The 72,089-nt window shown below is 43.2% G+C and overlaps 1 protein-coding gene across 1 annotated transcript; it reads right to left on the bottom strand.

Moving 5' to 3' along the window:
• Positions 1-24,873: 24,873 nt before the first annotated feature.
• Positions 24,874-66,326, bottom strand: LOC145390424 (androgen-induced gene 1 protein-like). The gene is made up of 5 exons (XM_080265353.1): positions 66,198-66,326; positions 48,778-48,912; positions 42,481-42,698; positions 31,812-31,963; positions 24,874-25,308 (listed from the first exon to the last, which is right to left on the bottom strand). Exons 1-5 carry the CDS (start codon positions 66,324-66,326, stop codon positions 25,265-25,267), a joined length of 678 nt encoding a protein of 225 aa, XP_080121479.1. The 3' UTR covers positions 24,874-25,264.
• Positions 66,327-72,089: the final 5,763 nt, after the last annotated feature.

Raw genomic sequence — 72,089 nt, 5'->3', positions numbered from 1 at the left:
CTTAAAATCAAACACAGTAATCCCCAAGAAAATCAAGTTAAACTGAAATTGCTTGAAATAGTTGCTCCTCACAACATAAAAATAACAGGACTCCATGATTCAAGAGAATTCATCATCGCAACTACAGCCACAGAAGATGACACTAATAAGCTCCTGTCTCATCCTCTGAAAACATCTTTACAGGACAATGGCTTCACCCCAATCCTCCCTCCCGACCTAAAAGCTAAAAGGAGCATTATATGCACCAAAGTAGATGACATCATCTACTGCCACAGTGAAGAGGAGATTGAACATGAAATCATTAAAGAAAACTCTTGGGCCAAAATCACCAAAATAACCAAATTTGGCAACAGAAACACTATGAAAATAGAATTTGACGATATCAAGATGGCAGAAAAAGCAATAGAAGGGCTGAAATTGTTCCATCTGTACATCAGCAAAAATCAGATCCAGGCTGAGAAATATATACATATCATAATGTGTATGAAGTGCTATGAAATGGACACACATAACATCAACGAATGTCCTAAACCCAAAGATTTTAAAATCTGTTCTGAATGCTCCAGTCTTGATCACACTTGAAAAAAATGCAACTCCAACTTCAACTGCGAAGGAGACCACCGCAGTATGGCTATGAAATGCCCTAAAAGAAAAGAAATATTAAAGAAAGCAATAACATACTGAATCCAGATTTATGACTCAACCAACTAAGAATCACCTGTGAAAAACTAGAAACCTTCCAACATCTTATTCGGCCAGCTAACACCGAAGAAGAAAGACTTCTCCTTCGCCTAGGGGATCAGCACACAAAGGCTTCCCAACCCTCTCAGTCCAGACCCCAAAGACATAGACAATGAAAATCATTCAACATAACGTCCTTAATTGGCATGGTCGAAGTCTAGGTCTTAGCAATACCTACCGTAATTTAGATCCAGATATCATTCTTATAAATAGCCACGGCACTACCTCACCAAATTCACTCCGTATCCCTGGGTATAAAACACATAGCAAAAACTTTCTCAATCGCCCTATGGACGGCACAGCCATTGCACTGAAAAACAATTTACAATACAAAATCATAGACAATTTTATCTCAGATCTGATTGCAGTAGAGTTACAAACACACACTGGAAAAATCATTATTGCTACAGTATACCTCCCCCCTAGCCGCCCTTACCTCCCAACCCCCGATTTTATTAACTTATTCAGAAGAACCATCCCTGTATACCTCATTGGTGATCTTAACGCTAAACACCGCCTCCTGGGCAACAGAAACTCAAACGTCGTAGGAAGACAACTTCCAAGACTCATCCAAGACACCACAGTAAGACACATTGGTCCCAACTTTCCTACATTCCTCTCACACAACTCTACCTCCACCCCAGACATAGCTCTTTGCAACCTAACAGCTTATCACAACACCCATTTCTCTCCCGGCCCTCTCACCACTAGTGATCACATCCCCATAATCGCCACTATCTCCACTGCCCCAATAACCGTCCCATTCCACCTCGACCTAACGGCCAACTGGAATGACTTTAAACAAGATATAACCACAACATTTACTAACTTTCATATCCCCGGTGATGGAACACTAGAGGAAATCGATCAATCTCTTGAAAGATGGTACTCCAACATAAATATTGCAATCAACAACAACATCCCTACAACAACACATAGAACAATCACTACTCCTAAACACAACAGAGACACACAGATCCTCATCAATCAATACAATGCATTAAGAACTCACTCCCAAACACATGGTTGGACACGAGATCCATTTAGACTATACAAACTACTTCAAACTCAACTACACACATCCCTTCTAACAGAACACAACACACATTGGGCAAACACTATTGCAAACACCGCCAATCGAAGTGGAGGAGCCTCTTCCACCTTCACCACCGCCTGCCGCCATCGCTCTCTCTTCTCCCCCTCCACCTAAGGAGAAGAGGAAGAAACAAAAGAAGAATGGGGGAAAGACCAAGAGCGACCCCTCCTCCGTTGCTCGCCGAATCGAGGCCCTCCTTCCACCACTCTCAGGGACTCGTGATCTCGATGCCCGCACGGATGCGGACCTAGAAGAGCTACTCTTCTGCCTCACGGATCCGATCAACGACGACGATACACTGCCTCTCGTCTACCAGACTCTGTATTGGCCTGGCCAGTCGTCACTATGCCCGAGATCTCCAGCGACTCTGCTCGTGCCTGCGACCCGTTGAGGGGGGCACCAAACAGCAGATCTGTGCCGTCAGGAGCCACCACCATCCAGGGAACCGTGAATTGGTTCAACGTGAGATCGTGCTACGGTTTCATCAAACGCCGGGACACTGGCGCTGATGTTTTCGTGCACGCATCTGGGATCGTTGCACCAAATCCACGGCATTTCCAGCGCTCACTTGCCGAGGGAGAGACGGTGGAGTTTTGTGTTGTCCAGGCTTCCAAGGGTCCCGAGGCTAAGGACGTCACTGGGCCGGGTGGTGTTGCTGTGCAGGGCTCTGCCCATGCACGGCGGCGTCACCCTGCCCAGAGACGCCGGCCAAAGGGTCATGGAAGTGCAAGCAACACAAACACACTCGTTGCGATGTGTATCGCGACGGCTGAGGCTTTTAGTGGGGGTAGCAAGGCGGTTCTGGCTGTTCTCCTTCCTCAGATCTTTGAGGAGAACGGCCTTCCACGCCTTGCTATTCCCCGAAGCTTCACCCGCGATCCTCGTCTCCCCCCTCGTCAGGAGCGTCAGGCCCGACGACAGCAGCCACCACCACCTGGCACGACACCGCGAAAACGGCTGTGTTTGGCTGCCCCTCTCAGCCGGACGACTGGCGCCACCACCTTGGAACCTTCGATCGCCGACCCGGAACCGTTACAGGCCATGGATTGTGAGCATGGGGAGACTGTTGTGGAGGTCCACCTCCCTTCGTCAGGAGCTGAGGAGGAGCGTGTCTCGTCCCCCGTCCCTTTAGAACACCTGGATGTCGTGGAACCCTCCTCCTTGCCCTCTCCATCTGCTCCTGACGAAGTGGAGGAGCCTCTTCCACCTTCACCACCGCCTGCCGCCATCGCTCTCTCTTCTTCTCCCCCTCCACCTAAGGAGAAGAGGAAAAAGCAAAAGAAGAAAGGGGGAAAGATCAAGAGCGACCCCTCCTCCGTTGCTCGCCGGATCGAGGCCCTCCTTCCATCACTATCAGGGGGACGTTGAGGGCCCTCCTTCCTCGGTGCCTCCATCTGCTGCTGGGAGTTTGGTGGATCTTCCTGTGCGTGCTGCATCTGCATCTCCTGTTGCCTTACGTTCTTCTTCCCCATCTCTTCCACCTAGCAAGAAGAAACGGAAGGGCAAGGGCAAGCGTAGGAGCAAGGGCGACCTTCCATCTGTTGCCCAGCGTATTGCTGACGCCCTTCCGCCCATCGATGCCTCGACGGCCGCCCACCTGGCCTCCGCTACCGACTCTGATCTTCAGGAGATGCTCCTTGATCTCTTCACCCCTGCTGATCCTGATGATCCTTCAGCTCCGATATTCCGCCAGCTGTATGTCGACCTTAGGGAGGCATACCTTGATCAATCCATCTCTGCTGACCTGGAATCTCGTTTGTTTGCTTCCCTGGCTCACGATCCGCCTCGTTCTGCTGTACTGGAGTATATTGTCACTCGTTTGCTCTCTTAAGAGCCGCCTGTTTATTTACTTTATTTCTTTTTTTCTTTTTTCTTTTTCACGCTCTTTCCGTGACGGGCTCTAGTTTGCCCGTGTCCTCACCTAGTGGGGCGAATATTCCAAAAAAAAAAAAAAAAAACTATCAGGGACTCGTGATCTCGATGCTCGCACGGATGCGGACCTAGAAGAGCTACTCGATTGCCTCATGGATCCGATCAACGACTCTGATACACTGCCTCTCGTATATCAGAAGCTGTATCAGATGATCCGTGAGGCATACATTTCCAACTCCCTCTCTCCATCTGAGGAAGCCGTCATCCGTGAGGGCATCGAGATAGATCCACCAAGTGCTGCTCTCATCAACTACATCGCCACCAGACTGCTGTCCTAACTGCTCAGCCACGCCTGATCCTGTCCTGCCTTGCTGCTTCGACATGTTGCTGTCACCGCTATGCTCTCTTTGGAGAGCTTTTTTTCGCTTTTCTGCGACGGGCTCTTTGTTTGCCCGTGTCCTCACTACGTGAGGCGAATATTTCAACAACAACAACAACAACGACTCTGTATCAGAAGATCCGTGAGGCAAACATCTCCAACTCCTTCTCTCCATCTGAGGAAGCCGCCATCCGTGAGGGCATCGGGTTTGATCCACCACGTGCTGCCCTGGTCAACTATATAGCCACCAGACTGCTCTCTTAACTGCTGAGCCACGCCTGATCCTGTCCTGCCTTGCTGCTTCGGCTTGCAGTTATTGTCACCGCTATGCTCTCTTTTGAGAGCTTTGTTTTTGCCATTCCTCTGATGGGCTCTCTGTTTGCCCGTGTCCTCACCTTATTGTGAGGCAAATATCACAACAACAACAAAAAAGCTGCCCTCGTCAACTATATCGCCACCAGACTGCTCTCGTAACTGCTGAGCCACGCCTGATCTTGTCCTGCCTTGCTGCTTCGTCTTGCAGTTTTTGTCACCACTATGCTCTCGTTTGAGAGCTACTTTATGCCACTTCTCTGACGGGCTCTATGTTTGCCCGTGTCCTCACCATGTTGTGAGGTAAATATCACAACAACAACCGCCAATCTTTATAATGATCCCTCCACATTTTGGCGTCAAATAAAAATCCTCTCAGGAACTTCAACCCCCGACCCTCATTACGTATTAGATCATCTGGGAAACAGACAACACTCAACCTTTGAAAAAGAAAGAACACATAGGCGACACTGGGAGTCCATCTTTCAAGAGATCGAAGAAGAACAAAACAACAACAGACACGACAATACGGTAAAAGAATTCCTTACCAACAACGTAGATAGATTAACACCGTACCACTCAGCTCACCCCGATAGATTAGACTCAGACACAATATTTACCACTCCTATGACGGCAGACGAAATTACCTCTATTATTAAGAACTTAAAAAAGACTTGCCCGGGAGAAAGTGGATATAATAAAACTATACTATCCAATCTCCCCAACATAGCCATTGAAAATTTAAAAAACATATTTCATGCAACCATCTCTGCAGGATATTTCCCCGACAAATTTAAAGAAGCCATTATAAAACTAATCCCAAAAAAGAACAAGAACCCACATCTCGTAGAGAATTACAGACCCATCTCTCTTTTAGAAGTCCCTGGAAAGGTACTAGAGAGAATAATTAATAAAAGGCTCAGATTACACCTTGAATCTGAGAATCTATATAATAAGAATCAATACGGTTTTCGACTACTAAGGGACACCACTCAGGCAATTGCAATAGCATCAGAACATATAGCAATAAGTAAATCTAACAAAGGACAATGCCACATCATCCTTAGAGATGTAACAAAAGCCTTTGACAAGGTGTGGCATTTAGGACTTAAATATAAATTACTTAATCTAAACCTCCCAACTATAACTGAAAAAATTCTCTGTGATTTTCTTGATGAATATGAATCTAAATGGAGAATACAAACTAACATAAATAAATTTTCCATCATTCAACTTGCCAACACCAAAAAAGAACCTTTAATAATTAATGAAGAAATAACAGACTTCAAAGAAGAGGGTAAAATACTTGGTTTTAAACTTAACTCAAGAGGCTATCATCCTAGTGTACAGGATAGAAAACAAAAAGCTACTGGAGCATTATCCCGCTTACTCAGATTCAAGAACATGCCTATAAAAGTCAAATCCCACCTTGTCAAAGCACTGATCCTCCCCATACTAGAATATCCCCCCATTCCCACACACACCTTCAGCTATACCCAACTTAAAAAACTACTAATCTTACAAAACAAAGCCCTCAGATTTGCAACTAATCAGCAGTACCCTTACACACTTAACACGGAACAAATACACGCCATAACCAAAACCAAACCATTAAACATACGATTACATAACCAAGCCAAAAAAAAGTTTGGAGTAAAATCGAGGAAATTAACCCCGAAACATACAACGCACTAACTTACAACATCAATGAGGAGAATCTCTCTTTTCATAAATGGTTCCCTAGTAGTTTAAAAACCATAATAAACAACCATGACCCTATACCAATTTACTAAACTCAACCAAAACCGATAAGTGACGCACTGATTTGTATCCAAACTACTCAATCTCACAATACAAAAAACCCCACCTAATTACGACATAAACCCAAACAACCCAACCAAACCTTCAAAAAGCTAGCTAGCTCAATTCAAACATACACAACATATGAACGCACACGCACGCACACCCATGCACACGCACACATCCACACGCACATACGCTCACACACGCACACACACAAACATACACAGTCAAAACCACTATATGTACTTACCAAACTAACACAATATACAAAACAAAGCACTTACCTAACTAACTCAATAAACAAAATAAAAACAGTTACCTAACTAATACTATAAACAAAACAAAAACACGGTGGCCAGCCCACCAACTGTCTACTCCCTCTTCCTTCCTCTTTCTTACTATCCCTTCCCCTGTTCTCTCTTCTTTCCTCCACCTTCCTAAAAAAAAAAAAAAAAAAAAAAAATGCGGCGGTGCCCCTCAGTATCGCTCTTGCAAGAGAGGGGTGTACATGTAAGTCGGTTAGATCCGTGGCGCCCAACTGTCTACCTGGACGCATCATTGTCCCATACCAGGGATGTTCTAAGTACGATAATTATCGTATTTGTACTATAATTTGGGATGCCTGTACGATGTACGATATTACATTAAAAAAATACGATAATTTTTTGTCTATTTCAGCTTCCCTAGATTTTTTTTTTATATATACTGCAGGTTAACAACACTCACTATTCCCGCCACACGGTTCATTGTGCCCACACCCCAGTAACCCACGCTTCTCATGAGTCACTCACGAAATTCCTTTCCCCTCCCAGTCCCATGGGAGGTCAGGGCCAAGCCCGGCCGACCCCATAAATGTCAAGGACTTAGAAGTTCAAACTTTACTTGGTGCTTGGTAGTGGTCTGGTTCAATGCCCTGGCCAAGCTGTAGTGCTGCTGTACCCACTACCCACTCTGCAACTTTGTATAGGACTTCAGTAAAGTCGTAAGTACAGTTGATATGCTGGTATACATAAAGCTTTGCAGGATATTCTTAATTTCTTACCGGGAAACGTGAGTGTAAGGAAGGCAAAAGTAATGTACCGTCTTAATTACTAGTTTGTATTCACCTAATTGTGATTCTCCTGGATTGACTCAGTCAAGCTCATGATGCCCCGTCTACATTTACCATTTCATCATACTTTTTTTACACACCATCTCGTCTGGTAACTTGTTTTAATTGAAAATTTACCTGTACGATAATTTTAGGGTAATATACGATAATTTTCATGCTACGGTACGATATATTGGGTCTCTGGGCAGAACATCCCTGTCCCATACACAAGGACCAGGTTCAGTTTCAGTTACCGCATGTCAGAGGGGGAAGGCAGACGTGTGATACCCAACTCCGCGGTGCCTGGCTGCATGGCCACAACATACCAGTGCCACATCAGCCTTGTTATGACAAGTGAGGAATTTACAGTGTGATCTCGCATCTAAGGAGTTCACATCTAACGACACCATTGGACCTCTACCCATATTCGTATCTAACGTGGAAGTTTCCGTCTAACGAAAAAAAATCCCGGGCGAGCGGTTCAAATCTGTCGCCACCTTGGTCTAGTGCGTGGACGGGAAAGATGTTAGCTTTGCTACAGAAACTAAACCAGGAGCTCAGTGAAACCTATGCAAAGAAAGTGAATGAGAGAAGATAAACAGTTACCGGTATCACCGAATATTTAAACAAACGCCATGAGCTTGGGGAAGTTGTGGCAAATCTCGATCGAAATGATGGATAAGAGTGTGAGTGATGATGGAAATGAAGGATAAGACTGTATGGAAATGAAGGATAAGACTGTGAGTGATGTCGATGAAAACATAGGGAATCTTCATGGTGACATTCATGATGACTTTTCTGGATTTGTTGGGAAGGAAAAGAATGCAGACAAAAAGATAACAAAACTCGGGGAGGCATCGCGAGAGGCAATGGAGAGCGAGAGGTGGGAGGAGGGTGGTTGTGCTGGTGGCGTAGGTGAGAAGGAGCGGCCCAGTAGCCTTCCTTCCCGCCTCGGATACCACCTTAAGCACCTCATTTATCACTCACAGGTGAGTTATCGATATTATTTCTTCTTTATTTTATATTTTATGTCACTATGTATGATTATATGACAAATTAACGACAATAACTTACATGAGTGAAAATAGGGTCAAAATAGGGGTTAGATCCAGTTTTTACCTATTATAATTTTCCCCATATGTTTATGTATCGGCATCTAATGAAGTCGCATGTAACGAGTGGTTTTTGGTACCTATTACACGTTAGATGCGAGATCTTATTATTCAGGGAGTTTCCAAACGCTGCTCTCTCTCATTAGGGCTGCTCCAACATCCACTGCCCTACCTTGTATCTCTTCTATAACCCCATCCATATATAGACTGAACAACCATGAGGACATGACACATCCCTATTTCAGTCCAACATTCAAATAGAAAAATTCACTCGGTTCACTATCCACACGCACCGCATCCTTAGCACCCTCATAAATACCCTTCACGGCCTTCAGCAACTTCCCATTTTCTCCATATATTCTTAATACTTTCCACAATCCTTGTCAGTCCAGTTGTTGTTGTTGTTGTTGTGATATTTGCCTCACAACGTGGTGAGGACACGGGCAAACATAGAGCCCGTCAGGGATGTAGCAAAAAGTTGCTCTCAAAACGAGAGCATAGCGGTGACAAGACTGCAAGACGAGGCAGCAAAGGCAGGACAAGATCAAGCGTGGATCGGCAGTTACGAGAGCAGTCTGGTGGCTATATAGTTGACCAGGGCAGCACGTGGTGGGTCGAACCCGATGCCCTCACGGATGGTGGCTTCCTCAGATGGAGAGAAGGAGTTGGAGATGTATGCCTCACGGATCTTCTGATACAGAGTCTGGTAGACGAGAGGCAGTGTATCGTCGTCGTTGATCGGATCCGTGAGGCAGAAGAGTAGCTCTTCTAGGTCCGCATCCGTGCGGGCATCGAGATCACAAGTGCCTGAGAGTGGTGGAAGGAGGGCCTCGATCCGGCGAGCAACGGTGGAAGGGTCGCTCTTGGTTTTTCCCCCTTTCTTCTTTGGTTCCTTCTTCTTCTCCTTAGGTGGAGAAGGAGAAGAAGAGCGAGCGATGGCGGCAGACGGTGGTGAAGGTGGAAGAGGCTCCTCCACTTCGTCAGGAGCAGATGGAGAAGGCAAGGAGGAGGGCTCTACTACGTCCAGATGTACTGAAGGGACGGGAGACGAGACACGCTCCCTCTCAGCTCCTGACGAAGGGAGGTGAACCTCCACAACAGTCTCCCCATGCTCGATGTCCATGGCCTGTGACGGTTCCGGGTCGATGATCGTAGTTTCGATGGTGGTGGCGCCAGTCGTCCGGTTGAGAGGGGCATCCAAACAGCCGTTTTCACGGTGTCGTGCGAGATGGTGGTGGCTGCTGTCGCCGGGCCTGACGCTCCTGACGAGGGGGGAGACGAGGATCGCGGGTGAAGCTTCGGGGAATGGCAAGGCGTGGAAGGCCGTTCTCCTCAAAGATTTGAGGAAGGAGAACAGCCAGATCCGTCTTGCTACCCCCACTGAAAGCTTCAGCCGTCGCGATACACATCGCAACGAGTGTGTTTGTGTTGCCAGAACTTCCAAGATCCCTTGGCTGGCGTCTCTGGGCAGGGGGACGCCGCCGTGCACGGGCAGAGCCCTGCACAGCAACACCACCCGGCCCAGTGACGTCCTTAGCCTCGGGACCCATGGAAGCCTGTACAACACGAAACTCCACCGTCTCTCCCTCGCCAAGTGAGCGCTGGAAATGCCGTGGATTTGGTGCAACGATCTCAGAAACGTGTACGAAAACATCAGCGCCAGTGTCGCGGCGCTTGATGAAACCGTAACACGATCTCACGTTGAACCAATTCACGGTTCCCTGGATGGTAGTGGCTCCTGGCGGCACGGATCTGCTGTTGGATGTCCCTCAACGGGTCGCAGGCACGAGCAGAGTCGCTGGAAGTCTCACGGAGCTCGGGCATAGTGACGACTGGCCAGGCCAAGCTATGCGAGAGGAGTCGTTGTCTGTCCACCCTGTCATATGCTTTCTTCAAATCCACGAAGGCCGTATACAATTTCTTTCCCTTCTCTAGAAATTTTTCCACTAAAGACCTAAGAATATCTGATCTACACAACCTCTTTCCTTCCTAAAACCTCCCTGTTCTTATATCCCTAACTCTGTCAATATCTTACCACATACTTTTCTTGTTACGCTAAGACAAATGCCCTGTGATTACCACACACTTCTTTTTCCCCTTTTCCCTGATCACAGAAGAATGTAGTAACGGAGCAGAATCAGAAATAAACCGGTAAGAAAGAGGTGTTGGTAAGCTTCATGACCGTACCAGAATACCGCCCCCAGACTGCCTGCCAGCCTGCTCACGCTAAAGGTTTGGGAGGAAGGATGGGACTGGAGTGTATTGGTGCTGTGATGAAGAGAGGTAGATTGAGATGGTTTGAGAGGAAGGATGGGGCTGGAGTGTATTGGTGTTGTGATGAGGAGTAGACTGAGATGGTTTGGGAGGAAGGATGGGGGCTGGAGTATATTAGTGCTGTGATGAAGAGAGGTAGATTGAGATGGTTTGGGAGGAAGGATGGGGCTGGAGTGTACTGGTGTTGTGATGAGGAGCGGTAGTTTGAGATGGTTTGGGAGGAAGGATGGGGGCTGGAGTGTACTGGTGCTGTGATGAAGAGAGGTAGATTGAGATGGTTTGAGAGGAAGGATGGGGCTGGAGTGTACTGGTGTTGTGATGAGGAGCGGTAGATTGAGATGGTTTGGGCATGTGGAGAGGCTGGAGGATGACAGCTGGGTGCGGAAAGTGAAAAGTGTAAAGGACGGGGTCAGGCAGACCGAAAAAGACCTGGGACGAGGTCATAGAGGCTGCCAGAGATCGAGCAACGTGAAGAGCGTGGGTGACCAAGGCCGACACATGCAAGCATACTGGAGCCTTTATAAACGATACGGTATGAACGATACAATAAGTAATATCTCATGGAATTGATGGATTTAACCTAATTATACGTATAACTTGTGTGTTTTCATCTGACGGGACTGGGTAAACCACCACACCTTTAATACTAAGTGGTGGTTGCAGGATATACGATGAGTAGTGGTTATGAGGGACGGGTGACTGTCCTTGATTACTATAGTCTATTTGATTGACATGTGCACTTGAGATGTATGGGGCAAGTAGTGTGTTTTTGTTTCGCGCCTGCAGATTGGCCGCAGATGATGTCACCGAAGTAAATGCATTCATGTATTGTAGTGCAACATGCGGACGTAGGTGTACACCTTGGGGGGGGTGGATATTATAGTGCAACATGCGGACGTGGATGTACACCTTGGGTAGATAGTATAGTGAAACATGCGGACGTAGGTGTACCCCTTGTGGATATTATAGTGCAACATGCGGACGTAGATGTACACCGTGGTTGGATGCAGTGCAACTTCGGACGTGGGTGTAGGCCGTGGGTAGATATTTTGATTCAAACATCACTCATCGTTTTATAAAACTTTATAATCAAATTTAATTTTCTTTGACAACAGCAAATACGAATGTATGTGAGCGAGGTGGACGGGGAGACCAAGAATGAGATGGAGGGATTGAGTAGCGAGAATGGAGAGTGAGAGACTAACTAGGAGTGTATGTGAATGTGGTGGAGGGGGAGACCAGGGATGAGATTGTAAATATTTGCCCCACAACAGAGGTGGGGACACGGGCAAACATGAGAGCCCGTCAGAGAAATAGGCAGGAAAACTAAGCTCCCGAATGAGAGCAGAACACGGGCGACAGTGGCGGACGAGGAAGAGCGGTGATGGCAGGAGAAAGATCGTAAGGCAGCTGCTGAATAAAGGGTGTAAGGGGCAACTAGCGCGAGGACATTGATTCATCATCGACAGTCTTCTCCCAGCACTTGTAGCAGTAACATCTCTTCCCCAGTCCCCTGGTAGTCAAACTTGGAATCACATCTTCCAAGACTTTCGCGCTGCTATCTAGGCGAACTTGCAGTTAACTTCAGTCATATGCCTAACCCTATCAATGAGTATTCTACCATATATTTTACCAGTCACACTAAGAAGGCAAATACCCCTATGGTTACCACATACTTCTCTCTCCCCTTTTCCTTTGTATAAAGGAACAATTATACCTGATTTCCAGTCCTCTGGAACCCTTCCCTCTTCCCAAGCCAATCTACACAACTTGCATATCCATTCCACAACAATCTCACCCCCATACCTCAGCATTTCACCACACACTTCATCAATCCCTGGGGCCTTTCCCATCTTGATCTTCTTCATTGCTTCCACTACTTCCGCCCTACTGATCTCTTCCTCCCTCCTCTCCTCTCTCCTCCCAGCCATTCCCCAACCACTTATACTCGCACTGTTGTCACCCTCTACATTCAACAAATCCTCAAAGTGCTCCTTTCATCTCCTCACTGTAGTGGAAGGGTTAATGTAATGTGTGTGTGTGGGGGGGGGGAGAGAGAGAAAGAGAGAGGTGGGGGAGTTGATAAAATGATGTGGAAAAATACTACGTGTCTTGTAATCACTCACCTGCATTGCCAAAATTCTGGTGTGCATCTCCCCCTGCCTTCGACCTTCATTTTTCTAACGCTGTGTGTCCAGGTACAGCATGGTCTTGACGTTGGCTTGCTTGTTTGACTATCTTGCGTTTGTGTTCAGCCTTTGGTTCCTTCTCTCTGAAAAATGAAATAGTGTTAGTATACTGTATTGCTAGCACTTACTGTTAGGAATTTGGCGGAGAGGAACAGGCAGAGAACATCAGGAAAATGGTAATGAAAATAAAAAAGATAAGAAAACTGTATAAATAAATGAGGGAAACCTGTCATAGAGGTATCCAGGAAAAATGGCCTTGGGTTCATTCTTCCTTGCATAAAAAAAAATACACAGAAATAATACAGACTCCTTCAACACTTCGTCTTAATTTAGTCCTTAATCTTAAAACTATGAGACCAAAGGAGAATTAAAGACCTCAGTTTTTCACGGTCACTAATGTAAGACTAGCAGGGATCAGATTTATTAGCCTGCATGCCACATTTTGAGTTCCTAATTAAGATATCATACAGGTAAAATCAACACATCGGTCTATCTATCTATCTATATACCTAGGCTGCTTCCCCCAAGGAAAGGGAGGTAGCCGAGACAGGACGACACACTCCCCATTTACTCATCCATCAGTACAGGTGCATAATATCAGTGATGGTTTTATGTGAAAATTCTTTACTTATTCAACATCATGACACATTCTTATTATCATTATTATTATTATTATTATTATTTAACTGGTACAACCTGATGATTATAATTGGCTCAGGTGTGGGTTGTCAACAGTCTCCTCTACTCGTGCCAGCGTCTAGAGATTTCTCCTAAGATGGGTGAAGCTCTACTGAAGGGAAGAGGCTGTGTGTGTGTGTGTGTGTGTGTGTGTGTGTGTGTGTGTGTGTGTGTGTGTGTGTGTGTGTGTGTGTGTGTGTGTGTGTGTGTGTGTGTGTGTGTGTGTGGAGGTGTGGCTGTGTATGGAGGTGTGGCTGCGTGTCTCTGTAGGATATTACACAAACCATCTCCATAACGTGATGTCTAAATATGTATATCAACATTTCGTAAAGCCTCTTATTTCCTAAGTACAAAATCACCCACTGTCTATCAATAAAGATAATATATACTTACATATATTCACACCATATTACTTCTACCAATGACATACACACACTCTGACACATAAACATAACCAATACTTTACAATATTTCCACTTTCACAAACATCACACTCCCTACACACCCATCCCATTCCCAGATGTACTTTGCCAGCATGTGGTAGTTAATTCTGCCTTTCACTCTCCCTCATATTTCTCCGCTTTCATATGCATCATCCCTCCTACTGACACCCATCTCCCACTGGCACCTCGTCAGCATGGTAGTTAATTCTGGCTATCACTCTCCCTCCGACTGTAAGGTCCGACCTTACACTGAACGTAGCATAGATTAATAAAGATATATATTCAAACAAAAACTCCAGGATTATGTTAAGCTGAGAGAAGACCTTACGGAGCAACAGAAAAAAAAATCAATTGACTCGCTACTATGGATGTATTTATATCTTGGTGCTCTTTCTTATATCTAAAACTAATCTCTGGAGGGGTGACCACAAACAAACTGCCTCCATGTTACCCTATCATGCATCATCAGGCTGCCTCTCTTTCAACTCACACCAGCATCGTTCATATACCTCTCCACCGCATCCCTCCATCTCATTATTCTCGGTCTCCCACTGCTCGTCTCTCCACCTCACTCACATACACTCTCTTATACTCCTTTCACTCTAACTTGTCCTAATATTACTGTCTCTGTCTTCAGTTCTGAGCTGTAGCAATACGAATACCAGAATATGACGCATAAAATAAATAAATAAATAACAAGCATCATGGTAAGAACGTACGTAGAACCGTAGTACTGTATTATATTTTCCTGCCACTGAGCTACATGAAATAAGCTACAAAGGGACGAAAACCTGGGCCAAGTTAAGGTGGAAGAACTATAGGTAATCTCTCAGTCTTCATTCCACATGGCCAAACCATCTCAAGGTTCCTCTTCCAACACCCTCCAGCGCATCCACATCAACACCACAGCGCATCTTTACTTTTTCAGATTAATACAGACGATTTGGCGCAGCAGAGAGAACTCGTAGCTATCAAAGAACGAATGAACAGTATCCTCGCTTACCCTTCTGTACCTCAAGAAGACGGGGAAGCTGTTTACACACTATAATTCTATCACTGAGTTAATATACACACAGCACCTGCGTCCTCCCCCTTTCTCGGTTAGAGGGTGACTGATGGGATTCGGAGCTTCAAGGGTTCACAGAGTTCCAGTTCGAGACAGAAGACTCATTTCAATCATGCTCGGTAACATTTGCTTTACTGTATATTTCATTTTAACTATACTCTTTTCACTTATGTGTTATATACTTAAACATTATCATTATCTTTACATTAACCACTTCACTCTGAGAACGTCTCTTTGCCTCTGTTCATATTACTGTCAGACGATTTTAATTATCTAGAGTAAAACCTGTCGAAAATGATCGCTTATAGCATCATCATCCATTAACCTCTACGTAAGATGCGCCTTTTTAATTATATCTGCCACCGAGTCTCAAGATATTAATATATATAAAATGCCCGCCGGCGGACCATCCACCCCGCCACCCCCCACCGCACCACCGGGCCACCACCACCCCACAACCCCAGGAAGGGACAACGGGGGAGCTAATGACCCAGGGCAAGAGGGTCACCCAACCACCACTGACCTGTGCCCCTCTCCCCGCAACTGCCCCGACACCAGGTGAGCCTGGATCGGAGACAACCTCACCGGCGGGCTAACCATCGACAGCGGATGTTACATGGCTCCCAGCACCAAGGCCAAGGCGCCGGAGGCGGAGGTCCACCACTTGTTTCGTAACATCGTTGTTCGTCACTTGGGGTCCCATCAATTGTACACCGACGGCTCCAAGTCGAGTGAATGTGTGGGTGCAAGTGTGTGGTCGACTGAATGTGCCCTCAGGTATCGGTTGCCGACTCATACATCTGTGTTTACCTCAGAACTTTTTGCTATTGACAAAGCCATAGACTATGCTCTCAATTCTAGGCAGGACTCATTTGTCATATTTTCAGATTCAAAATCAGCCCTTCAGGTAATTGCATCTTGTACTACGGACTCTCACGAGATCCAGGGCCGCATCGTTAATAAGTTGCATTCATGCAACAAGTCATTCACGCTGATCTGGGTGCCTGGTCATTGTCGTATCTACGGTAATGAGCAGGCTGATTTACTTGCAAAGTCGGCTGTAGAGCTCGAGGAGACCTGGGACGTTCCTCGTGATCTACGGTCGAGTCTCTCTCTCGGAAAGAAATCAATAAATCTTCTGTGGCAAGGACAGTGGACCAGACTAAATATTCCAACCTGTAAGCCATACCTGGGCGACTGGGACACCGCCAACCGTCCCAGTCGCCTGCAAGAAAAAGTGCTGGCACGGTTACGGCTTAATGCCACCGTTTTAACACATATGAAACCTTATATGGAAAGACGCTTCCCACCGCACTGTGACATCTGTGATGCGGTGTTATCTATCAGTCATATCATCCTGCGCTGTCGGCGATTTATTCGTGAACGTGCTTCACTTATAAATTACTGCGGCGCAGCAGACGTCCCCTTCACCCTTTCCACCACCCTGGGTGATGGGGACATTGTTATGACTGATAAATTGATGGCTTTCCTGAGAGAGACCGGACTGATCAGAGTGATGTGACTTTTTTACTGTGTGGTTATGGTTTTTATCAACGGTAAATATGTATATATTGTAATATTAATTAGGATTGACAGTTGACATATTTTAAATGGTTCCTCCTCCCACTGATCTATTTCTAATATAGATGTCCCCTACATTAAGCCAAGTTCCTCGCCTGACAGTCACCAGCTGATGAGTGCAAGTGTGCAATATAGGAAGGTATTGGGCACTTCCAGTCGATGGTGGTCTGCTGGGCGAGGTTCTTCATTTTTTGTACAAATTATGTAAATACATTATTCTATCTTGCTTAAGTTATTCTAATTAGGGCCGACAGCTGACGTATATGGAAATGTTCCTGACTCGTCTGGTTCCCTTTCATATATTGATGTCCCCTATATTAGGCTGTGCCTCGACTGACAGTCACCAGGTGATGAGTGCAGGTATGTAATGTAGAAAGGCATTACATATCTGTAGTCGATGGTGTTCTGTTAGTCGAGGTATTTTTACCATTAGTGTAAGTCTAGCTATTTGTCTCTGTAGGATTTAGTATAGGTTAGCGATTTGTCTGTTAGGTGATTAGTTTTAGGGTCCTTAGATTAGTTTGTCTTTATAATAAGGTATAAAAAATATAAAACCAAGAAAAAAGTTAAAAAAATAAAAAAACAAAAAAATAAATATATTTATAATTATTATATATATATATATGTACGTTTGCATGAAAGTGTCTGTATGTATGCATGGAAGTGTGTGTGTGTGTGTGTGTGTGTATATATATATATATATATATATATATATACATACATATATATATATATATATATATGTATGTATATATATATATATATATATATATATATATATATATAGATATATATATATATATATATATATATATATATATATATATATATCCGGCCTTAATAACCAGGGGCTTCGGCCCCAATGGTTGATAGGCCAGAAAAAAAAAAATTGTCCAAAAATATATCGCTAAGGAAGTAATTGGTTGACTGGCGGGAGGTGCCTGTGTGTTACCATGGCAACCTCTCACACCACCAGTTACATACACACATTTTCCCACCAGCAAGTTCCATTAGAGAGTATTGTGTGTGTGTGTGTGTGTGTGTGTGTGTGTGTGTGTGTGTGTACAGTCATGCGTGTGCCTGCACATCTCACCGCAATGCTCCGCCAACACCCACAACACTTTTCTCCTTAATTTCTTACAACAGAGAACTCTTACATTCCTGGATCTTTTCAAAAACTTGGTTCGACGTCGTTCTTACATATTATGAAGGAAAAAAAGGTAACTGTTGATATAAATGTTCGTACAAAAACATTATATATAAACTGCGGGAGATATATTCTTTTCACTTTCACTTGGCCCAGATTTTCGTTCTTTTGCAGCTGATTTCACGTAGTTCAGTGGCAGAAAGTACAATGCTATGGCTCTACAACCTTGCCTCAGCACATCTTCGTGACCAGCATCTTCTTCCAGTGTTCATCTATTGCTACAACTCAGCATTCAGGACGGAAATAGGGGAGTTTTAGGCCAAGTTAGAGTAAAAAGAGTATAGTGGACAATATTCATAGTCTTGCCTTGGTTAGAGTGTGGCTTGGTTAGAGTGTGTTACACACACACACACACACACACACACTCCTTTCCCCACCATCAAGTCCTACCTTAGAATACTTGTGTGTGTGTGTGTGTGTGTGTGTGTGTGTGTGTGTGTGTGTGTGTGTGTGTAATTATATCAGTGTGACGTGTGCGTGTGTGTAGTCATGTGAGTATATTTCACTTACATGTGTAGGTGTGTTAGTATAAACAGTATTATCAGTATGACGTGTGTGCCTGTGTGTATGTGACGTATATGTGTAGGTGTGTATGTGCGTGTGTTTGACGTATAGACCTATGTGTTGGTGTCTATGCGTGTGTATGTACTGTACGTGTATGCTTCGTGATATGTGTGCGTGTATGTATGCATATATGTATGTAGTGTGTGCACATTTGTGATATATGTATGTAGATGTGTGTGTGTGTGTGTGTGTGTGTGTGTGTGTGTGTGTGTGTGTATGTACAAAGTGTTTGCGTGTGTGTATGTAGTGTGTGAAGCCTATGTGTATGAAGTGTGTGCGTGTGTATGAAGTGTGTGCGTGTGTGTATGTAGAGTGTGCGTGTGTATGTACTGTACGTGTATGCTTCGTGATGTGTGAACATAAGAACATAAGAAGAGAGGATAACTGCAGTAGGCCGGTTGGCCCATGCTAGGCAGCTCCTAGAAGAGTAACTGAACTACTAGAATGAGATAAGGATAGCAAAGAAGAAGGCTCTCCCCCGCCCTCCAAACCCTCCAGCCGAAGCCGGCAGGAAAAAGTCAGAAAGAACACCACGCCGTATAGAAAAACTGGCGTGGACATTTTACAGGAAAGTGTGAAAGGAGAATAGAGACTATCATAGTGTAACCTGAAAAGGAAAAATTATGAATTAGTATTGGTTATAAGATTTTTTTTTTTCTATATCCACCCCTTATTTGTCATATGCTTGTCTAGCCTATGCTTGAAACTCTCAATGGAAGAGGCAGCAACTACTTTACTAGGTAACTTATTCCATTCGTCTACTACTCTATTACCAAACCAATTTCTACCTATTTCCTTACTGAAACGTCCACTTAAACACCTCAATTAAGTCTCCCCTTACTCTACGCCTGTCTAGCGAATGCAGACTTAGTCTTTTCAGTCTGTCTTCATATGACAGGTTCCGGACGTCATGTTTCGTTTTTGTCATTCTTCTCTGTACATCTTCTAACGAATTAATATCCATTCTATAGTAAGGACACCAAAATTGTACTGCGTAGTCTAAATGTGGCCTTACTAATGCTAGATAAAGTTTCAGTATTACTTTAGATGATCTATTGCTCACGCTTCTCGAAATAAATCCTAGGACGCTATTGTTGTCGGGTCACAGGTCAAAGCACAACTGAGGGAGAGAGAGAGAGAGAGAGTGAGAGAGACTGACAGAGAGAGAGACACGTTTCAGTTGCATCACTACTCCCCTTCATGTTTTGCAGCTTACTATAAAGTTTAGTGTCAAGTGCAATTTTCATGTGCTTCATAAATGGGTTCTTTAAAGGAAAACAGAGTTTGCATCAAATTTAGTTTCAAGCTCGGCAAAACAGCCTCTGAAACACAAAGATGCTTATCCTTTTGGTGACGAAGCCATAGGAAGGACACACTGCTTCGAGTGATTAACTCATTTCAAGGCCAGCACAATATGTGTCGAAGACAATCCACGTTTAGGACGTCCAACAATGTTAGTAACAGACAAAACTGTGGTGTAAGCGAGTGAACTCATTCGTGCCAATCACTGTCAAAACGTTCCTGACATCGCAACGGGTGAACTCATTCGTGACAATCAAGGCCAAAACATTCACAACATTGCGAGTGAAAATGCACAGAGTGGCTGCAAAAATCTGTGCCACTGGTTGCTGCATCATGACAATACACCTACACACACAACCGTATGCATTCAGCAGTTTCTTCCCACCAATATGGCAGAGCTTCCCCATCCCTTGTACTCCTCAGATCTGCCCCCCTACCCCCCTGTGATTCCCCCTTTACCCTCCCCCCAAAAAAAAAAAAAAAAAAAAAATTGTCATAAACGGCCAGCATTTTGTGAAAGTGGAAGACATTCAAGTTGAATTGCAGAGGGTACTGAACACCATCATGAAAGAAGAATTCAAGAAGTGCTTCCAGAAGTTGCAGTAGCACTGGAAACGGTACACAGCCACAGAAGGGGCGTACAGTAAACTCTCTCATACCTGGCGTAAAGCTACCAAGGGGGTGCAGATAGCCAACGTACTGATGGATAGTAATATAATACTCTCCCCAACTCTCCCAAGGGAGTTTAATCCCTATAAAACCCTGTAGCTGTGGTGAATAACTATTCAAATATAGAAAAACACCCATGAATCTGTACAAAGTATGATAAAATGTCATTGAACTGGTGAAAAAGCTGATGCCAGTCAAAGGGACAGGAACCAGCCAGTAAGCATTACAGTGCCACCAAACATCTTGTACATAAAACACACATACACACCCTTATCTTAACATAAAAGAATTTGTGACCATCTTTAGCTTGTATTGACATAAGAGATAATGTAACACAGAAATGTGTTTAGTAGTCAATTGAGCTGTATTTTGGATGGCTGTATAAATGTGAAGGTGTGATAAGCACCAGCCACCCAGCGCCTGTTTACAGCCACGAGTAAAAGTTAACCAATAATTTTCTTCCAGCACTGAGCAGTCTTTCATATTTCTTATTCCTCTCCATGCAACAAAATATTCTGTATTCTTAAATAATCTTAGGTAATTCATATTGCTATGACAAAAACAGTTTATGTAACCCCCAGCCATAAACCCGGCTGAATGTGACATCGAAACTTTGCTCATAGCTGCACATAAGCACCTGGTCTGGTGGCCCTCAGCAAAATATATGTTGCCATATGCTCATGTTCTTCCCAGTAACAAAGCCTGTTTGACTGACTTTTCAAACTGAAGAGTTAAATATATCCTTCTTTTTCCCTTGTACAAACTTAGGTCCTTTCATACATGAAGAGTATTGAATGTCTTTCATTCAATCAATCAATCAATCTATATAGACAGACAGATAGATAGATAGATAGAGAGAGAGAGAAAGGGCAAGAAAGAGAGAGATAGGTGTATACAGTATATATATATATACTGTATACACCAGGAAACAATTTACAATGCTGGGTGGTATCCATATAACCAAAATATGGCACGTGGTGGTTTACTGGGTAATTGAGATACTCCAATAGGATTGAGCCTGTGTAGGCTTATATCCAAGGGATGGTTGAGGTTTATTTCTCACGGAATGTCACTCAGGCTTAAGGAATGAGTGAGACTGATCACTCTCATCTTAAATGATAGGACCAACTTGCCTAGCCCTGGGCTCCTACGGACCTCAAGGGGCGGCAAAGTATTGGATGATGGATGGAGATATATATATATATATATATATATATATATATATATGTATATACACATACAGTAACCTCTCAAATAATGCGAGGGTTAGGTTCCTGGAGAGGTCGTGCTAGTTAAAAACATGCTATTTAAACATAATTTTCCCATAAGAAACAGTGGTAATATTGGGGGTTACGTTCCTGGACTATGGGAAAGTCTACCCATTTGGGGAGTTATGCTACTCTAAACTTAAAAGCAACAATATTAATTTGAAAGAAAATCCATGTAAAAAACAAAAACAGTATACTTGGGGAGAAATAAACAACATTTGAGCCCTAGTTGGGCCAAAGCGTTGTTTACATCTCCCCAAATACATATACTGTTTTCGTTTTTACGTGGATTTTATTTCAATTCTGCTTCATTCACGGCATTGTGAAACTTCCTCAACATTATTAATGCATTAGTAGGTCATAAAAACACTACAATAAAAGCAACATTTTCATTACAGTAAGTAGGTCACAAACAATAACAACACAGCCTCACTTCATCTATGCATCACTCGTCGTCTGCTGCTGCCCCTCCTCACCCCGCTCCCCCACCTACCGCCGCTCCCCACCCTAAATTTGTTGTCCCTCCCCGATCTTCTGTCCCTCCTCGCTCTGCTGTCCTTCCTTTTCCTCTGACTCCCGTGCTACTGGTGATGAAGATAACTCCCTTAAGTTTTCCGTCTTCTTCATAAAGAACTGCTCTATCTTGGTCTGAGTGGTTTTCTTCTTTCTGTTCTGCAGCATCAAGTTGTAACAATTTAGATGTGCCATCACGTTCCTGGCCAAATTTTGTCTGAAAATTAGCCATATTGCTCAGAATGGGGCCAAACATCGTTTTCGAATATTATAGTTCGAATAAAACCAGTTTAAGCAGCAGGCAAATAAAAAATTGTATTTATGCATAAACTGCCACACACGGTCTATCAGCTTGGGACTGTCCAAGGCACGCCCGGCTAATTTGAAACCATCATGTACGTGTAAAGTCGCGTTAAATTGAGAAACCCTTGTTAGTTAAACATACCTCCTTAAATATTTCCTCGTGTTAAAACAAAAACGCTTTTTTTAAACTCGCGTTAGTTGAGAGGTTATTGTACATATATATATATATATATATATATATATAAAATGTATCTATCTATCTATTGCCAGATGCCATAACAACGTATGGGGTGGCCATTTAATCTTTGAGTGATTGGTTTTATAGGGAAGGGCACTAACCCTCCACCAACCCACTTGTTGACATGTAGGGAGCACATATGGGTTGGTTATATGGTTACCACCCAGCACTGTAAATGGTTTCTTGGCTTACAGGAAAAAATTTGGCTTGTCACTCAATGTAAAGCCAACTGTAAAGGAAAGAAGAGCAATAAGAAGTGACAGGAAAGATGGGAGATATAGGAAGAGAGGAGGGCAGGCTCAGAAAAAGAATGATAAAGGCTAAGGAAGAAGTAGGCAGCACTACATCAAGTGAGTGGATGATGGTCACCACCACCTACCACCAATAATTTACTTAGTAAAGCCATGATCTTGTAGGTTTACTTTATCTTAGGTAATATGTCTTAGATAGTTTCCCTGTATAGTACAATACTTAGGTCTGAATGGCATCTCAAGGGTTGCCCATGAAGGGGAGTGCCGCCCATATGTAATTTTTCCCCATTAGTTTAGGTATTCATAGTACGTGAATTCCTAGTATGTGATGTCCTCTGCCGCCCATATAGGCGCATACTAGGGGGATGTCTATCACTCCGCATCTTTCACAAATCTTCACTCTCTGTACTCAATGTACATTCCTCAGAAGTCCCATCTCCACTGCTCTCACTCTTGACTTTTCATTTTCATGCCACACCAGTCTCACACCCATATGTTAAAGCTGGCACTAACACTACTTCACCTAAGCCTCGCACAGCTGCAACACTCAAGCCTCTGTTTCTTCTCAAGGCCTTCATAGCACCAGCTACTTTCCTTCCTTGTGTCATGTTCAAGAAAAAAGCATGTCAAAACTACAAAAATTAAGACAAGGATAGCCAAATAAATGCTTTATCTGAAGCTCAAAGTTTTCAAAAGTTCAAAGTCTGTGAACACAAGCACTTTGAGTTTTAAAGGCTGCACTGTAACTGCGACTGAGTCACCCAGCATTCGGGAAGCGACCTGGTAGGCCTGTGTCATACACTCCCTGGAACAGATAATAACTACACATTAAATGCAAAAATGTGTCTTGTGGGTCAAGAGTTGTCCAGTAGGTCCACATGGTTTTTCCTATTTACCATATGATATATCCGATACATCCGGAATCCTCAAAGTGTTCATTAAATCCAGTATCCAGTCCAGTGGGGTTTACTATACTTAACACTGTACACGCATTGTTCAAATGACACCTAGATGCAGAGTTAGGCAGAGCAAGGCAGGTTAGCAAAGCATACAGAAAGAGGATATTCAGACCTACCCAAGCATGAGGAGAGAGACGTGTAAGGTATGATGACACATACAGTAAAAAAAAAAATAATTAAAAAAAAAGGGGGGAAGGGAATAAAGTAACCAGTGAGTAGCAAGAGAATAAATCCCATGTGGTTTGTGGCATAAAGCTCATGTGGTGTAGTGGCATAAGACGTGATATTGCACTAATTTACAACACCCCCTCTGCCCGATTCATTCTCCATCTTTCTTTGAGATTTCCTGTAATGTCCAACTTCCTTTCAAGAAACAGGACATTCCTGGTGCACTTGGCTGGTGGAGGTGTCACTGAGACACGTCAACAGAAGGCAGGAGACCAGCACAAGATGAAGGACAGAGATGATAAAACACACAACAAATTCCATCTACACAGCTCTCACGTGGCTTTACAGTGGTGGAAGGACAGAGTGGAGTGGCAGCATGGAAAGGGGGGGGGGGGGGTGACAGACACACTGTCATCCATTCAGGGACAAGAGACATAAGGAAATGGGTAAGAAATGCATTGGAGAGGAGGGATATACATAATACTGAACATGAGAAGAAAAAGAAGAAAACTAAATATAGGGACATATGCACAGGAAATCATAAAGATAATTTCCAAATCTGGCAACATCAAAAGCAGTGTTTTGGTGATGACGCTTTTACAGCAGTGTTTGGGCGATGGGATTCCCACCAAATGGCTCAGATTTTGAATTTTGAGCTACGTGCGGATTTAAAAAAAAAAAGGCCCTCATTTGCTCTGAAAGATAATCATGCATGCTGGGTTTTGCAGTGACGGATTTGAGAGTTTACGGTACTTCAAAGGTGACAATATGGACCAGGACGTATGGTAAGCCCTTTATTTTTTCCATTCCAATTCTTGAAACTTTTTTATGGCACCTCTTATCTTTAGAAGGTTGTATTTAATGCAACCAATAAAACTGACTCCTAGCTACATTACGTGCAATACAAGCAATTAATTAGCCAAAACAAAGAGGCAAATAACCTGCAACTTGGTTACGGTCGTATCTTTGGAAAATTAAACTGATTCGCTGCAGTAACTAAATATTCATCTAGCCAATATAATTCAGACATTATTATTATTATTTTTTTTCACCTCAACACACTATACAGACAATATTGTTCATTAGCTAACTTTTATGGCTTTCTCAGCAAGGCTGCATTTATACTAGGTAGCTGCATCAGCAATGAGACCAGTTGTGAATGTGGCCCAGTTGACAGCATCCACACCTACTCTCTTTTTCCCTTCCTCTTTCTGGAAGCTTCGGGAGATCCTGAAATACAAATGGAGAGCACTGTAAAATTATTTACCACTGAATTACCAATAATACTTCTTTCTTGTTCTAGTAAGCTTTTTCTAAGTACCCTAACAAACCTGCTCACAAAATCTAAACATTACAGTAGTGATATCTCATGAATCTGCTCACAGCAGCAAGATACTGTATATAACAGTATGCATTACCCTCCAGATGCTATAACAAAGATGGTTTCTTTCCAAATTCTACTAAACAGCAGTATGAATCACTGAATCAGTGAGTAAGCAATGCTGAAAAACAGAATAATAATTAATATATGGGAGAGTAGTGAGGCAGATACAGGTACTCCCAAGTCAGATTACAGTCAAACCAAGGCAGACAAAGACAAAGAGATAGCCATTAATTCAGCTTCATAAAGAAACTTCTTTTCAAAGTGAATGGACAGATGATCATACCAAGGACTGCTGGCTATCTTACATTACCAACCAGCAGGCTATCACAAATGTTGTCATGTGGTCAAGGTGTTTGAGGTAAATGTGTCTGATCTGGCCTGGTCCTGCTGCTTTGAGTTTTTTAGTATTTATTATAACTTTCTTTACTTGTTGCACAGTAAATGAGGTGTGTGCATGTTTCCTTCCCCCCCCCCCCTGCTGTACTGAGATGTGGTATTTTTGTGGCTTACGCACAACAGTTTATTAGGCTGTCTGCTTGTTTGTTCATGCCAAGAATAGTATGGTTCTACAATTGTTCAGTTCAGCCTCAGGAGTTGGGAGAGGTGAGTTTTTTCATTTGCGGATGTTTGTTATTGTCTTCCAAAATTTGCTGCTGTTCAATCTGTGATCTTGAGTATCTAAAAAAAAAATTCCAGTTGCTCGGTTTACAAGTTCTGGTCAGTGAATTAACAATGTTGTTTAAAATGTATAATGTTCACTTTCTGTGTGTGTGTGTGTGTGTGTGTGTTGCTTTTTTCCCTGATGAATTGTATGATTTGGCCTCCTTTGATTGTACAAGTTATGATAATAGATTGGTGGCTGGATATGTGGTTGTGAACTGTTCTCCAGGTTGCTTAAATGGTTAATGGAGAGATGCACAATATGAGAGGAGAAAGCTTCATTTTGTTACTGTGGGGAACATGCAGGTATGTGGTGGTTGATTACGTTGTTGAAAGGGTCTAACTGACTTAAACAGCAATGCCTGCCTTCCCCCCTCCCTCTCTTTTTTATCTTTTTATGCATTAGTTATTGTATTGGTCACACATATTTTTGAAACCTTTGGCAAACCAGTACCATTGCCTTAAAAAGATAGAACTAAATAATACAGAAATGGCAAACTGAGTGGTGCCAAGATGTTACCAAAGGCTACTTGTTCTACTTGTTCTAGATGCAAAAATGTACAGATTGAACAACCACGGAGACATGACACATCCCTGTTTCAACCCAACTTTCAAAGAGAAAAATTCACTTAGTTCACCATCCACACGCACTGCAGCCTTCGCACCCTCATACATACTCTTCACAGCATTCAACAACTTCCCATCTACTCCATATATTCTTTACACTATCCACAATCCTTGTCTATCCACCCTGTCATATGCTTTCTCCAAATCCATGAAAGCCGCATACAACTTCTTTCCCTTCTCTAGAAACTTTTCCGCTAAAGATCTAAGAATGAATATCTGATCTACACAACCTCTTCCTTTCCCAAAGCCTCCCTGTTCTTCTCCAACTAATTTCTCTGTTCTTTCTCTAACTCTGTCAATAAGTATCCTACCATACACTTTTCCTATTATACTAAGAAGACAAATGCCCCTATGATTACCACGCACTTCTTTTTCCTCTTTTCCTTTGTACAAGGGAATAATTATACCTGACTTCCAATCCTCCGGGACTCTACCTTCCCCCCAGGCCAATCTGCACATCTTCCACATCCATTCTACTACTATCTCTCCCCCATGCTTCAGCATTTCACCACACACTCCATCAATTCCTGGGGCTTTCCCCAATTTAACTTTCTTCATTGCTTCCACAACTTCTATCCTATTAATTTCTTCCTGTCTTCTCACCTCCCTCCTTCTCCCAGCCATTCCCCAGCCACTTATACTCGCATTACTTCCAACCTCTATGTTCAACAATTCCTTAAAGTGTTCTCTCCATCTGCTCACTTTTTCTCCCTTCTCCACTAGTAATCTACCATTTTTATCTTTCACTCCCCTGCTAACTTCACTTCCACCCTGTCTTACTCTTTTCACCTCTTTCCAGAACATTTTCTTACAGTCCCTCCACTTTACACTCAAATTCCTTCCAAATTCCTCATCCACTCTCTTCTTACTCTCTCTTACTAATCTTTTCACCTCTCTCTTTCTTTCTACATATAACTCTCTCTTCCGCCTCTCAACTTCTTCCACGCCCCTATTTCTCATCCATTCATTGTATGCTTTCTTCTTTTGTGCCACAGCCTGTCTCACCTCTTCAGTCCACCACGCTGTTCCTTGCACCACCCTCCGTCTTCTCTTCCTTCCACACACCACATCACATGCTGCACATACTTCTTCTGTAAATATGCTACACACACCTTCCACGTCTCCCATCTGCTCCAATTCATATTTGCCCAATCGTTCCTCCACTTCTCTCTTATACTCTGCCTTTTTCTCATCCTCTTGTAACTTTCCACACTCCTTGCAACTACTCCTTCCTCTCGTCTTTCCCTTCTTCTATTCCTCCATCTTACTTGAATTCTAATTCTGGCCACCACCAAGCAGTGGTCAGAAAGTCCACTCTCCCAACCTTTATGTGCTCTTGCACCCATTACACATCTTCGCATCCTTTCATCCACACACACATAATCAATCAATGCCTTCCTTTCATTCAGTTCACCACCCACCCTTCTCATCACTCGCCATGTATACCTGTGGATCATTTTATGCCTGAAGAGGGTATTGGCTATCACCAACCCCCTCCCAGCACAAATGTCCACTAACCCACTCCCATTCTCATCTATCTCAGCAGGCACACCCCACTCATCAACTATTCCATCCACCTTCACCATTCATATCACCAATCAAAAACACTCTCTCATTCCTTCCAAACTTTTCCATGCACACTTCTACATTTGTCCAGAACTCTTCTCTCACTCTTCTAGCACGATCTTGCATTGGCGCATACACACACGCAATCGCCCACATTTGTATTCCAACTTTCAACTTTACCCACACAATCCTTGACCCAACTGATCCATACTGTCTTATGTTCTTCTTCAATCTTTTACTTACAACTATACATACTCCTTCCTTTGCCCTCTCATTCTCACCTACTCCTGCACATATACCCCATCCATACTCCCATTCTCTCACACTTTCTCTTCCCCATTTTGTTTCAGTTATACCACATACATCCACTTTCGCACCCTCAAGCACCTGAACAATCTCTCTCTCTTTCAACTCATCATTCGCTCCCCTTACATTCCACGTTCTGATAACCAAGTCCTTTGTCCGGTCCTTGGTCGTCATCGTTTGGTCAGTCCTTGTCCGAGGCTTATTGTTTGTTTTTTTAGTTAGCTGTTTTCCGGGGAGGGGCACTAACCCTCCGCCAACCCTTTTAGTCGCCTTTTACGACAAGCAGGGATACTGGGGGAGTATTCTTGAAAAAAACCCTACCCCCAGGGGTATTGCGTAGTGGGGTATCGTATAGCGGGGTATCCCTGTATTTAGGTTACCTAGTAAATGTCTCTGAGATTCAGCCTTTGCCCTGTAAACCTCTCTTCTAGCCCTATGTTTGGCAGCCAAGTACTGTATTCCTCTCTGCTACCATCCTTTCTCCACTCCCGGAAAAGCCTTCTTTTCTCCTTAACTGCAGCTTCTACACTCTCATCCCACCACCATGTTACTTTATATCCTGCAGGGCCCCTTGTCCATCAACACACTGAATCATTAATTCTCAAGAGGTGCTTCTTGAGGACTCTGTACTGTTCTTTTAACACCTCTGTCAGCATCTCCCTGTTCAGCCACCAATCAACTCATTTCGCTATACAAGACATCCCTTACTACTTGGTTTTTCAACTTCCATATTTTCCTCCTAGATGCATAGGTCCTCTTTTTCACCAACCACTCCTTAAGCACCATGTCACGTATCAAAAACTTGTGTTGCAGCACACACTCCTCGCTCCCTATAACTTTAACATCCCTCTCACTAACCTCCTATCAGCCCTCCTGACCACGAAATAGATTATCTGGCTGCTATTTCTTCTAGACTCATAATTATGTGTGAAAATTTTTTACATACAAGAGCCCCTCCACCTGGAAGATTCCCCATGGAAGTTGTTACCAACACTACAGTAGAGCAGTTTAAAAGAAACCTCCACAGGATTTTACTCACACTAGAATGAAAGAAAATTGGATGTACATACACAAGTAAATACAAAGATACACAGTATTTCTAAGGAATGGACTGCAAGGTCTTGTATAAAGATGATAACCTCTCTGTCTCTCTGTCTGTCTCTCTCTCTAAATGCAAGCATATTTAGCCATACTGAAATACAGGTGGAAAAAAGTGAAACTGCAATGGATGAAAATGGAAGAGCACAAGAACTGGAAGTGATATAAAGAGTCAATGAAAAGAATAATCTGAAAATCTGATGAATGGGAATGACTACATCAGAGCAGTACTAAACATGACTAGTTTTGGTGATGCAGACAGAAAGTATGTGTTGCCTAAAATAACACACTGTAAGAAGTGAAGATGGGTGTGAAATGGTAGAAAAAATTGAATGCCACCAGGTGTTGAAGTGTATATAGAGATAATTTAACTGTAATGGAAAACTGAAATAATGCATATGTTGAAAATATGCCAGACAGCTTGAATGAGAGGAACTGTACAAGTGGAAGATTTTTTTTTTTTTTCTAAATGCAAGCAAGAAGAAACCAAAGGCCAGAAGCCTGCAAACTGTTCCCTCCAAGAAATAACAAAACCAAAACAACAGAAAGCCAAATTCAAGATCCGTTTATTTTGAGATACCTGGACACACTGCATTTGAAGGACTGGCGATCACAGGCAGTAGGAAATACAGACAGAGGGAGACAGTTCAAGAGATGACCTGTTCAATACATGAAGAACTGGGAGTAACAGTTAACTCTTGCATTAAAGAGTTAGGCAGAAAAGGGATGACAGTTTCTTGCTAAGTGGGTGCTATGCACCTGCCATAGTGGTGAGGGAGGCAAGCAACTGTTTAGAGGAGCGGTGACACTTGAAGTAGTGGCAGAAAAGAGATGAAGATGCAACAGTGCAGAGAAGGGACACAGGTTGAAGGGAGCCAGTAAAAAGGGGAGAGTTAATGAGATGAAAAGCCTTAGACTCCACCTTGCTGAGAAGAGCTGTATGTGGGGAGCCTTTCTAAAAGTGAGAGTTGTATTATACACAGGGGTGAATAAAACACGTGTATATAGTCAACGCCTGTGCAGGGGTAATAAAGAAGACATGGAATTGGCTCAGCACACCTAATCTCTTGGAAGCAATTTTTACAAGAGAGGTAATATGATCTCTCCACAATAAATCCCAAGAAAACTAAACCCCAAGTATGTTTAAAGACGATGTAGGATTGAATTGGGTATTGTAAAAAATTAAAGGATACTCCTGTGGAAGATTTTGTCTGGTTTATAGGTGTAAGAACTGAGTTTTTGATGCATTAAAACAAGGTTACTTTTACCCCAATGAGAGATATGAGCCAAGTCAGACATTAAGTGCCATAGCCTCATCCCTTGTTTGCTGAAGGAAGTGCTGAGATGGATGCTGCGGGAAGTGAATGGAGAGGTGAAGGGTGGAGTCATCAATGTATGAGTGGACTGGGTCAGGTGTACAGCTTAGAAGGTCACTGATGAATAAAAGGAAGAGAGTTCGTGATAGGACAAAGCCCTGAGGAACACTACTACTACAGCTGCTACAGAACGACCAGAAAGGAAGCAAGAGAAAAAGGCACAGATAGATGGAAACCGTAAGAGGGCAGTTTGGAAGTTAAAGATTTATGCCTGACTCAATCAAAAGCCTTTGAGCTGTCAAGTGCAATGGTAAAGCTTTCATCAAAGTCCTGAAAGGAGGATGGCCAGGAGTCTGAAAGGTAGGTAAGATCGCCAATGGAGTGTTCCTGGTGGAACCCATACTGACTATTAGAAAGATTGTTGTGATAGGAAAAATGCGTTAAAATTTTTTTTGTTAAGAACAGACTCGAAAACTTTTGAAACACATGATGTTGAAGCTATTGGGTAATAGTTATATAGATGGGAAGGGGAACCCTTCTTTGGGACAGGCTGAATGAGAGCAAACCTCCAGCGCGAAGGAAAGGTACAAGTTGTGTATGGGGCAGATGAGGGCATCTATCATTCACTCATCCAATAGTGGTAACCTGGTGACTAATCCTAAAAGTACACGATAATATATGCTACTATCTTTACTCCATCTATGCAGGGGAGGAGGAGGAGGAACTGAGTAAGATGTAGAAGGGATGAAAATAAACTGTATGACACCAAAACTTACCCCAAACAAGCTGGTGGATTTTTGGACACAAATACACAAGGAAGAGGCTTGGCAGCAATAAAAACGACATCAAAGCTGATCTTAGTTTGAAGTCCAGTACTTCAAACACAGGATATACCCACATTCCCGCAGTGTATGCAATGTAGCACATCCTGAAATGGAATATAACATAGTGAAAATATTACAACTCTGAAACATCAGATCAATCACTCCTTTCTCACAATGCACATGGCTCAAGTATTAATCCTATAACTTAATTGACTCTGAATAATTCTGCACACAGCCTGTATGATCTTTTCAGTTTTCTGATTTATGAGCTTATACAGTACATTCATGCTCAACTTGCCAACTAATACCAGACTGGAAGATGCACGATACTGAGAAAAATATTAATTTATACTGTTGTGGGCTTTTCATGTTAATAAAATCCTAAAAATCTTACTTAATAAACTCTGAATAAACCATAATAGGGTGTAACTACCACATCTCATAATAACCCTTGTTGGCTAATTACAACAGTCAAAATATTTAGGGGTATACAACAGTCAAAACATTTATGAGTATGAGACCAACTAATGCTTCTGACTGTCTTATATGATTAAAAACCTCCAGTCACCTAAGTGAGATATGTGGGAATATTCATAGTATACAGAGAGAGGCAGGGTGCCCAAGAAAGTCAATGGATATGAAACTGGGAATATGTGTACTGTATATTGGAACTGGACTGGGTTATTAAACCAACCTAGGCATTTTTTGATCAGTCTGGCCCATATTCTAAAGCAGTACAAGACAGTGAGGAGTGAGAGTGAAAGAGTTAGCAGGAAGTAAGCAACTGAAAATGTGTATGGATAGTGAGTGAGTAATAGAGTGAGTGGGAAGTGAGTGAATGCAGGAATACTCCAATATCTGGCACCCCAATAACTGAACATTCACTACATCAAACAAAAGAAATTGGGGAGCATTCCCACAATCCTAACGGCCGTCAATTCACTAGTCTGAACACTCTGCCACTTCCTAGGTTTGAAACGCACATGTCTGAGCACGCAGCTCCCCCTGTCCTTTCTCCATCCCCTCACTTCTCCCCATCTCCAACTCCCCCAACCAGCTGGGCAGAAATGGTCGTCCGCCTCGTCACCAAACGGTCAAAATTGCCTGGCTAGCCTCTCAAGCTGCACGCTGCTAAAAGACCCTAACCCACCACCTGAGCAAAAATGGCTGTCCGCATCCCTATCGAAAGGTCAAAGTTGCCTGGCCGACTCTCAGCGCTGCCAGGCACGTCTCCCTCCCTGTCCTTTCGCCATCCCTCACCCACACTAGCGCACTGCCTGCCTGGCAGGCTGGCCTGCGCTCATCCACACTCGCTGTGTCTGTTGTCCAGAATGCATCTCAGCACCGCATCTCCCACCACCTTACCTGCCTGCATTACTTTCCTGCATATGTGATGTTGATGTCTCATTTTTTGGCAATAGTATTGTTTATGAAGATAATACCATTACCTACAGTGATCTAGCCAATCAGAGCAAAGACAACATTTGCACGAGAGGTCGCATGGAATTCAGTGCTGGTGAGGCACATCCTACCACCTTCCTACCACACTACACTATGGAAAAGACCAGCTTCTCATGAAAAACACCTGGAAAAGCAAAACATAGAACACTAGACCAATTCTTTTGACTGCAAAAGGATGCCGTAAGTGACAGTGAAACAGACCTTGCATAGCGTATGTAACTGAGAATGTTGGCAAATTTGCCTCTGACAACAAGAACTCAGAGAAAATGGCGAATTGTTGATTTTGTCACCGATTCTCGAATCATATCTGATGAAATAACTGAGGATGCTTATGGTGTAGAAAACAGCCTTGCCAGTTCTACTGAAACTTCAGACCCTACACCTGCTCAACAGACATCTGGGAAGCAAAAAGACCAGAAACACTGGCACAAATTCCTGACCATTTGGTGCTACAATCATCCTTAGCTCCTGTGCAATGCAAAAGATGTGCAATATCTTATCGAGTGTGTCAGGAACATGTTTAATATCTTTACTGGCAATGGCTGTAAAATGCAGAAGACAAAGAGAACCACCCTTCATGAGAAACGATCAGGAAGGTTTCGCTTTGTTATTTTTGTAGTCTTCTTTCTTAAGCTTATGTTTTCAGAGGAAAACTCTAGTTGACAATATTGACTGTAATGTAGGCTGCAGATGACTGTCAATTAATTAGGCTTAAATGAAGGAAAAAGAGTGGTTCTCTTCTCTGTTCCTGATCCATGACGCATGTAATGGTTGTTTGTTGCTTGCTATAGAACTTCAATAAATCACAATGAGTGAAAGTTCACCCTTTTTAATTCATTAATTTGTTTTTCTTCTCTTGTCCAGGGCCCAACTGCCATCTTCATGCAGAATGTAAAATAAATGAATGGAAACAATATACCCAAGCCTGTGAGAAGTCAATCAGGAAATCGGAAAAATCTGCTACTGCTGCCCTTCGAAATGTTTACATGATGGCTTTGAACAACCTGAGCAATTCGACAATGTCTGCATGAAATGAATTTTGTATTTGCAGGCAGGTTTTATTTTTTTTTATTCCCTTATGTAATGACAAGTCCATATCAGATTTTAAGTTTCTCTATGTAACGTGTGCCCTAGCAGATATTCTAAAACACATGTTCATTCAATGTAAATCTTTTCAGTCATCAAGATTAGTATATTCCAATGTAATGCCATTGCTGCAAGTATCCATAGATTCTATACAGCAGTTACAGTCTTTACCAGGGCCTAATGTGTCAGAATTCCAAGAAATGGTGCCTCCTGAACCTGTCAACTTGGATCTTGATTCATCCTTTGATTACTGTGGACATTTGGTCGAAGATGTTTAGTAAACTTAGAACTGAAGCATCTCTGGCTTGTTCCAAATTCTGTAATGCTCTGCTGGACAACCTTAAGTCAAGGTTTTCTGATCATGCTGATGCAGAAGTTAAGAATGCTCTTAGAAATTTGTTTGATCATTAAAAGTACTATAGTGAAGCAAAAGATTTGTGAAGCTTGTTCATTCAAACCTGGAGACTGTCATGAAGGAATATGATGAAACTAGCTTTTTAGGTGATGATAGACAGGCTGACTATGTATTAGAATTCCAAAGCTTAGGAAATCTGCTCAAGAAACAATCTGCAGAGATTAAAAAGTCATCAGAGTCCATCAGTAATTTTGCTGTTAAGACTGAGACTTACCATTGGTCACCAAGCTTGCTTACTTATTACTGACCCTCCCAGTGAGTTCTGTAAACTGTGAGCAAACATTCAGTCGGCAGAACCTGATAAAAACTCACCTTAGGAATAGGCTGAACACCGAAACACTGGAAAGTCTTATGATGATTTCTATGGACGTCCTCTCAATCTCAGAATTTAACTTTGGGCATGCTTTTAAAGCACGGGCACAACCCAAAGACTGCAGGTTGATAAAAATCTAAGTTTTCTAGAATTTTCAAATAAGACAGCCTAATCAATGCCAATCGGTGAAGATAAACTGTATTAATCATTATTTACTTGCATATTTCTTAAAAATCTCATACAGTAAAACCTCAATATAATGGACTTCAACAGACCGGAATTTGCTTTTATCGGACTCGAGGAGCTACCTGACTAAATTCCTGTATATCAGAAAAAGTCCGATAAAGCCAGAAGCAGTCCAGACTGCCTGACCACTTCAGCTATGTTCACCACAATAAGATAAATAAAAGACATGTTTATCAGTGTACAGTACACTATCATTATATATATTATACCATTTGATTAATGTAGTGAAATTATAACACAGTACAGTACCACAATGGTAGTCAAAACAGTTTAAAAACTGTTCATGTGATCCGGACTAATGTCTGACACACCGGAAAAAGTCCGGCTTAGCAGGGGGAAGTCCAGATGTCACTTTTATCGGAATTTTGCATTTTTCAGAATGGTTTGGGCCCCAATTAGTCCGTTATAGTGAGATCTTACTGTATTTTGTTATTCTGGAAGGTAATTTTAAAAATTTTATACAGTATACACTCGATTTAACGAAAACCAATGTAGAGGAAAAAAAATTTCCATAGTTTTCCCTCCCCCATCTAAAGGAAAATTTCTGTAAAACTGAGTATAATTCCTTAAAGAAAATTTTGTCCCGAAAACCATCAATTTAACGGAAAAATTTCTGTAAACTGAGTGTGTCCCCAGGTCGGTGGTGTGCAGTGCTGTCACACATCCCCGCCAACCTGCCTGGGTAGTGGTAATGGCGGGGACTCAGTGACATCACGCGGCCCATACAGCGTTCACGTGATCACCCAATTGTTAGCAATAACTCCACGAGTGTGCGGCTTTGCCTTGGTATTGCGGCCTTATTTATTTATTTATTTTATTTTTTCAGTGAACTAACGCTTTTATGAACCATGCCTAAGATTCAGGAAAAGGAGAGGGTGAGGCATTCTCTTCCCCGGAAACTGGAAATAATGGAGATGATGAAGAGCGGAGTTAGCCCAGGGGCGGTAATGAAAGAGTATGGGGTAAAGAAAACCCAAGTGTTTGACCTACGCAAACACAGGACGAAATAAAAAAACTGAAATTGCAACCAGAGGTGGGTGCTAGTGGTAGTGAAAAATAAAAAATGTTGTAAGGGCACTCTCTGGGGGGGGGGGGGGGAAACGAAGTTTGAAAAATTTGATGCGATGTGCAGCTGGAACAAGCAGGAAAGAGCCCAGGGCTTGCCTGTACATGGGCCTGAGATAAGGAATGCTGCACTGAGGTTTGAAGAGATACTCAGAATTGAGGACTTTGTGGCTAATGATGAGTAGATAAGTAGATTCTCTAGGCGACATGACATTCTATCTATCTATCTATCTATAGCCCAATGCCCTAATCCCGCAAAGGGTGGCTGCAGACAAAACACCTTCAAGTCGCTATATCACCCACCATTTGACCACCCTCCCCCCATGACATTACACACAGAAAAACTGTGGGTGAGAGGTGCAGTGCTGACTTGAAAGTGCTCAGCCTTTCATTGAAGACCTAAAGAAGATAAGAGAGACAGGCCTTCAGGACTGGCATATTTATAATGCAGACAAAACAGAGCTTTTTTGGAAAGCCCTGCCTAACACCACACATGCCGAGAAAAACCAGTTCAGCGTGCCAGGCCATAAGCAGAGCAAATCACGAGTGTCTGTGCTGTTGTACGCAAATGCCAATGCTTTGCACCGACTGAGGCCAATGGTGGTGGGCAATGTGAAGCAACCACATGTAATAAGGCCCATCATGAATAGTTTGCATGTGGACTATGATGACTATGCCAAGGCTTCATTCACAAGCAGGATAAACAAGTACTGGTTTTTCTAATACTTTCTGCCCACAGTCAAGGGGTACCAGACAAGGGAGCACAGTATGTGGCTAGGTAGGGTTGGAGCTCTGTTGCTGCTGGACCAGGCCCCACCCCATCCCTCAGAGAAGTGCTGACCACCCAAGATTGGAAAATCAAGACCATGTTCCTTCCTGCTAACACAACTTCCATCCTGTAGCCCATGGACCAGGGGATCATTAACACCTTCAAGCAACATTACAGGAGACTGATGCTGGACAACATTCTGGTGGTAGAAATGGAGCCAGGGGAAGGAAACGAAACCAAAAAGCAGCACAGTGTTGAGGCATGGAAGAAATATAGCACATAACATGCATGACACTGTGCTGAAATTCAGGAAGGCATGGGACCTTGTGGCCACCAGGACACTAATTCATGTGTGGCATGCGATACTCAGCCAGAGGGAGCACAAACAGCAGCAACAGGACAAGACAGCAGATTTTGAGGGCTTCATTGCAGAGAAGTGCAGGGAGGCCTTTCACCAAACAGGTGAGGCCAAAATGGGCATGGAGGACATCCATGAATGGATGGATATGGATGCTAGTGACCCTGGCTACCAAATCCTGTCCAAAGAGGAAATTGTGGCAGAAGTGACTGTAGATGAGGCAACAGTTGAAGAGGAAGTCCAGGAGTCTACCAGCAAGGTCAGACTACCTCATGCCAGTGATAGTGTTGACACACATCTGGATTTCCTCATCAATGGGAGGGGGTTGGTGATAGCCAATACCCTCTTCAGGCACAAAATGATTCACAGGTATACATGGCGAGTGATGAGAAGGGTGGGTGGTGAACTGAATGAAAGGAAGGCAATGATTGATTATGTGTGTGTGGATAAAAGGATGCGATGATGTGTAATGGATGCAAGAGCATATAAAGGTTGGGGGAGTGGACTTTCTGACCACCACTTGGTGGTGATCAGAATCAAGGTCCAAGCAAAATGGAGAAATAGAAGAAGGGAAGGACGGGAGGAAGGAGTAGATGTAAGGAGAATGGAAAGGTTACAAGAGGATGAGAAAAAGGCAGAATAGAAGAGAGAAGTGGAGGAACGATTAGGTAAATATGAATTAGAGCAGATGGGGGATGTGTAAGGTGTGTGCAAGATATTCACAGAGGAAATATGTGCAGCATGTGAGGTGGTGTGTGGGGTGAAGAGAAGACGAAAGGGGTACAAGGAACAGAATGTTTTTTTTTTTTTTTTTTTTTTTTTTTTTTTTTTTTTAAATAAATAACAGAACGGAGGAAGGAAAAACAGATGAATAAAAAAAATAATCCATACACCAGATTACTGGTGTCCTCTGTTCATAAAATATCTGTAACAGTTAGACTTGAACAGCTGTGGGTAGAAATTTGGAGGGAAACAACTCTGGGGAAGCGAGTTCCAGAGAGATGCAGTTCGGGGAATGAAAGAATTCTGATAGGCAGAAGTTCTATAATATGGCTGAGTGACATTCCAGTCATGAGCGCTACCAGATGCCCGTGTAGCATGAGGGAAGGCATGGAGAGGTGGCATCATGGACGCAACTTCGTCTGAGCATTTGCCAAAAAAATATCTGTAAAATAATGCAAGGGAGGCAACATTCCTTCTTACTTGTAGGGGAGGTAGTTTATTTGTAATGACAGGGTTGTTAATGATTCTAACAGTTTTGTTCTGAATATTGTCTAGTTGTTTTAATGCAACCTCTCCACATCCATTCCACAAGGGTGACCAATATTCAAGTTGAAAGCGCACATGACTCTTATAAATTATAGCTAACTGCTCATCAGTGAAAAAGTTACGGACTCTGTACAATAATCCAAGTTTCTTTGAGGCGGTTTTAGCAAGTGATCTGACATGAGAGGTCCAGCTGAGGGCACTGTTAAGTGAGACACCATGAATTTCAATACTTTTGGAGATGGGAATATTAGTAGCACTGAAGGTAATGTACGAATCTGGCAATATCTGTCTATTAGTAAACTGTATATATTTAGTTTTACTTGCATTAAAAGAGACAAGGTTGTTCTGTCCCCATTCACTGATCGTAGACAGATCTCGATTTATGGAGATGGCTGTACTGAGTTGAGAGGCAGAGATATTACACTTAGTAAGTGGGTGTCTTAGTGTGAATGAACTATGTAGTGTTGAGTCATCTGCATATGAGTGAATGGGACTGTGGGTGACAGATAAGAGATCATTAATATGAACCAGAAATAGGGTTGGCGCCAGAACTGATCCCTGCGCCACACCAGCATTAACTGAGTGGAAATTGGAAGTGGTGAGACAGGCTGTGGCACAATAGAAGAAAGCATATAATGAATGGATGAGAAATAGGGGCATGGAAGAAGTTGAGAGACAGAAGAAAGAGTTATATGTAGAGAGGAAGTGAGAGGTGAAAAGATTAGTAAGAGAGAGTAAGAAGAGAGTGGAACAGGAATTTGGAAGTAATTTGATTATCAAGTGAAGGGAATGTAAGAAAATGTTCTGGAAAGTGGTGAAGAGAGTCAGATAGGGTGGCAACGAACTTAGTGGATGAGTGAAAGAAAAAAATGGTAGATTACTAGTTGAGATGGAGAAAAAGTGAGCAGATGGAGAGAACACTTTAATGAATTGTTGAACATAGAGAATAAAAGTAATGTGGGTATAAGTGGTGGGGAATGGCTGGGAGAAGGAGGGAGGTGAGAAGACAGGAAGAAATCAGTAGGATGGAAGTTGTGGAAACAATGAAGAAAGCCAAAATGGGGAAAGCCCCAGGAATTCATGGTGTGTGGTGAAATGCTGAAGCATGGGGGAGAGATAGTAGTAGAACGGATGTTGAAGATGTGCAGATTGGCCTGGGAGGAAGGTAAAGTCCCGGAGGATTGGAAGTCAGATATAATTATTCCCTTGTACAAAGGAAAAAGGGAAAAAGAAGTGTGTGGTAATCATAGGGGCATTTGTCTTTTCAGTGTAATAGGCAAAGTATACGGTAGGATACTTATTGACAGAGTTAGGGAAATGACAGAGGAGAAGAACAGGGAGGCTTTGGGAAGGGAAGAGGTTGTGTTGATCAGATATTCATTCTTAGATCTTTAGTGGAAAACTGTCTAGAGAAGGGAAAGAAGTTGTATGCGACCTTCATGGATTTGGAGAAAGCATATGACAGAGTGGATAGACAAGGATTGTGGAAAGTATTAAGAATATATGGAGTAGATGGGAAGTTGTTGAATGCTGTGAAGAGTACGTATGAGGGTGCCATGTTGCAGTGTGTGTGGATAGTGAACTGAGTGAGTTTTTCTGTTTGAAGGTTGGGTTGAAACAGGGATGTGTCATGTCTCCATGGTTGTTCAATCTGTATGTGGATGGGGTTATAAAAGAGATACTGTACAAGGTAGGTCAGTGGATGTTGGAGTGGTCCTAATGAGTGAGGGCAGTGTTTGGAAACTCTCTGTACTGTTGTTTGCTGATGATACTGCGTTGTTAAGTGAAGACGAAGGGGAGCTGCAAGGCTTGGTGGATGAGTTTGGGAGAGTGTGTGAAACTCGGAATTTAAAGGTGAATGCAGAAAAGAGTAAAGTTATGGTCTTTGAGAGAAGTGAAGTCAGTGTATGTACAGTGGGGTTCGATGAGGAGGAAATGGAAAATGTGAGTACGTTTAAGTACTTGGGTAATGTGATGAGTAAGATGGAATTTTGGAGGGTGAAGTGCTTGAATGGGTACAACAAGGAAGAAACATTGCTGGTTCCTTGAAAGCAGTAATAAGAAACAGGAAAGCGAGCATGGACGTGAAAAAGTTACTGCATGACAGTACTGTGTTGTGATACCAACTCTAATGTATGGAAGTGAAGCTTGGACCTTGTTGGAGGGACACAAGTCAAGAGTGAGAGCAGTAGAAATGAGTTATTTGAGAGGAGCATGTGGAGTCATATGGAGAGACAGACTGACAAATGAGGATGTGAAGGAGTGTTGTGGTGTGGATGTGGATGTGATAGCAAGTTTTAGGAGAAACACTGAGGTGGTTTGGCCATGTTGAGAGGATGGAGAGCAAGAGACTGATGAGAAGAGTGTACGTGAGTGAGGTGGAGGGGGGGAGAGGGAGGAGGAGGCTAAGGATGAGATGACGGGATGGAGTGGGGGGTGTGAGCTGGGAGCAGGGCAGTGAAATGGCAGGGGACAGGGCAACATGGAGGTGATTTGTTTGTGGCCACCCCTTACGGGATTAAGGCGTCTGCCAATAGATAGATAGACTGATCATCATCATCATCATAATGAGTGTGCAGAGGAGTTTTGTTATTTGAGGAATATGTTATGTGCTGGAGATGGGGCTGAAGTAAAGAATGGTTGAAGGAAATTCAGGGAACTGTTGCCTCTTCTAACAATGAAAGGACTATTCCTCCATCCTAATGGATCTCTGTATGCAGAATGTGCCTCGAGTGTAATGTTGTATGATAGTGACATCTGGACAGTAAAGAATGAAGATACTCACAGGCTCAAACGAACAGAAATGACAATGATCAGATGGCTGTGTAGTGCATCCTTTAATGCGAGGCCTGGAGGGCTATAATTACGATTCAGGAGTTTAAAGGAAGGACGAGATCTGAATGTACTGGTGTTGTGATGATGAAGGGCAGATCGGAAGGTGACAAGTGTGAACGTCGGGGGAAAGGTTGCAACAGGCAGACTAAAAAAGGCCTGGGACAAGGCCATAGAGTGTGGCCTCACCGATAAGATGTGGAACAGGGAGGGTGCCAGAGACCGAGCAGTGTGGACAGTCACTATTTATGTGTTGGGACCATTATAAACGATACTGTACGATATAAATAATAATAATCATCATCATCATCATCATGACGACAACAACAACAAAGACAGCTCTGACAATGGCGACAAAGACAACAATGATGACAACAGCAACTATGATAATGATGATGACTTAAAGCAGCATGCAGAGCCTCTGTTTAGTGATTGAAGAGTTGAGGGGAAGGAAGGGACCTGAATGTATTTGTGTTGTGACAAGGAGGGGTAGACTGAGATGGTTTGGACACGTTAAGAGGATGGTGGATGACAACTGGGTGCGGAAGAGGAGAAGTGTGAACATCAGAGGTAGGGTTGCAAAAGGCAGACCAAACGACCTACGATGTGGTCATAAAGTGTGACCTCAGGGATAAGACACAAAACATGATGAGACTTACATCTCAAACAAGATCTGTTTCCTGCTGTGTTGTTCATTACTAAGTTGTCAGGGATCAGACTAACATAGTACCGGTACTATAATGTAAATCTCAACAGAGATATACTAATAGTTTACCAAAGCACAAAACTACACAAAAATTACCATACCATGATAAGTAGCAGGTGTAGGCCACTAAGATGGGCACATAAGACTTGATGCCAGTGGTAATATGGTGTTGGATTAGGATAAGCTCAGCCAGACTTCCTACAGCAGGTAGCGTATGCATGATGTGGTTCAACCAGCCGGGGAACCAGACATCCATGGAGGATGGAAAGATAAGCTCTCGATCCACCAAATAAAGACTCCAGAATATGAGTGGTACAAACTGCAAGAAAAAGACAAAATTATTTCGTAATTCTGTGAACAAGTAGTGTTTCCTGATAAAAACAGAGTATATCAAAACTATATATTAAACTTCAAATCATCATCATCATCATCACCATTATCATCATTTTCATCATGATAACCTTATTTCCCATTAAAAAAAAAAAAAAAAAAAAAAAAAAAAGAGAGAGAGAGAGAGAGAGAGAGAGAGAGGAGTAGGATCCTGGCACCAGAAAGGGAAAGACATAAAAATAGGAGAGCTATTCAGAAGTTCTGTAAGTTACTGACTGAAACAAGTTAATAACAGTCTTTGCATGTGTTTTCAAAGACAGTCAAGCTGTTGGAAACTCAACAGTGTATGACTGAAGTTCTATGGCAAGTGAAAATACAGTAAATATTCCTTAACCTTACAACAGCACTAGTCAGACATCATTGGCTGATGGTTTTTACTCACATTTAACAAAAACAGAGTTGTTGGTAGGCTCCAGGTTCCTAAAATACTGTACTGTACTTCTTTTTAAAAATTTGTCACCGTCAAAGCGCTGTGCAACTGACATTCGAGTAAATTACCATGTAACCACTATCAATATTAACCTGACACCTTTTTCCACTTGTTTCACATACACACACATACTGCATCACTATTTATGATTTCGATATTCCTACAAGATTGCAACAGTGCAGACTTAGATAAGTGTGCACTATCATAGGCATATAATAAATAAACAGTAAATTAGCCATTCTGTGGGTCAGGTATGTACACACACAAGAAATATGGAGTTACTGCACCATACCAAATGCAATGGAAGTCTTTAAATGGCAATCAGCTTATCTCCTGCTAGTGAAAGTCAGGCAGCGGTAAATGCTAATAGTAATCCCTGTAAGACCTGGATGCCCAAGTCACGGACACCCTAAGTCCCGGACATTTTGGGGGGGGGACGTTTTCAACCCTACTTTGAATTTGCTGCACAGTGATGAACAGCTGTGTTCTGGGGCATACTTCCTCCGACGTCCACTAGAGCGCCCCTGCATCGTCCCCATTCCCCGCCTATCTACCGTCGTGACTGCACGCTCGTTGTTATGGCTGCCCATGTGCTCACTTTTGTGGTGGTGCCCTACCTGCTGCAGGCCTGTTGTTCCACTGCTGCCTCTTACTCGTGTGTGTGACGATGGCCTCACCACCCAACAAGAGGAAACGAGTAGTTCCGACTCTGGAGAAGAGGGAGATATTGGACAAGGTGGGTGTGGGACGGTTGACTTCCCGCATCCTCCGAGAATTCAACCTGGCCCACTCTACCTTGTTCGATATCAAGAAATCCCAGGACAAACTCAACCAGTACACAGCAGACTTCGCACTGAAGACCAAACGCAATGTGCAAAGGAAGATTATGTACCTTCTCAGGTTTGCAGAAGTCGACTGTTCCACGCTGATTTGGCATCGTCAACAACGTGCTGCTGGTGTGCTGGTGCATGGTACGGAGCTGAAGGCTGCTGCTGAGAAGTTTGCAAGGTTACATGACACCTCAGACTTCAAGGCATCCAAAATATGGCTCTTCGCTTTCAAGTTACGACATGCACTTACCAACCATAAGGCCCATGGCGAAGCTTTCGATGCCAACAAGGAGGGAGTAGAAGAGTTTCAGCAGATGGTGAAGGGCATGATCGGCAGGGAGGGCCTCACTCTCGGTCACGTCTACAACGCTGACAAAACTGGACTATTCTATCGCTCACTGCCCACGAACACCCTAGCAGAGGAGATGGAGAGGCGTGTACCTGAACGCAAGCTCTCCAAGCAGCGGATATCTGCTTTGTGTTGTGCCAATGCTAATGGCATGCACTGGCTGAAGCCTGTTATTGTTGGCCATGCAAAGTAGCCTCGGTGCCTTCGTGGGTTGAAGGATGTCCTGTCTGTTGTTTGGTACCATTCTCTGAAGGCTCGGTTCACAGCCAAGAAATTCAAAGACTAGTTTCACCAGCACTTCATCAAGGAGGTCATCCATTATCAGACGAACACACTGGGAATCCCATGCAACCAGGTAAAGGCTCTCCTTCTGGACGATGCACCTGCACATCCATCCGACAAGGAGTTGGTGGCTGAGAATAGCTGCATTAGGTGCTTGTTTTTGCCACCTAATACTACTGCTCTCATCCAACCAACGGACCATGGAGTGATGGTGGCTACCAGGAGGCTGTACCGTCGGAAGTTCCTAGACAAGGTGATGGTTGTTCTCGAGGTCAAGGACGAGTGCAGGGAGGGAAGGGACATGTGAGGCCAGCGGACTGTGGAAAACATTTGCCGTTACAACCTCAAGTCAATCATCTACAACTGGGCCAATGCATGGAGGGAAGGCCCTGTCAAGACTCTGGAAAGTGGTTGGTCAAGTCTGCTTCTCGGAGCCGATGTGGTGCACAACTTTCTAGGTTTTGACGTGGATGACTTCCATGTGCATCTTTGTGCGGCTCATGATGAGGTCGATGTGGACGAAGTGCATGAGTAGTTGCATAACGACGAGAGCGATACTGGTTATCAGATCATTTCTGATATCGAGATCGTTTCTTCAGCTGCAGGTACTAGTACCCAGCTGGAACATTCTGACGAGGACAGCAAGGATGATAGGGACTCTTCTCAGCGTGCCACTACTCCAGCCATCCCCAAGCTGAACATACTCCATGAGCACGTAGAGTTCATTCTGGACTACCCTAAACACCCGGACTGCGACCGGGAGGTGAGGCCCCTGGGACTTGTGGAGGAAGTGCGTGCTTTTTGGCAGCACATCGTCAATCACCAGAATCGCCATTCCTTACGTCAATCAACCATTGACACCTTCTTCAGGCCCATGACCCCCTCCGTGCCCAGCTCTGGCTCCACACCACTGCCTCACCAAGACATGCCTTCCACCTCCGAGCCGCAGCCCAGCACATCGGCCAGGTGGAGTCTCCACTGGACGTGAGTTTGCGGCTATCTTTAGAGTCATCTGCAGTGGGTAGCCCATCACCACATCCCAGCAACGTGCCCCTCGGCCACCTGCAACACCTACTCTCTGACTCTGACAGTGAATAAACAGCAAAAACTCGCCACCAGAGTAATTTACAGTGTTATGCAGTGTTAAGAACAGAATGTGCAGTGTTAAGAAACTAGAATTTAGAGTGCAAACGATTAAGTGCAGAGTGCAACACTGGCGTATTTCCAGTGCAGCGCAAGTAAGAAAAGAATGTGCAGTGTTAAGAAATTAGAATTCAGAGTGCAAAGGATTAAATGCAGAGTGCAACACTGGTGAGTTTCAAGTGCAGTGCAAGTAAGAACAGATTGTGAAGTGTTAAGAAATTAGAATTCTGAATGCAAAGGACTAAGTGCAGCGTAACAATGGATTACTGTTTGTGTTTCAAGTGCACCTTCACCACTGTCAGAGCCTGAAAGGAGGCGGGTTAATCTTCGCGATGGCCACGGATGTGTCGTAAGTACTTGTACACTGTACACTGCTAAATATTTTCCTTCCTCACTTCTAATTTCTCATTCTCTGATTCCTTTTCATTTATTTCATGGTTTCTGTCCCTTATTTCTGTGCATAAGGTCTTCAATAGGTGCTATGCATGTCCGGTAGGGAGTTATTCAGGTGGCTTTCAAAGTTAGGCTGGGTTGGGGTCCATAAGTACCTGTCCAGAGGCATTTTTCCCATGTCCCGGACAAGACCAAACCCCGGACATGCCTTTGGCTCTATTATGTTGGATCTTGGAGGGATTACTGTATAATTATTCCCCTGTACAAAAGGAAAAGGGGAAAAAGAAGTATGTAGTAATCATAGGGGCATTTGTCTTCTTAGTGTAATAGGAAAAGTTTATGGTATGATACTTATTGACAGAGTTAGGTAAATAACAGAGGAATTAGTTGGAGAAGAACAAGGAGGTTTTGGGAAGGGAAGCGGTTGTGCAGATCTGATATTCATTCTTAGATCTTTAGTGGAAAAGGTTCTAGAGAAGGGAAAGCAGTATGCAGCCTTCATGGATTTGGAGAAAGCATATGACAGGGTGTATAGACAAGGACTGTGGAAAGTACCAAGAATATATGGAGTTGCTGAAGGCCGTGAAGAGTATGTATGAGGGTGCTAAGGCTGCAGTGCGTGTGGATGGTGAACTGAGTGAATATTTCTCTTTGAAAGTTGGGTTGAAACAGGGATGTGTCATGTCTCCATGGTTGTTCAATCAGCATAAGGATGGGGTTATATAACAGATACAAGGTAGGACAGTGGATGTTGGGGCTACCCTAGTGAGAGAGGGCAGTGTTTGGAAACTCCCTGTACTGTTGTTTGCAGATGATACTGTGTTCTTAAGTGAAGACGAAGGAGAGCTGAAAGGCTTGGTGGATGAGTTTGGGAGAGTGTGTAAGAAGCAGAATCTAAAGGTGAATGTAGGGAAGAGGAAAGTTATGGTCTTTGACAAAAGTGAAGTCAGTGAATGTACAGTGGGGTTGGATGACGAGGAAATGGAAAAAGTGCCTGGGTAGTGTAATGAGTAAGGATGGAAGTTTAGAGGATGAAGTGCTTGAAAGGGTACAACAAGGAAGAAAGGGTGCTGGTTCCTTGACAGCAGTGATAAGAAACAAGGAAGTGAACGTGATGTGAAAAAGTTACTCCTGTACATGGCAGTATTGTGATACCAACTCTAAAGTATGGAAGTGAAGCTTGGACCTTGTTGGAGGGACAGAAGTCAAGAATGTGTGCAGTGGAAATGAGTTATCTGACAGGAGCATGTGGTGTCACATGGAGAGACAGAGTGACAAATGAGGAAGTGAAGGAGCGTTGTTGTGTGAATGTGGATGTGATAGGAAGCGTTAGGAGAAACACACCGAGGTAGTTTGGCCGTGTGGAGAGGATGGAGAGCGAGAGACTGACAAGCAGAATGTCTGTGATGAGGTGGAGGGGAAGGAGAGGGAGGAGGAGGCCGAGGATGAGACGGAGGAATGGAGTGGAGAGGTATATGAGAGAGGGAGGTGTGAGCTGGGAGAAGGGAAGTGAAATGGCGAGGGACAGGGCGATATGGAGGCGATTTGTTTGTGGCCACCCCATACGGGATTAAGGCGTCCAGCAATAGGTGGAACAGATAGACAGAGTAACAGTACAAGCAACTTCTGTATCTTTCATGATAACAAAACATCATGGCACCAACTGAAATCAGTGCCCCCTCCCCAGCCCCCCCCACCTTTTTTTTCCTATCTATCTATCTATATACTTAGGCTGCTTCCCCCAAGGAAAGGGAGGTAACCAAGACAGGACGACACACTCCCCATTTACTCATCCATTCAAACACATTCATTCGCATCTTAGCCCCAAAGGGGAGAATGGACAGATCCTCACCACACCACACTGCACAAGGGTCAACTGCGCAATGCAATCAGTGATTTACAATTGTTCCGTCCATCATCCATAAACAGGGGATAGGATAGGGGCTGAGGGGCATTTGTATAACTGGGCTGCAAAGCTGCCTAGTTATGTTGGGTAGGAGAGAGACAGAGCTTAAAGGCATCCCTCTCCAGCAAAACGAAAGACGTGAAGAAAGGAAGTTTATATTACTGTTCACAGTGTAAAAGAGTCTGCTTAAAGAGAGAGAGAGAGACAGAGAGAGAGAATCAGTGGTGATGAGAAGAAAATATGAATAAACTTGAGGGTGGAAAGAGATACAGAAAGCCTCAATGGTGATGGATGGACACAGCTAGTGAATCTGTACACACTGAGGTCATGAGGTTGACGGGGAAAAGAGAGGAGGGGAGGCGGGAATGGATACAAATGGCTGAAGAAGTGTGTTAGGAGATACACATGACAAAGGTTGCACATATTCTTTAACTTGGCAACCAAAAGAAAGGTATCTATCTAACAGACATTATGAAAAATATTTCTGTATGGTCTGTCTGTCCTGTGAAGTGTACTAATATTCTGTAGGCTTGAATGAAAAGTGGATGGATATAAAGCCAATTTCACTTGGTACGCTGCTGACAGTATTAGTGAGCAAGAGTGTTTGAAGATATTGAACTACTATGACAATACTGTACAGCATATGGACTTCTTGGCACTCTTAGCCAAACTTACCCATCCAAGGGGGAAAACCAACGTTGTGAAGATGGTATCAAGTAGCTTCTGGTGAGAACGCCTGTGGCTAGAGGCAGCATTCCAGTTAACCAAATCCACCAATGTACACAGTCCAAAGAACATACAGTGAAGAACCTGCAAAATATATTATTATATACAGTATGATGAGGGAACTGAAGTAAATATTTTTTTAAGTGGAAAGTGGAAAGGCAGTATTGTGAAGACATCAATGTGACTTTGAAGTGGAAAGTGGACTGATATACTTTTAGACACCAGTATGTCACATGTAAACACAGAGATGAAGATGAAAACTGACAAAATGTCTGCTTAAAAAAAATTCGCTTTTGCAGGATACAGTATGTCAAAATCATGTACTGTAATGACTGCAAACTACACTGCGAAACACAAGCTACACTTTCAAGAATACCTCTAGCACTATATAACTCTTAACTTTTAAAGTGAATGACAATGTTCCCCCCCCCCAAAAACATGTTAGCTACCACCACTTTCACTAGTGGCACTGACAAGGAACTTATATGTGGCAGCACTGTGCACCCTGGGAGAAGCAGCTGCAATGTCCACCTGTGGGTCAACCTGCTCATACTTTCCTACACCTTGCCATGGTAAGGACCCTGGTCCGACCGAAATGAGGCACTGTCTGTCACATGGGGGTGCTGGATCCCTGTACGGTTTATGTACAGCACTGTACTGTACTGGACAGCCCTACAGATGCAGTTGCTTACTTGTAGTTGACAAGTTGTTCAGCCAGATAGATCAAGGTTAAAGCAGCAGTAAGTGCTTTGCTGCATAGTGATGAATCTAGCCCAATGGCATGAGTTGACAGTGCAGTGCTGTATATGTCAACCATAAAAAACAAGAAAATTGTTCTTCAGAGGGATCTGAGAATATGCCACATAAGAAGAAATAGAATTAGTGGTGCATGTTTCAGAAAAATGGAAGACATTAAGCTGCCATGATTGGTGATGACGCTGATGTACAGTACGTAATGATACATTGATACAGTAGAAGTCAGATTTTTCGGCATCTATGGGACCAGGCTAGTGCCGAAAAATCAAAATTGCCGAATTATCGAAAACCCTACCCACTCAGTACCTTATATGTTTCGGTGAACACTATCATCACTACTCATATCATTACAAATGTGTTTGGAGAGAGTACTGTATACTGTTTGATACTGTACAATACTGTAATGAATACAGTACTATACATGAATATGAAAAATAAAGAAATTAGTGAACATACTGTATATAAATGTAATGGTACAGTAGGCCTACAAGTTCACATGCACTTACCTAAACTTATAGTAGGTTCCTTAATTACATATGTACAATAGAAGGGGTTCATTGGAGTCTGCTACTGCTGGAAGAAGTCCCCAGCAGTAGAAGGTCCTGCAACAGGCTCTAAGGACTCATGGAGAATTTCAAGACTGACAAAAAAAATCGGAAAATCTGCTGAATGATCAGAGATTTTCGTAAATGGGACTATTTCTCAAAACTGCCGAAATATCAGATTTGCCGGGGAATTGGATGCCGAAGAATTGGACTTTTACTGTACTGCCTTCACACACAGCACAAGAAAATAGTATGGTACAGTAAACTGTAAGTACTGTCATTGTAACAAGCTTAGCTACTTGCAAATAAATCATCATATTATTCTTTTAAATAACAATGGAACTACTGATACATAAATGGAGGGTGAAGTAAGTAAGTTGATAATTTTGGCGTACTCTGCATATTTGGTTTACAGATTTACGGGATGGTGATTCCACTTATCAGATTACTTGGCAAACCTGTTACGTTTGCAAAAGCCAGAGCACCAGTCATGATGAATAAATGAAGTTCCATCGTACATCTGTTTAGTGACAATACTGTTAAGTACCATACATCAGGGTAATATAGGTGGGAGGGGAGCAGGTTTTTCTTAATTTACTGGTTGCTGTCACTAGAAATTACACATCTCTGTGGTAAGAAAGACATACAGTAAAACCTCGATATCATGGACTTCAACATACCGGAATTCACTTTTATCAGAATTGAGGAGCTACTGGACTAAATTCCTATACTATCAGAAAAAGTCTGATAAAGCCAGAAGCAGTCTGGACTGTCTAACCACTTCTGCTATGTTCATCAAAATAAGGTACAGTAATACCTTCATATATGATACCCCTAGATGTGATACCCCGGCTTAACGATGGGGGTAGAAATACTATCATACCCCGCCTAACGATGGACAAACCCTGGTTTAATGATTTTGATGGTATCTTATACTAAAACTGTGTGTTTCTTAGGTTAGATGTGGATGTGGTGGAGAAGATTAGGAGAAATACACTGAGGTGGTTTGGACGTGTGGAGAGAATGGAGAATGAAAGACTGACTAAGAGGGTGTATGTAGGTGAGGTGGAGGGAGGGAGAGGGAGAGGTAGACCGAGGATGAGGTGGAGGGATGAGGCTGAGAGGTATATGAGGGAGGGGAGAGAGAGTTGGGGAGAGGGTAGTCAAATGGTGGGTGACAGAGCGACTTGAAGGTGTTTTGTCTGCAGCCACCCTTTGCAGGATTACAGCATCAAGCTATAGATAGATAGATAGATAGATAGATAGACAGTGAATGGGTTAGCGCCCCTGCCATAAAACAACTGACGCAAAGCCAAATGACCACCCCATACGGGATTATGGTATCTGGCTATAGGTAGATAGAAGAATACTGGAAAAAAAAAAAAAAAATGGATGTAAGTGCTCTTTAAGCATTGAAAGCAGACTATTCCAGTAAGTCTTGTAGTATCATAAGTTATATACTGTACTGATAATCTGTAAACACAGTAAAAAATACTATCTATCTATCTATCTAACTATAGCTCAACGCCCTAATCCCGCAAAAGGTGGCCGCAGACAAAACGCCTCCAAGTCGCTCTGTCACCCACCATTTGACTACCCTCCCCCCAACTCACTCCCCCCTCCCTCATATACCTCTCAACTCCATCCCTCCACCTCATCCTTGGTCTACCTCTCCCTCTCCCTCCCTCCACCTCACCTACATACACCCTCTTACTCAGTCTTTCATTCTCCATTCTCTTCACATGTCCAAACCACCTCAGTGTATTTCTCCTAATCTTCTCAACCACATCCACATCCACCCCACAACGTTCCTTCACTTCTTCATTCGTCAACCTGTCCCTCCACATCACTCCACATGCTCCTCTCAAGTAACTCATTTCCACTGCTCTCACTCTTGACTTGTTCCCCTCTTGCAAGGTCCATGCCTCGCTTCCATACGTCAGGGTAGGGATCACAATACTATCATGCAGGGACTTCTTAACTTCCATATTCACCTCCCTATTTCTCATCACTGCTTTCAGTGTACCAACGACCTTCCTTCCCTGCTGTACCCTTTCACGCACTTCATCCCCCAAAGTTCCATCCTTACTCATCACACTACCCAAGTACTTGAATGCACTCACATTCTCCATATCCTCACCATCCAACCTACTCTATGACTTCATTCCTCTCAAACACCATAACTTTACTTTTGTTTATATTAACTTTCAGATTCCTCCTCCTACACACTGTCCCAAATTCATTCACCAAACCTTGCAACTCCCATTCATCATCACTCAACAGTACTGTATCATCAGCAAACAGCAACACCGGAATCTTCCAAATCTCACCCTCATTCATTAGAGCCACCTCCACATCCACTGCCCTACCCTGCACCTCCTTTACAACCCCATCCATGTATATATTAAACAGCCATGGAGACATCACACAACCCTGTTTCAGTCCCACATTGAGATCAAAGATCTCACTCAGCTCACCATCCACTCGCACCGTAGCCCTAGCTCCCTCGTACATACTCTTCACAGCACTCAACAATTTCCCCTCCACTCCATATATTCTTAATACCTTCCACATACCTTGCCTATCTATTCTGTCATAAGCTTTCTCCAAGTCCATGAAGGCAGCATACACTTTCCTTCCCTTCTCTAGATACTTCTCCACTAAACATCTTAGAACAATTATCTGATCTACACACCCTTTTCCCTTCCTAAATCCCCCTTGTTCTTCTCCAACTAGCTCCTCTGTCATATGCCTAACCCTATCAATGAGTATTCTACCATATATTTTACCAGTCACACTAAGAAGGCAAATAACACTATGGTTACCACATACTTCTCTCTCCCCTTTTCCTTTGTATAAAGGAACAATTATACCTGATTTCCAGTCCTCTGGAACCCTTCCCTCTTCCCAAGCCAATCTACACAACTTCCATATCTACTCCACAACAATCTCACCCTCATACCTAAGCATTTCACCACACACTCCATCAATCCCTGGGGCCTTTCCCAGCTTAATCTTCTTCATCGCTTCCACTACTTCCGCCCTACTGATCTCTTCCTCCCTCCTCTCATCTCTTCTTCTCCCACCCATTCCCCAACCACTTATACTCGCACTGCTCTCACTCTCTACATTCAACAAATCCTCAAAGAGCTCCTTCCATCTCCTCAGTTTCTCTCTCTTCTCCACCAACAATCTATTATTCCTATCTTTCACTCCCCTACTATTTCCCCTTTCACAATGCCTTACTTTCTTCACCTCCTTCCAAAACAATTTCTTACTCTCCCTCCATTTCACACTCAGATTCCTCCCAAACTCTTCATCCACTTCCTTCTTACTCTCCTTCACCAGTCTCTTAACCTCCCTTCTCCTGCTCAAATATACCTCTCTCTTCCCTCTCTCATCTTCTCCCGTACCTTTACTAGCTAACCATTCACTATATGCCTTCTTCTTTTGTTCCACAGCTCGTTTCACCTCATCATTCCACCATGCTGTCACTTGCACACCCTTGCATCTCCTCCTCACTCCACAAACCGCCTCACACGCTGCGCCTATCTCTTCCATGAATATCTTACATACGTCTTCCACCCCTTCCATCTGCTCTAGCTCATACCTTCCCAATCTTTCTTCCACTATGCTCTTATACTCTGTCATTTTCTCACTATCTTGCAATTTCTCCACTCTTCTCACAGAAGTTGCTTCCTCCTGTCTTCCCCTTCGTCTCCTCAACCACTTTCTTTGCAGCTCTACCTTGGCCATCACTAAGTGGTAACAAGGAATATGGAAGAGAGCATGAAAATAAAAATGTCATTGCATGACAACATTATGACCCTCACAGGAGGATATAAAGGACAAAAATTTAAAAGTGAGAGGAGAGGAAATGAGTTACCTGTGATGAGTGTGACAGAAAACAAATAAGAAAGTTCGGGAGTGATGTGGTGTTGATGTCGAACTGCTGGAGAGGCCACGGGCAGGCTACCCTATAATGATCTGATAATGTGGAGCAAATGAAGAGCAAGAGATTCACCAGGAAAGTGTATGTGATTGAGGTAGAAAGAACGATGAGGAGAGGGAAACCAAGGATAAGGTAAAAGGACAGAGCGGAGATGTATTTACAATAAAAGAGTGGAGAGAGACAAAGTGGGCTGTCCAATGGTGGCAACATGGAGGTAATGAATCATTGCCACCTCCTCCAAAAATTAAGGAGCCTGATTTATCTATCCATCTATCTATAGCCAAATACCATAATCCTGTAAGGGGTAGCCATCTGTCTTTGAGTTAGATGTTTTACTGGGTAGGGCACTAACCCTCCTCCAACACACTTGTTGACTGGTAGAGGACTCGTATGGTTGGTCATATGGTTACCATCAAACGTAGTAAATTGCGTCCTGGCTTACAGAAAACCATTTGGCTTGTGTCACTCAATGTAAAGTTACCTGAAAGGGAAAGAAGAGTAATAAAAAGTGACTGGAAAGACGGAGGAAACAGGAAGAGAGGAGGGCAGACAAAGAAAAAGAATGATAAAGGTGAAGAACGAAGTAAGCAGCACTACATCAGCTAAGTGGATGATGGTTTGCCACCACCTACCACCAGGTGCATGATCACAGATAAGTAAATAAATTACCAGTACTCCTCTGTTTACAATTTTGTTACAACTATGAGCACACAAATTACTTTGTAAGATATAAGACATATAAAAGGTTGATTCATAGTTGGTTTATGGAACTAAGCAATACAAACAGCTATAATTACAGTACATGATACTAGAGTATGTCTTACCAGGTTCAAATAGGTCAAATACTTGGTCCGCCCTCCAACAACTTCAAAAACCAGCTTGTAATTTTGTGAGTCACGGGGTGGCTTTATAAACCAGTGGTCATAGTAGATCCCAAACCCAAAAAGCAGAAAGATTACTGCATGAAACACTTTAATATATGAATTCATAATGGAGGTTCTGCAGTACAGTACTGTACTCTATGCAAAAATAAATGGATTTTACTGTACAGTATATGACAGAAAAAACTTTTAAAAATTCACGATACTATTTAGCCTTTCGTCTTTAGCACAGGCTCCCGAAGTGTGATGCTATGATTTATCAGAGGGTCAAGTACAGTTCCTTGATAGCTACCAACTGATAATGCTTATCTCACATCCAATGATAAAGAACCTGCATTATCAAGTACAGTGTACTAAGTTACACTTCCCAAAAGAGTGCAGTACAGGTACTTAGCTATTTAGAAGTACTAAATTGTGAACCACTACAGCTATTCTGATACCTGTTAATAACACTTACTGGCCTATGACTGCCACTCCAGGAGAAACCTGAACTTGAAGATATTAGAATAAGAGAAAACTCTGATGGAAAATCAGCAGACAGGGTATTCCACAACATAAACTTCTCCAATGTATCATACACCAATCCTTGAATCACATCCAGTTTGCAAGAGCCTTAGGTACCGTACCCTTCAAACTGCAGTGACAATTCACAGTTTTTTGCTACAAATATTCTATGCTTTTTACACATCACAGGCCTACTTGTATCAGCTGAGATCAAATTTAGTATATTCTGCTGTCAGCTTTCTTGTAACTATATTTAGTGGAGGTGTTTTTCCCATGGCCAAAAAGCTACTTTTCACACCAATAAGTTTGGGGGCCCTCTATGGAATACCTTTGAGCTGCTAATGACACCATATAGACAATACAAGTACCGTAGTGATGGAAGGAATCATCCCAGACTCAGAGTTAAGGAATGGGTGCATTATTATATCAGGTTCAACTGAAGGAGATGACACACTGTGTTGCTCTATGGCATCTCAAAGTTGCTATACCCAACCCAGAGGAAATTTTATTTGGGGGGAATGGGAGGGGAAGGCAATGATGGGCTAAGGAAGCAAGATTATATCACTGGTAAAAGACCCAGATGATATGAAGACGATGTCTGTCCCAATAACCGAGGTACAGGATAGGGGACTGCGTGTTTAAGTCAAGTTAAGGACACCAGTGCTTTGACATTCATTTTCTGCATCATAAAACAGGTGAATTTATACATGTGGATGATTCTGTATATTTACCAATAACTGCCTATTGTGGAAATATGGATGTCTATCTATCTATCTATCTATTGCCAGACGCCTCAATCCCGTTTGGGGTGGCCACAGACAAATCGCCTCCAAGTTGCCCTGTCCCCCGCCATTTCACTGCCCTGCTCCCAACTCACACCCCCCTCTCTCATATACCTCTCCACCCCATCCCTCCAGCTCATCCTTGGCCTCCCCCTCCCTCTTCCCCCCTCCACCTCACTCACATACACTCTCTTCATCAGTCTTTCACCCTCCATCCTCTCCACATGGCCAAACCACCTCGGTGTGTTCCTCATAACGCTTCCTATCACATCCACATCAACACCACAACGCTCCTTTATATCCTCATTTGTCAGCCTCTCTCTCCATGTGACTCCACAGGCTCCTCTTAAATAACTCATTTCCACTGCTCTCACTCTTGACTTGTGTCCTTCCTACAATGTCCAAGCTTCACTTCCATACGTTAGAGCTGGTATCACAATACTGTCATGAAGTAGCTTTTTCACTTCCATGCTCACTTCCCTGTTTCTTATCACTGCTTTCAAAGAACCAGCAACCTTTCTTCCCTGCTGTACCCTTTCAAGCACTTCACCCTCCAAACCTCCATCCTTACTCATCACACTACCCAAGTACTTAAACGTACTCACATTTTCCAATTCCTCACCATCCAACCTCGCTGTACATACACTGACTTCACCTCTCTCAAAGACCATCACTTTACTCTTCCCCACATTCACACACTCCCAAACTCATACACCAAGCCTTGCGGCTCCCCTTCGTCTTCACTAAACAACACAGTATCATCTGCAAACAACAGTGCAGGGAGTTTCCAAACACTATCCTCTCTCACCAGGGCCACTCCAACATCCACTACCCTACCTTGTACCTCTTTTATTACCCCATCCATGAACAGATTGAACAACCATGGAGACATGACACATACCCTGTTTCAACCCAACCTCCAAAGAGAAAAATTCACTTAGTTCACTATCCACACGCACTGCAGCCTTCGCACCATCGTACATACTCTTCACAGCATTCAACAACTTTCCATCTACTCCATATACTCTTAATACTTTCCACAATCCTTGTCTATCCACCCTGTCCTATGCTTTTTCCAAATCCATGAAAGCCGCATACAACTTCTTTCCCTTCTCTAGAAACTTTTCCACTAAAGATCTAAGAATGAATATCTGATCTACACAACCTCTTCCCTTCCTAAAGCCTCCCTGTTCTTCTCCAACTAATTCCTCTGTTCTTTCTCTAACTCTGTCAATAAGTATCCTACCATACACTTTTCCTATTAAACTAAGAAGACAAATGCCCCTATGATTACCACACACTTCTTTTTCCCCTTTTCCTTTGTACAAGGGAATAATTATACCTGACTTCCAATCCTCCGGGACTCTACCTTCCTCCCAGGCCAATCTGCACATCTTCCACATTCATTCTACTACTATCTCTCCCCCATGCTTCAGCATTTCACCACACACACCATCAATTCCTGGGGTTTTCCAAAATTTAACTTTTTTCATTGCTTCCACAACTTCTATCCTATTGATTTCTTCCTGTCTTCTCACCTCCCTCCTCCTCCCAGCCATTCCCCAGCCACTTATGCTCGCATTACTTCCATCCTGTGTGTTAACGATTCCTTAAAGCGTTCTCTCCATCTGCTCACTTTTTCTCCCTTTTCCACTAGTAATCTACCATTTTTACCTTTCACTCCCCTGCTAACCTCACTTCCACCCTGTCTTACTCTTTTCACCTCTTTCCAGAACATCTTCTTACAGTCCCTCCACTTTACACTCAAATTCCTTCCAAATTCCTCATCCACTCTCTTCTTACTCTCTCTTACTAATCTTTTCACCTCTCTCTTTCTTTCTATATATATATATATATATATATATATATATATATATATATACCGTATACAATACACTCAATCCTCGAGTACCGCGGGCAATAGGGACTGGACAAGGACCGTGGTACCCAAATCCGCGTCACTCAGACAATATGTTTGTGTGTATAATGGTACAACGTGTTCTGGTGACTTTTCATAACTCACTTTTACCACTTTTTACAACCTAACCCCACATAAATTTACCCTTACTTGCACCCACCATCAGGTAAAACAATGAGATGTAACTATTGTTATTTGAAATATCAGTGGCATTAAAAATAGCATTAACAAAAGCAGAAGTCGGGCTGGGTACCCTTTAATTGATACGTAGCTCCATGGTATTTTCCTCCCTCCCCTCAACCCCATTGTTGTTGTCAAAGTTTCGCCATCTCTTGTATCATGTGGCCTTCATGAGGGACCTTAGGCCATATGGTTAGATGAAAATTCATGGGTTTGACGGCTTTAGGGGACGAAACAAAACAAAAATGTGTGCTAACCAGAAAAAAATTACATTCATCCTTGTGTTCTCTTGAGTTAGCGTTCCGTTTCACATTCTTCATTTGATATCGTGCTTCCCTACACTTTTCAGACAGACTAAGCATATGGCTAAACTGCTCAGTCAGTCCGAAATGTGTTGGGAAAAGCGATATCGAACAAAGAATGTGAAACGGAATGCTAACTCACAAGAACACATGGATGAAAGAGTACTTTTTTTTTTTTTTTTTGGTTTGCAAACATTTTCGTTCCATTTCATCCTCTAAAACTGCCAGACCCATAAATTTTAGTCTAACCATACGGCCTAATGTCTCTTCCGAAGGCCACCTGATACGAGAAGGCGAAACTTTGATAACATTATCGGTGGGGGGTGGGGAATGAATGCTGGGAAGCTACGTATCAACATACGGTTACCTAGCCCGACTTTTTTGTTAATGCTATTTCTAATAACATTGGTGATCTTAATTACAATGATTATATCACTGTTTTACCTGATGGTGCATATAAGTGGGGGTAATTTACGTGGGGTAATGTGGTAAGGAGGAGTAAAAATGACAAATTCTCTGACGCTCCACATAATGCCCTATAGGCCTAAGCTTCTCAGTCAGCTTCAGGACAAATATAAACTTTCAGTGCTACAAGGTTCGCATCACTTCCTTCGCACGATCTTTATCTTCTCCTGGTCCTTCCAAATCGTTATGATGGTGCTTTCACGTACTCCACACTTTTTTGCCATTTCGGTAAACGTACGCTTTACTTAAAGTAGTAGAAGGACCTTACCAGTTCAATTCATATTCCTCCAGTTTGTTTTCGGTGTTTTTCTGACTATTTTCAGGGTGATAAATTACAACTTCCTGCAGTAAAACTTCCCACATTTTATCATCACGTTCCTTAAGCCGTAACTATGATTGTCTTGACATACTCAAAGGTGGTTTTCGTTTCCCAATTTCCCAACTGGATGCTAGGTTAGATTAGGTTAAATTATTAGGTATAGTTAGGCTAGGTTAGGTCAATTGTAGTTAAACATTTAGGACAGGCCCTTTCACTGTAACCTTGACGAGTCAAACGAGTTGACACAGTGTAACACAGCTAAAAACAACGGGGAAACAGATTTAGCATCAAACGATTATTTACCTCCCATAAGTAATCCGAAAAATACAAGACTATCAGGAAGAAGATCGAAGAATGTGGAACTGAATGCGAACTTGTGAGAGAACATGGATGGAAGTAATTTTTTTTTCTGGTTAGCAAACATTTTCATTCAGTTTTGTCCCCTAAAACTGCGAAACTTATATGACTGTCAGTGAGATGCGAGAAAGGATTTTATAGCCGTATGCCTAGTCGGTCCGAAACGTGTTGGGAAGCACGAATTTGAATGAAAATGTGGAACTGAACACTAACTTACGAGAACCCATGGATGAGTTTTTTTTTTTTTTAATTAGGAAACATTTTTGTTCCATTTCGTCCCCTAAAACCGTGAAACCCAGTATGAGTGTGGGGTAGAATTAGGCGAGGCACGAGAAAGGACATAACCGTATGCTCAGTTAGTTGGAAATGTGTTGGGAAGCACTAAATCGAACGAAGAATGTAGAACTGAATGCTAATTTACAAGAACACGTGGATAAAAGAGTAACTTTTTGTCTAGCAAACATTTTCATTCCATTTCGTGCCTTAAAACTGCAAAACCCATTATGAGTGGGTAAGGACTAGGTGAGGCATGAGAAAGAACTGATAACCATATGCCCAGTTGGTCCGAAATGTGTTGGGCAGCATGAAATCGAATGAAAAATGTGGAACTGAACCCTAACTCACGAGAACACATGGATTTTTTTTTTTTCCCTGATTAGCATACATTTTCGTTCCATTTTGTCCCCTGAAATTGCGAAACCCATAAATTTTGTCTAACCTTTGTTGAAGAACTGGACAGAAAAAGGTGACAGTGCATTGATAGATGAATACTGCACACCCATTGTACTTGGGGAAGGTTATAGTAGACATTTCAGAAAAGCAGCGATCAGTGAAAAGCAGTAGTAGGAGGATAGAGCTGCAACAATGTGAAGAGAAAGAGGTTGTGGGGAGTCAGTAAGGTATCTTAATGATTTACTTGTTACCAATTGATTTGATAATCTGAGGTAGGCCACATTTTGCCCTTAGGCTGCTTGATGGATGCCCTGGCCTTAACCCTTTATATAATTGTAATGAATGCTTTCTTGGCCTTCTGTGAACTCTTTTTTAGATTTTTCACATTTTTACCTTGTAGAGTGACTAGGTACTCTTTACAGTACACAGGTCCCTTTTCTAGGATTTTGAATAGCTTCTGGGACATGGTGTGTAGTAGGTAGTATAGTTATGTGTAGAAGAAGAGCTGCATCTATATGTTTAAGTGAACTTCTTTGTTACTTCCTTGATGGTTTGTTTTTGGACTTTTCACATTAACTCCATCACCCTCCTGTGACTCCCATTCAGGTGAATAAAAGCATATAACATTAGCTAGAATAGAATACAAGAGTTGTCAACTGTGAGAGGGTACCAGTATTAATTTTATGGTTATGTACTCTCTCTCGGCTGAATAATGTTTGGCATTTGCTGGAATAAAGTACCAAAGTTGTCCTGATTAAGAGATGGCTAATATAGGAAAAGGCCAACCATATCTGCTAGGGAAGAAGAGAATGAAGCAGTCCATTGGTGAGGGAAGAAGGAAAAGGAAGAGGGGTGTAAGAGAGAGAGAGAGGGGAGGGGTATGTGAGAAAACAGTGTAGACTGGAGACATTTCTCATGGTTATCCTTGTCAGTGGAGGGTTTGCAGTAGGGAGCAAATGTCACAGATTATGATGATGGTGATGGTGATGAATATTCTCTGCGACCATCATCCACTCACTTGATGTAGCGCTGCCTACTTCCTTAGCCTTTATCATTCTTTTTCTGTGCCTGTCCTCCTCTCTTCCTATTTCTCGCATCTTTCCTGTCACTTCTTATGCCATTTCTTTCCTTTACAGGTGGCTTTACATTGAGTGACAAGCCAAATGGTTTCCTGTAAGCCAAGAAACCATTTACAACGCTAGGTGGTAACCATATAACCAAACCATACGTGCTCCCTACGTGTCAACAAGTGGGTTGGTGAAGGGTTAGTGCCCCTCCCTGTAAAACAACTAACTCAGTGTCAAATGGCCACCCCTTACGGGATTATGGTGTCTGGCAATAGAAATAGAATAGATTTGGCCTTCAGTGTGCCCATGAAGCATATTTCCATTCTGTATGCGTATTCATCTCACCACCGGGAACCCTCAGCCAGGAACGATGCTCGCCCAGTTGTTTCAAAAGTAACCATAGGTTTTTCTTAAAAATATGCTCAGTGTGTTTCCCAGGCAAAATTTTTTCTACTGAACAGCTAACCTATCCCACTAGGGCTGCTTGGCTTAGGTGGCTGGGTGTGGTATTGAGATCAATACCCATACAGAATGGAACTATGTGCCCAGGAAAAGTACCCAGAGTTTACAGGGTGACGTCATCGCGCGCGACTTTCAAATTTAGTCGCCAGGCCAGCTGACTTCTTGCGTGAGCTCGAGTTTTTCTGCGTGTTGACATGACTTGTCTCATTATGCTGACCGCGTTAGAACAAAAACGTGTTACTCAACCACGCGTTACTCAAGGATTGAGTGTATATATATATGAATGAACGGAAGGCAATGATTGATTATGTGTGTGTGGATGAAAGGATGCACAGATGTGTAATGGATGCAGGAGTATACAGAGGTTGGGGGAGTGGACTTTCTGACCACCACTTGGTGGTGGTTAGAATAAAGGTCCAAGTAAAATGGAGATATAGAAGAAGGGAAGGACAGGAGGAAGGAGTAGATGTAATAAGAGTGGAAAGGTTACAAGAGTATGAGAAAAAGGCAGAATATAAGAGAGAAGTGGAGGAACGATTGGTTAAATACGAATTGGAGCAGATGGGGGACATAGAAGGTGGTGCAAGATATTCACAGAGGAAATATGTGCAGCATGTGAGGTGGTGTGTGGGGTGAAGAGAAGACGGAGGGGAGTGCAACGAACAGAGTGGTGGAAGGAAGTGGCGAGACAGGCTGTGGCACAAAAGAAGAAAGCATATAATGAATGGATGAGAAATAGGGGCGTCAAAGAAGTTGAGAGACGGAAAAGAGAGCTATATGTAGTAAGGAAGAGAGTGATGAAAACATTAGTATGAGAGAGTAAGAAGAGAGTGGATGAGGAATTTGGAAGGAATTTGAGTGTAAAGTGAAGGGAACATAAGAAAATGTTCTGAAAGGAGGTAAAGAGAGTCAGACAGGGTGGCAATGAAGGTAGTAGGGGAGTGAAAGATAAAAATGGTAGATTACTAGTTGAGAATGGAGAAAAAGTGAGCAGATGGAGAGAACACTTTAAGGAATCGTTAACATAGAGAATGAAAGTAATGCAAGTATAAGTGGCTGGAGAATGGCTGGGAGAAGGAGGGAGGTGAGAAGACAAGAAGGAATCAGTAAGATGGAAGTTGTGGAAGCACTGAAGTAAGTCAAAATGGGGAAAGCCCCAGGAATTGATGGAGCGTGTGGTGAAATGCTGAAGCATGGGGGAGAGATAGTAGTAGAATGGATGTGGAAGATGTGCAGATTGGCATGGGAGGAACATAGAGTCCCGGAGGATTGGAAGTCAGGTATAATTATTCCCTTGTACAAAGGGAAAGGGGAAAAAGAAGTGTGTGGTAATCCATCCATCCATCCATCCATCATCCAATCCTACATTGCTCCATGAGGAGAATAGGAGCCCTGGGCTATGCAATTGGTCCCGACACTTAAGATGAGAGTGACCAGCCTCACTCATCCCTGAGTGGCATTACATGAGCAATTAACCCCAACCACCCCTTGGATATAAACCTTCACTGGCTCAATCTGATTGGAGTGCAATAATTACCCACTAAACCACCAGGCACCAAAATTTGCTTATATGGTTACCACCCAGCGTAGTAAATGGTTTCCTGGTGCACAGGAAACCATTTGGCTTGTCATTCAGTGTAGAGTCACCCACAGGCTGAAGGAAGTGGAAAGAATGAAGGAAAGAATGACAGAAGGGGGAGTGTAAAGTCACCCATAGGCAGAAGGACAAGGAAAGAATGAAGGGAAGAAAGACGGAAGAGAATAGTATGGTAGTCACAGAGGCATTTGTCTTCTTAGTGTAATAGGAAAAGTATACGGTAGGATACTTATTGACAGGGTTAGGGAAATAACAGAGGAATTAGTTGGAGAAGAACAGGGAGGCTTCAGGAAGGGAAGAGGTTGTGTAGATCAGATATTCATTCTTAGATCTTTAGTGGAAAAGTGTCTAGAGAAGGGAAAGAAGTTTTATGTGGCCTTCATGGATTTGGAGAAAGCATATGACAGGGTGGATAGACAAGGATTGTGGAAAGTATTAAGAACATATGGAGTAGATGGGAAGTTGCTGAATGCTGTGAAGAGTATGTAGGCTATGAGGGTGCTAAGGCTGCAGTGCGTGTGGATAGCGAAATGAGTTTTTCTATTTGAAGGTTGGATTGAAACAGGGGTGTGTCATGTCTCCATGGTTGTTCAGTCTGTATATAGATGGGGTTATAAAAGAGATAGGCTACAAGGTAGGGCAGTGAATGTTGGAGTGGCCCTAATGAGAGAAAGCAGTGTTTGAAACTCCCTGTACTGTTGTTTGCAGATGATACTGTGTTGTCAAGTTAAGACAAAGGGGAGCTGCAAGGCTTGGTGGATGAGTCTGGGAATGTGTGTAAGAAACAGAATTTAAAGGTGAATGTAGGGGAGAGTAAAGGTATGGTCTTCGAGAGATATGAAGTCAGTGAATGTACAGTGAGACTGGATGATGAGGAAATGAAAATTGTGAGTACATTTAAGTACTTGGGTAGTGTGATGAGTAAGGATGGAAGTTTAGTGGGTGAAGTGCCAGAAAGGGTACAACAAGGAAGAAAGGTTGCTGGTTCCTTGAAGGCAGTGATAAGAAACAGAAATACGGTAGTGAGCATGGAAGTGAAAAAGTTATTACATGACAGTATTGTGATACCAACTATGACGTATGGAAGTGAAGCTTGGACATTGTTGGAGGGACACAAGTCAAGAGTGAGAGCAGTGGAAATGAGTTATTGAGAGGAGCTTGTAGAGTCACATGGAGAGACAGACTGACAAATAAGGATATGAAGGAGTGTTGTGGTGTGGATGTGGATGTGATAGGAAGCATTAGGAGAAACACACCGAGGTGGTTTGGCCATGTGGAGATGATAGAGAGTGAGAGACTGATGAGGAGAGTGCATGTGAGTGAGGTGGAGGGGGAGAGCAAGAGAGGAAAGCCAAGGATGAGATGGAGGGATTGAGTGGAGAGGTATATGAGAGAGGGGGGTTAAACTGGGAGCAGGGCAGTGAAATGGCAGGGGACAGGGTGACGTGGAGGCGATTTGTTTGTGGCCACCCCGTATAAGTTATTAAGGCGTCTGGCAACAGATAGACAGATAGATATTACATATATATATATATATATATATATATACAGTATACCATAAAATGGGGTAACTGGGCACTTAGCCTAGCAGGGGAACCGGGCACCCACTAGGTTATTTGCAAACTTTCCTATACGTAACCTATAAATCTTTAATTTTCTAAATTTTTCTGGTGCTAATTACATAGCTAAGTCCCCCAGCAATAACACAAATCAACAGTTAGAATTAGGACAAAGTAGTCCAATGATCTATGCATTCATAAAAGTGACATTTTTGAGAATTCACAGAAGCCACAACACCGGAAATGCTAAGGGTAAGTTACCTATGTTAGAAGTTAGCTAGAGAACTGTACTTATACTCATTTATTGGACATTATCAAAGGCCAGATGGGAACTAGTTAACATGTTTCTACAGTTAAACATTTCCGAGTAATGGCAAGGGTAATTCAGGTGGGGTAACTGGACACTTTGGGGAGAGCAACCGGTCACATCAACTAAATATCATTATTTAGTTTCTAAATATGCCTCAAAGACTCCTTGTCATCTAATGCTATACTGCTAAGTCTCAGGGATGCACCAGGCTCTGAAGCTGTTAGCTAGTTTACCAACAGAACCACAGTGATGATGCGAAATTACAAAATCCTGAGTAGCAGGAGTACACCTGTTTTTCCTGCTGAAGTTTATGTTATATAAGTTTATGTTACATATTGTGTTTGCCTGCCTAAGTTTATGTTATTTAGTAGCAGTCAACAGTAATGAGCAGCTTCATACAGTACCGGTAATAAAAAGCTCTGAGTGCCCAGTTGCCCCTTTATATGGGGTACATGGACACTCACATCGTTTTATTTCTAAGCAAATTGTTTTTGTATCCTTACCTATGTATCTGGTTCCAAAAGGTAGCCCTAAATGAGCTATTTAAAAATATTTTCACTTTTTCCAAATTCCTGCACATCTCTATAATATTGACAAAGGTTAAAATGGTGCCCATTACCCCATTTTACGGTATACATACATACATAGATAAATAGATACAGATATATCTTTCCCGAAATTTGCCGGAAACCTAATAAGTACCCTTATTAATGACCACTCATTAGGCAATATAATACATACTCCGTTCAGAAATGTTAGGTACTTCAACCGTCCACCAAACTGCTGCAAATCGAAGTCGTAAGTGTGTCCTCGTACATCAGGCTCGAGGAACCAATTTGTGTAAACTCCGAACAACCACACGCTACACATTACGGGGTGAAAAGCTGTCAACAACGCACCCATTGTGCACAATTTAAACTAAACTCAACATGGACGTTGGACTGTCAGTTGGCGTGCCAGTATATGATGATTTGAATAACGTAAAACTGCAGCTCGTGTGCCGCATTTCCCCGCCACGATGATTCCCCGTTACTTCATGTCACCAAACACCTGCTGACAAACACAGACGAACGCAAGTACAGCAGTAGAATATCGAGGGAAAACATACGCTTTATTTACTGCAGTAGAAGAACTGAATTGAAATATTTATTGTTTTTTTTTTTTTTTTTTTTTTTTGCCTATCGACCATTGAGACCGGACCCTCTGGTCATTAAGGCAAATATATATATATATATGTATATATATTGACATATATATATATATATATATATATGTACATATATATATATGTACATATATATATACATACATACATACATACACACACATCCATGCATATGAACATACACACTTTCATGCACACGCACATATATATATAATAATTTTTATTTTATTATTTTTGTAGTTTTATTTTTATCTTTATTTATTTTTATATTTTTAAAATTATATTACTTATAATCAAAAATACCTAATCTAAATAACCTAAAACTAACCACCTAACAGACAAATCGCTAACCTATACTAAATCTGTTATACTGAGTGTTTTTAGGTCGACTCGTGTCCTAAAAACACTAGCGACTGAGCGGGGTCCTCTTTCCGGACCGGAAGTAAAGCACCAACAGAGGAACATGACATAAAAACTAGGCAGTATACCTTAACACATCTATTGCCTTAATTCTAAAACCGTTACAATATAACACAGAGTGATATTTAAGATACAGGATACAGGGACACAGAGTTAGACTTTGATAGCACAAAATACGGTTGCACTTAGCACACGATATGATACATGTATACCAATGTCTTTAGTTATTTATATGGAGATACCCGTATTTCATTTAAACCCAAAACATATATGCACTTGATAACAAAGGGAATAAACATGGTTAAGAGTCTGTGGGGGGAATATTACTGTACTATCAAGATGACGGTGCGGATCACGACACTCGACACAGTTACCTGGTCGCGGCGGCACTTTACACAGACATTTGCACGATATGTATATATATCTTGGGCATTTGATTCTCCTGCGCATCCTGATCTTCATTCACAATTACGGAAAGTTCTTTTATTCTCGGGCAGGTGTAATTACTCTACTTTCTATGATTGGTGGTCTAAGTATTTTCTACTCTGCTGGGTATGTAATTCTTTTGGATTAATAACAATTGTCACTGGCTTTACATTAATCGCACTCTGTCACTGTTCTTCTTCCCCTGGCTTATTTTCGGTATAAGGGGCGTCACTTATTTACCCGTGTTTCCTGGGTTGTTACACTCTGTCGTCGGGCGTGAGGAGAGGACCTCAGGGGGACTCTGCCTGTAACGGGCAACACACTACCCGCAGGGGAGTCACTGCCCGGGTCCGGGCCGTCGGTGAGGTGCAGGGAGGCCCTCCTGTCTGGGGGCCTCGACCTGAAGGGAGGCCCTCCTGTCTGGGGGCCTCGACCTGAAGGGAGGCGCTTACCTCGGGGCCTCGTTGGTGGGGTGCAGGGAGGCCCGCCTGTCTGGGGGCCTCGACCTGAGAGGTGGCCCTCGGGACTGGGACCAAACAGCTGGAGGAGGGGGGCCTGGCGTCGGTGGCTCCGCGGAGTGAGGGAGTCGGGGTCGCCCTCGCCTGTAGTCTGCTGGGCTCGCCTGGGGGTCCTGGGGGTGCGGTCGTCTGCCAGGGGACGCGCCGTCAGGGTTGGACTGCGGCCTCTTCTCCTGCTGGTGCCTGCAAAAGACAGAGATTTCCCAGGCGTGGGAGGCAGGTCCGGTCTCGGACTTTGCCACCACTCTGGTGACACCTCCGGGGCAACACTCCCGGGTGGTGACGAGCAGTTCCCACAGGGGAACGAGATAGGCTGAGTGTACACGGAGACCGTGTCCTCTCCTATATACAGGGAAGGAAGCACAGAGGCGACTCTCTCTCCTGGGTCTGTCACAGCCGTGGCTGCAGGTCTTTTCACCCTGGGACCCACTTCTAGCCGTCTGCTAGGGCCTCCTGCCCTTGGAGTGGCTGAGGGTACTAACGCCTCTGTGCTCACTATTGGGCCTCTTGCCCGGGAAGTGGCTGAGGGCACTGACACCTCGGTGCACACTATTGGGCCTCCTGCCCTGGACGTGGCTGAGGGCACTGACACCTCGGTGCACACTATAGGGCCTCCTGCCCTGGACGTGGCTGAGGGTACTGGCGCCTCGGTGCTCACTCTAGACCATAGCCTTGGGCCTCCTGCCCTTGAGGGTGTATCTCTGGCCGTCGCCAAAACGTTACTTGGGACTGAAACCTGTTCAGTCCCACCCCACTGCTGACGATGGTTGTCCCGCCTGCAAGGTCGTTGCCGATCTTTGTTCACTTGGTGTCGGGGCAGTTGCGGGGAAGAGGGGCGCAGGTCATTAGTGGACAGGTGACCCTTTTGCCCTGGGTCACTAGCCCTCCCGTTGTTTCTTCCTGGGGTGCTGGTGTGGCGGTGGCCCGATGGTGGGGTGGGGGGTGGCGGGGTGGGTGGTCCGGCGGCGGGCATTTTAAAATCCTAAGAGACAAATAACTAGACCTACACTAATGTTAAAAAAGCCTTGACCAAGAGAACACCATCGACTGCAGATATGTAATGCCTTTCTACATTACATACCTGCACTCATCTCCTGGTGACTGTCAGTCGAGGCACAACCTAATATAGGGGACATCAATATATGAAAGGGAACCAGACGAGTCAGGAACATTTCCATATACGTCAGCAAGATAGTATAATGTATTTACATAAATTGTGCAAAAAGTGAAGAACCTCGCCCAGCAGACCACCATCGACTGCAAGTGCCCAATACCTTCCTATATTGCACACTTGCACTCATCAGCTGGTGACTGTCAGGCGAGGAACTTGCCTTAATGTAGGGGACATCTATATTAGAAATAGATCAGTGGGAGGAGGAACCATTTAAAATATGTCAACTGTCAACCCTAATTAATATTACAATATATACATATTTACCGTTGATAAAAACAATAACCACACAGTAAAAAAGTCACATCACTCTGATCAGTCCGGTCTCTCTCAGGAAAGCCATCAATTTATCAGTCATAACAATGTCCCCATCACCCAGGATGGTGGAAAGTGTGAAGGGGACGTCTGCTGCGCCGCAGTAATTTATAAGTGAAGCACGTTCACGAATAAATCGCCGACAGCGCAGGATGATATGGCTGATAGATAACACCGCATTACAGATGTCACAGTGCGGTGGGAAGCGTCTTTCCATATATGGTTTCATGTGGGTTAAAATGGTGGCATTGAGCCGTAACCGTGCCAACACTTTTTCTTCTAGGCGACTGGGACGGTTGGCAGTGTCCCAGTCGCCCAGGTACGGCTTACAAGTTGGAATATTTAGTCTGGTCCACTGAACTTGCCACAGAAGATTTATTGATTTCTTTCCGAGAGATAGACTCGACCGTAAATCACGAGGAACGTCCCAAGTCTCCTCGAGCTCTACAGCCGACTTTGCAAGTAAGTCAGCCTTCTCATTGCCGTAGATACGACAATAACCAGGTACCCAGATCAGCGTGAATGACTTGTTGCATTCATGCAACTTATTAATGATGCGGCCCTGGATCTCGTGAGAGTCCGTAGTGCAAGATGCAATTGCCTGAAGGGCTGATTTTGAATCTGAAAATATGACAAATGAGTCATGCCTAGAATTGAGAGCACAGTCTATGGCTTTGTCAATAGCAAAAAGTTCTGAAGTAAACACAGATGTATGAGTCGACAACCGAAATCTGAGGGCACATTCAGTCGACCACACACTTGCACCCACACATTCACTCGACTTGGAGCCGTCGGTGTACAATTGATGGGACCCCAAGTGACGAACACTGATGTTACGAAACAAGTGGTGGACCTTCGCCTCTGGCGCCTTGGCCTTTGGTGCTGGGAGCCATGTAACATCCACTGTAAAGCTGGGTGGCTCCCAAGGCGCTATATTTTTAAGCACCAACTTGTCACAGTCACTGGGGTCCACACCAAGCTCCTGAGTCAGTAAGTGGAGGCGAGCGGCAAGTGGCCGACGCACCCCCCGCAGAAGGTGGTGGTATTGACGCAGGGGTGCACAAGCCACATTGCTGATATTACTTTTCCTAAATGTCCTTACGCCGTAGGACAAGGCCAGGTGGTCACGGCGAATACGGAGGGGAGGCACATTCGCCTCCACTTCCATACGAGCCACACGGGTACACCGGACGGCTCCAAGACACATTTCACAAACATTTATTCTGTAGCACATCCAATCCTTTCAGCGTGGCATCGGATGCCGAGCCATACACCTGTGCGCCATAGTCTAGCTTCGATTGAATAAGGGACTTATACACCATTAATAAAGATTATCTGTCGGCAACCCAGGTAGTACCCGCTAGGTACTTGAGGACATTTAACGGTTTATCACAACCAGCAAGCAAAGTATTAACGTGAAGTTTAAAATTCATTCTACGATCAAAATGTATTCCTAAAAATTTTACAGAATTTTGAAAAGGTACCGCCTGATTATCCAAAGTTAAGCACAAATTAGGTACGTTACGATTAGTGAAGACTATAGCGGCACACTTACAGACGGAAAACTTAAATCCCCACTGCGAGGCATATAGGTGGACGGAGTCAAGGGCTGCTTGAATCCGCCCAGCCGAAAATTGTGTATTACGGGAGGAGTGCCATATTGCACAATCGTCAGCGTAGAGCGAGTATTTAAGATTCCTCGGGATGGGAGCTGATGACAGAATATCAGCGATCATAATACTAAATAAAGTAGGACTAAGCACACTTCCCTGTGGCACCCCGTTTTCCTGGATAAATATATCTGATGTTATGTTACGGGGCAATTTGACAGAGAAAGTTCTGTCCCTTAAGAAATTTGAAATAAAAATAGGCAAATTTCCTCTTAAACCATAAGCATAGAGCTTCATTAGTATACCGTGTCGCCATGTCATGTCATAGGCTTTATGGATGTCCAAGAACACCCCTATCATGAATTCTTTATTGGCAAATGCCTCTGCAATACAATGCTCCAAATTCATTAAATGATCTAGTGAACTTCTGTATTTGCGGAAGCCACATTGTTGATCATTTAATAAATTCTTCGACTCTAAAACAAAAAGATGCCTATTGTTTACCATACGTTCCATGACCTTACACAGACAAGAAGTCAACACAATAGGACGAAATGTAGTGGGATTCATAAGACGACCAGCCTCTTTGGGTATCGGTATGATGTGCGCAAAGTGCCATGAGTTTGGGAACGTTCGAGACGCCCAAATCTCATTGTACAATGATAACATCTTAATCAGGTTGTCCTGATTAAGATGCTGGATCATACCGTACGTGATGGTGTCTGGTCCAGGGCTCGTGTCTTTACAGGATTTAAGGGCAAGGAGCAGTTCATCTAGAGTAAACTCTTGGTTGTACGGGAAGTCTACGTCTTCTGTGGCAAAGTTTAATATCTGTAGCTCAGCCTTGCGTTTATGATGTTGAAAACGCAGATCATAATTGGCTGAGCTACTTACATGAGAAAAACTCCTGGCGAGGATGTTAGCAACGTCCACGGGCTCGTCATAGATGTTATTATTAACCCGCAGGGTAGTGATACGTATGTATGGGCCTTTATTATTTAATATTCT

The sequence above is a fragment of the Coenobita brevimanus genome, chromosome 14 (assembly GCF_032717465.1).
Source record: "Coenobita brevimanus isolate Jiangsu-jjx chromosome 14, ASM3271746v2, whole genome shotgun sequence".
Taxonomy (NCBI): Eukaryota; Metazoa; Arthropoda; class Malacostraca; order Decapoda; family Coenobitidae; genus Coenobita; species Coenobita brevimanus.
Note: the sequence above shows the minus strand (reverse complement) of the source record. Positions and strands in the feature narration are given on the sequence as shown.

Bases quoted from the DNA above. Each gene is read 5' to 3' on its own strand.
- LOC145390424 (XM_080265353.1), bottom strand. From the start codon at position 66,326: ATGTGTAGCGTGTGGTTGTTCGGAGTTTACACAAATTGGTTCCTCGAG. The intron at 42,699-48,777 runs GTAAGTTTGGCT...TTTTTCTTGCAG, and splicing joins TGGTTTTCCCCCTTGGATGG to TTTGTACCACTCATATTCTG. The intron at 25,309-31,811 runs GTAAGTTTTGGT...TTTGTATTTCAG, and splicing joins AATCCACCAGCTTGTTTGGG to GATCTCCCGAAGCTTCCAGA.